The following is a 72089-nucleotide window of genomic DNA, read 5'->3' on the forward strand; positions in this document are numbered from 1 at the left end:
TGAAAAACACATCTATCTTGCACTAGCTGCAGCATATGAAGCAAATGAGGATGCACCTTTCTGTGTCTCTGAGGTCCATGTGAGCAATGACTTTAGGAGGGTTAATTGTAGAAAAGCTGCTGGACCGGATGGAATTTCTAACAGGGTTTTGAAATCCTGCGCTGCTCAGTTAGCTCCTGTGTTCACTTATATCTTTAACACATCATTGGCTCAAGAGACAGTTCCTACTTGCCTCAAGCAGTCTGTTATTGTTCCAGTACCGAAAAACAAAAGTCCATTGTTGTGAAGGACTAGAGACTGTTCACATGACCAGGTAGCCTCCTGCTGGCCGTCCTGTGCGTGCAACCCTTGTGGCTACACTTGTGCAGTTAATTGGAGTGCGAGTCAGAGGGTTGCATTCTCAGACCAGTGGATGGGGAGGCAGAGATTTGAAAGGAACCCCTTCTGTTCTGTGGATTGTTTGTGCAGTTTGTGTGTTCAGAAACCGTAAGTGTTGGCATTTCTTGTTTGTGCAGGACTTGTTTAATGTTCGTTTGTAGAATGTCATTGTTAATAACCGCATATTTGCCGACGTTTGCGTTTATAGCGTGCACCACGTGTACCGCGCTACCGCGGTTAAGTTAACTTATAATTAGTAACTTTTCCTGCCGTGTAAGACGGAGATTATGTTTCTAATTTGATAATTTGGTGTCTATAACAGTGTAATATATCAGTGTAATAACGTGTATGTCTAGATTTAAGTGGATATTTTGTAATTTCATGTAGTAGTGTCTGTTAAGCTATTCTCCATGTGTGTCAGTGTATGATTAGCCATGCTTAGCTATTAATATTGTAGTCACCATGCATACGTTCAGAACTACTGTCATCTACAATCCCAAGCACAATTGTGAAGCTCCATAAGACAATAACCTCTCCACTGTAAATTCCACAAGTTTCAATAAATACTCTGGACCTGTACATCATGTCTGCATTTTAATCAGATGCCCCACGGTGGCTCCTACAGATAAACTTACTGATCAATCAAAACATCCATCATGTCCGAATGACTACCGCCCAGTAGCCCTGACGTCTACAGTGATGAAGTGTTTTGAGAAGCTTGTGAAAAATATTATCTGCTCATCCCTCCCTGCCTCCTTCGACCCCCTCCAATTTGCTTACAGAGCCAACAGGTCTACAGAGGATGCCATCTCAAACCTCATGCACACCACCTTAACTCACCTGGAGGAGGGGAATGGGAATTATGTGAGGATGCTGTTCATTGACTTTAGTTCAGCATTCAACACGATAGTACCTCTCACCTTGGTCACAAAGATGAAGGCCTTAGGACTGAACACCACCCTGTGTCACTGGATATTTGACTTCCTCACCAACCGTTCACAAGTTGTTAGAGTGGGGGGTCTGACATCTGACTCATTAACCATCAGCACTGGTGCTCCCCAAGGCTGTGTTTTGAGTCCACTGCTGTACAACATCTACACACATGACTGCAAAGCCAACAGTAGTCATACCTCCATCATCAAGTTTGCAGATGACACAGTGATCTTGGGCCTGATTAGTAACAACAATGAACAGCTCTACTTGGATCAGGTTGATGAGGTGGCACAGTGGTGTCAATCTAACAGCTTGACACTGAATATCAATAAAACCAAGGAAATGGTAGTGGATTACAGAAGGAAGCAGCAGAACTACAGTTACACCCCACTAATGATCAGCGGGTAACTTGTAGAGAGAGTCACAAGTTTTAAATACCTTGGTGTCCACATTACTGAAGACTTAACATGAACTGTTAACACTCAATATGTTCTGAAGAAGTCCAGACAACGACTCTACTTCCTTCGTCAGCTAAGGAAATTCAAAGTTTCTACATCCATCATGAAGGCCTTTTACACTTCAGCGGTTGAGAGTGTTCTAACTGGTAGCATCATCACCTGGTATGGGAACTCCACAGTTAGAGATTGTAGTACTCTGCAGAGAGTAGTGCGCTCAGCTGAACATACTATAAGAACTCAACATCCTGCTCTACAAGATATCTATTCCAGAAGAGTACTCCTAAGAGCCCAAAAGATTCTGAAGGACTCTTCTCATCCTAACAATGGATTATTTCTACCGCTGAAATCAAGAAGACGCCTATGTAGTCACAAAGCCAGAACTGAGAGACTCAGGAGAAGTTTTTATCCCCAGGCCATGCGAACTCTAAACTCACACTATACTGACTTTGCACACATTCACTCCTCAGCACTCAAACATTTCCCAACTCTGAATTCACACTATACTGAATTTGCACTCATTCACTCCTCAGCACTCATGACCCCCCCCCCCCTTACACACACACCTACATGACTTTTAGCACTTTTACATCCCTCTCCCTATGCTACAGACCTTTTATTTATTTTCTTATTTCATCACACGTCAAAACACTCACACACACACACACACACACACACACATCTGACTTTCTCCAACTTTTGCACATCTCCATAGAACTTTTTATTTATTATTTTTGATTTCTCCTCCATCTATCTACCCATATCCTTGATTGCCTAGCCTTTCTGCCCCCCCCCCCCCCCCCAACACACACACACTTACATCATCACTGTCATCACTTCACATACATACAGCACACTGCTTGCTACAGTAAGCCTCCTCTACATACTTGCTGCACACTGCCCCCCCCCCCTCCCTACATACACAGCACATTGTCTTCAGGATCTTCTCCAACACACATCCTCTACATACTTACAGCACACTGCCCCCACCTACCCACACACACACTACACACACACAGTCACTGCTCCACTCCCCTCCCGCCCACACACACATCTTCACTGTCATCACTCACATACATCATACATACAGTACTCTGCTTGCAATAGTAAGTCCCTTCACCATACTTGCAGTACACTGCCCCCCTCCCCCCTCTCCCCTACCTACACAGCACATTATTTTATCAGGAAGCTTCTCCAACACACATATTGCACACTGTCCTCTCCCCACATACACAGCACACTATCCCATCTACCCTGTCATCCCCCCAACACACACACCAAGACCCCTGGCAGTTGGGTTAGCCCCTTGAGCCGTGGATCTGCCCAAGGTTTCTTCCTTGGTAAGGGAGTTTTTCCTTGCCCCTGTTGATCTTGGGTGCCCCCCCCCCCAATCCCAGTCCTCCCCCACCTTTCTTATGCAGCCCTTGCCACTTGATCTATTAAACCCCTCTTCTACTGCACTTTTTACCCCCCCCCCCCCCATAAATGCACAAATAGGCTGATACCAGACATAATTTCACTGCATTTCTTACTTCCAGTAACTATATGCATGTGACAATAAACTTCCTTGTATCCTTTTATCCTTGTTATTATGTTTACATAGGAATTGACAGTGTTATAATGGTAACCATGATCAAAGCTCTAGCAGGGATTGAAACTCTCAACCTAAGAAACACTAGTACAAGGCATTATCCCACTTATCAAACTTTTTATGATGTTTGGCTTTTCTATGAAATTGTGGCAAAAGTAAACATTTTTAGAGCATACGATGCATCTGAATTTAGAGATTAATATGATGAAAGAATTTTGAGTCTAGGTCAATCTGGTAAGGAGAAATAAGCATAATTAACTTTTTTGCCAATAGCGCCACCTTTGGGTGCAGTACCCCAAATTTTAGAGGGCCGTACTGGTAACCATACCTGAAAATATTAAGAGTTTTGGAGTTACGGTTTAGGCTGCAGTAGGACTTTTACATAATTTTGGGAAAAAATGAAAAGCACAGAAACAATAGGGGTCCCACAGCTGTGCTGCTCGGACCCCTAATAATAATGGATCAATTGGAATAAAAATGACACACATAAACACCTTGATCAGGATAAAATTGCCAATCTGATTACAATTTTAGTTGGAATGAGAGGTGGTATGTTCTGTTCTTATTCCGATTGAGCCATTATTCAGATTCTAATCGTATTAAAAGTGTATGCAGTTAATCAGGTTTCCTGCTGTAGCTCTTTAAGCAAAAGCAAAACAGTAACGGCTATTATGATCAAAGACTAGTGTTTGTTAAGACACTGATCGGAATAAAACATACCCCATGTAAAAAGATCACACAAAATGTTTATTCCGAATAGTTTAATTGGAATAGAAAAAAAACTGTAAATTGTGCTAGCTATTAACTGGAATCATGTTTATGTCTTGTAAAGGTGTACAATATTGGATGCAGGGATGCTGCTCTTTTCTGCTCAGGGTCTTGTTACCATATGATCAGTCAGGCGTTCAAAGTTTTCATGGGAACATAGGTATAGGGTACAGTTTCATTGGGAACATCAAGGCACAGGGTATAGTTTCACTGCCAAAACACAAAGTGCTGCCTGTTTCAAGTTTTACTTATTTGGAAACAAAGAAGCCAGATAAGAGACATTTACAGGAATAAATTAAATGTAAAGTTATGTTTTCTATGCTCTTCTAGAATGTTTACTTTTGATAACAACACTACATAACTCACCTTAAAAAAAAAAGCCATGGCGAAGCTGAGATTAGTGATTGTTCCATAGTGTTTTGGATTATTTTATTTTTTCTTCTGTTTTCTGTTGTTGTTTACATGTAAGTCAGTTTGAACCAAAGTGTCTTAATGACTGAAAGTAAATTCTAAATAAATTAATAAAATTATACTTTTACAAAGAATATTGCGTGAATGGGAAATTATACCATCAAATGTGTGGAGAAAGTGTTGGTGTGCGGGGTTGTGATCAATATAGTAGGGTAGGAAGGTGGGGTTCACCTGCACCCGAAAGGTATATTTTTTTAACCTAGTTTTTTGTAATCCTTAAGGTGTTTAGAAAAGGAATTTTGATGTTCCCCACACAAATTATTGTCCCATATGTGTTTTTTTGTATCATCTTTTGTGTCCGTGCTTGATTTTCGGCTGTAAAAAATGAAAACTTTAAATCTACATAGAATCTGAACAATACACCCTACAGACACAATCCACCCCAATTTCTCTTCGTCTTTCCATGAGGAATTGATAGATATGAGGATTGTCATGATTAGATGATGTATGGTGGTATTAAAACTCTAATAAACACCAAAAAATGTAAAAAATCGGTGACATTGGATCACTGGAACTCCTCCCCTATGGACCCTATTGATATATGTTTTCTAACTTCTGTATTTTTACAGTCTTTAAGATGTCTAATAAGCAAATGTTGATGATCCCTACTTGAAATATTGTCACATGTTGGTCCAAATGAACATCTCCCATAGTAAGGAGTTACTATTCAAACCGTTATATTGGTATTATATTTATTGAAACAAAACAGAAAACCACTCATATAGTCAAATATAGCAGCAGACTTACACCCCTCTCTTGATTGATGGAACACAGGTAGAGAGAGTTAGCAGTTTTAAATATCTGGGAGTACACATCTCTAAGGACCTGACCTGGGCTACTCACATCCAAGCTCAGGCCAGACAATGAATGTACCATCTAAGACAACTCTGGAAATTCAGGTTCCCCCCAGTGATTTTAAAAACTTTTTACACTGGGGTCATAGAGAGTATACTGACGCAGTGTATCACTGTGTGGTATGCCAACAGCACTGAGAAAGACCGCAACGCCTTGCAGAGAGTGGTGCGCTTAGCCGAGCGCATCTCTAGGACTTCTCTCCCCTCCCTGCATAATATATACATCAGCCGTTGCAAGAACAGAGACACTAAAATCATAAAGGACTCCACCCATCCCACTAACTATCTGTTCAGTTTGTTAAGTCAGGCAAGCGCTTCTGCAGTTTGAAGGCCAAAACTGAGAGACTAAGGAAAAGCTATTTCCCTCAGGCCATTAGACTCCTCAACATGGACATGCCAACTCTTATGAACACCATACTCCATCCCATTTTAATAACATTATTATTGTTATTATTTATTATTTCATGTCACTTTATTATTCTATTTTTGAATTATTTATTATTAACTTCTGCTTTTAATCTTATCTGTTTACTTAGATTATTTCTACTTTACACAGTCATGAAGCTAACCAGACTTACATTTCACTGCTTGTTATATACTAATATAACTATGTATGTGATGAATAAATCTCTCTGAATCTCTGAATAGGGTAACAAATCCCCATTAGAATAAACTGAAATAGAAAAGAGTGATTCTGATCAAAGGTCAAAAGGTCAAGGGCAATGATGTCTATACATAATACGACAGGTCTTCATAATCAATCTCTTGCTCCTTGTCTTCTTCACCGTCTCCATCCATCTCCTCGACTGTTTCCTCCAGAATGTCAGTGAGTGAAGTGGGGAGGATAGGTCCACAAGACCACACTGGTTCCAGGGTACCCTCTTCAGTCTTTTCCCAGCCTTGACCAGGATCATGGGGCTTGGGACACCAGAATATCGGTGTGGCTGCTCTCTTGTAGATGGCCAGACGGTGGTTGTCACGGTTGATCTGTGGGACCAGGTTGTCTCTGCAGTGCAGGAGCTGGGGCAGATCCACCTTGGATCTGGTGGTAAGCGTCTCATCCAATCTGGTGGTAAGCGTCTCATCTAATCATTTTTTTTCACTATGATGCTGCGCAATGTTGTTCACAGATTTTTCACGGGCCTGGCCATACATTACACAATCTAAATGCCCCGATGTCCTCCACCACATCTGGCTCCACAGACCACTGATCACCAAGTTTTCTGAGGACATAAATAATTATAGTATTACAAAGTCACAATGTATCAATACCTATGTTCAGCATTAATTGTCATTACATGCTACAGAATATCTGACTAAAAATATTCACTTGAAGGCTGCATGGTACTTTGGATTACTCTGTAGCTTTTTCAGAGGTCCAACGTTCCCTTTGCCTCTAAAGGCACTTGTAACGTCTTCCCCTGTGAAGACGTACAGGCCGAGTATTGTTGTGCAGTAGTCTGCCCCCTAACATTCTGCCAGTTCGCTGACATTTAGGATCCGCCTGTGCTTTCTGGTCCCAATGTCGACGTAGATGGTCAGCGGGACGGATTAGGCGTGGTGTAGGAGGATGAAGAAAATGTCTGTGTTTGGAGTCCTCACCACAGCCACCTTGTGCCCCAGTTGAGCGGCATACAGCAGGTGCAGAACAATCTGGGTCTCAGTCTGTTCCTGGGTTGACTCCACCTGAGGTATCTCACATGTGGTCACCTGAAACAAGTTATTGAGTAAGGTGTGATGGTATATAGTATTACAACATTTGACCAGTTTCTCATGTATAACTGGGCTTGGCTAAGTATTTACCAAAAGTTTCTAATAAAGAAGAATAGTGAGAAAGTTAAAGACTGTTAAAATACTCACATTGCCACCCGATGACTCCAACTGATATGATTTGCCTTCAACGACTACCACTGCTGTTCCACATTTCTCCAGCCGTGATGCAGATGCTTTGCTGACCCACACCTCAAGTAGCAGTTTACAGAGTTTTGTCTTGTTCTCATCATTTGCAAGGAAGAGTTTGAAGTCACTCGGCTTCCTTGTTGCTTCACTACTTATTGGAAGATGCTCCTGAAGATGTGCCTTATCCGAAGTATGCTTTCTACATCCAGGATGGCAATGCACTCTTTCATCCTCCCAACCAACGTCTCTCTCTGACCTCTTCAACCTCCCACCAACATTCGAGGGAATTTGTCTCCAGTCCCTTGACTATATGGTGGCTAAGAAGCACTCCTACCATGATGATTCTGTCAAAGCTCAGGAGCGATTGTGTTGTGGCGTGTCCCAGCGGTACATCATAGGTGGTCCTGCAACAAGGAAGCCGAGTGACTTCAAACTCTTCCTTGCAAATGATGAGAACAAGACAAAACTCTGTAAACTGCTACTTGAGGTGTGGGTCAGCAAAGCATCTGCATCACGGCTGGAGAAATGTGGAACAGCAGTGGTAGTCGTTGAAGGCAAATCATATCAGTTGGAGTCATCGGGTGGCAATGTGAGTATTTTAACAGTCTTTCTCACTATTCTTCTTTATTAGAAACTTTTGGGAAATATTTAGCCAAGCCCAGTTATACATGAGAAACTGGTCAAATGTTGTATTACTATATACTAGGGGTGTAACGGTTCATGTATTCGTATTGAACCGAAACGGTACGGGCGTCACGGTTCGGTGCATGAATTTACACGGAGAATACACGGTATAAAAATACATAAAACTCGTGTGCGGATTAATTAATGTCATGCGCAATTACTGTTAAGTAGCGAGAGTTACGGGAGTTCTTTAGCGACACCTAACGCTAATCTGTAGCCTCGCCTTAGCTCTGAAGCTCTGATTGGCGCCTATGTTTTTTTTTGTCAGGTCGTCGGTCGAGTCCGTCAGTCATTAGCAGCACTAAGGTTAGACCTACAAGAGTTAGAGGATCCGCTGGTCTCTTTAAGATCGCAAGTTTGAGAACTTCAGTTACAGTAACGTTAGTACAGGCGAAAGAGTGGTGGATAAGATGAAATTGTGTGTCGGCGTTGTTCAGCATTGGGTATGTGAGTGGAAAAAATGCTACACATATTCGAAGCCATCACCCAGATGATGTAGGCTACCAATCACTGAAACGAGGGGAAAGAAACTTCCTGTGCGCTTCAGCAGCCTTTGGATACACATACAAATAGGGCCAAAACCTATGGCTTAAATTAAATGATTTCGTAATGACAGAAAGCTATGTAAATCGGGTGGTAATTACCTTTATGTTGGGGTAACTTGTAACTTCTCACATGAGGAGCTGGTAGTGTAAGTGCAGACAGTAAAATAAAGTGACAACGCTAACCAGGCTAATAAACAAACCATGCTACGGTGAGTTAACGTCAAAGGGCAAAGTCACGTGACTTCTAGTTGTAGTCTGTTTATGAAATGAAAGGAGCAATTTCGTTTTTAAAAAAAAGGCAAAATAATGTGATATTTTCACAGTTAGTAGGCTAGATTATTACTTTACACACAATGAAAAATATTGAGGCAAATTGTAGACCCTTCCATATACAACTAAACACAGATGTTGAAGGTCTTGCTTAAGTGGATTTTTAAAAATCATTTTCTATGTAATTTGCACTTTCAGAAATAAGAGATGCTGTAGGCCTATTTTCAGTTTTATAGCTGATTGTCTTATTTTGTTTACAAGTTACAGATTGAGTCTGGGCACTTATTGTACTGTTTAGCCTACATCTTACACACTTCAGGCTGTTGCAGATAGCTCAGGGAAGAGACTGTATGACACTAGGTGGTACAGCCTGAGACATGTACAAAAAAAAATGCTTTCTGCATTTTTGTTTTGCTTTTCCCTCCATTGTACCGAACTCGTACCGAACCGTGATGTCCGAACCGAGGTATGAACCGAACCGTGACTTCTGTGTACCGTTACACCCCTACTATATACCATCACACCTTACTCAGTAACTTGTTTCAGGTGACCACATGTGAGATACCTCAGGTGGAGTCAACCCAGGAACAGACTGAGACCCAGATTGTTCTGCACCTGCTGTATGCCGCTCAACTGGGGCACAAGGTGACTGTGGTGAGGACTCCAAACACAGACATTTTCTTCATCCTCCTACACCACGCCTAATCCGTCCCGCTGACCATCTACGTCGACATTGGGACCAGAAAGCACAGGCGGATCCTAAATGTCAGCGAACTGGCAGAATGTTAGGGGGCAGACTACTGCACAACAATACTCGGCCTGTACGTCTTCATAGGGGAAGACGTTACAAGTGCCTTTAGAGGCAAAGGGAAACATTGGACCTCTGAAAAAGCTACAAGCTACAGAGTAATCCAAAGTACCCTGCAGCCTTAAATTAAATAGTTTTAGTCAGATATTCTGTAGCATGTAATGGCAATTAATGCTGAACATAGATATTGATACATTGTGACTTTGTAATACTATAATTATTTATGTCCTCAGAAAACTTGGTGATCAGTGGTCTGTGGAGCCAGATGTGGTGGAGGACATCGAGGCATTTAGATTGTGTAATGTATGGCCAGGCCCGTGAAAAATCTGTGAACAACATGCGCAGCATCATAGTGAAAAAAAATTATTAGAGAGGATGAGACGCTTACCACCAGATTGGATGAGACGCTTACCACCAGATCCAAGGTGGATCTGCCCCAGCTCCTGCACTGCAGAGACAACCTGGTCCCACAGATCAACTGTGACAACCACCGTCTGGCCATCTACAAGAGAGCAGCCACACCGATATTCTGGTGTCCCAAGCCCCATGATCCTGGTCAAGGCTGGGAAAAGACTGAAGAGGGTACCCTGGAACCAGTGTGTTGTGACCTATCCTCCCCACTTCACTCACTGGCTTGCTGGAGGAAACAGTCGAGGAGATGGATGGAGATGGTGAAGAAGACAAGGAGCAAGAGATTGATTATGAAGACCTGTCGTATTATGTACAGTATAGACATCATTGCCCTTGACCTTTTGACCTTTCATTAGAATCACTCTTTTCTAATTCAGTTTATTCTAACGGGGATTTGTTATACCCTATATATCCACATATTTGACTATATGAGTGTTTTTCTGTTTTGTTTCAATAAATATAATACCAATATAACGGTTTGAATAGTAACTCCTTACTATGGGAGATGTTCATTTGGACCAACATTTGACAATATTTCAAGTAGGGATCATCAACATTTGCTTATTAGACATCTTAAAGACTGTAAAAATACAAAAGTTAGAAAACATATATCAACAGGGTCCATAGGGGAGGAGTTCCAGTGATCCAATGTCACGATTTTTTACATTTTTTGGTGTTTATTTGAGTTTTAATACCACCATACATCATCTAACCATGACAATCCTCATATGTAGCAATTCCGCATGGAAAGACGAAGATAAATTGGGGTGGATTGTGTCTGTAGGATGTATTGTTCAGATTCTATGTAGATTTAAAGTTTTCATTTTTTACAGCCGAAAATCAAGCACGGACACAAAAGATGATACAAAAAAACACATATGGGACAATAATTTGCGTGGGGAACATCAAAATTCCTTTTCTAGACACCTTAAAGATAACAAAAAACTAGGTTAAAAAAATATATCTTTCGGGTGCAGGTGACCCCCTCCTTCCTACCAGACTAATACAATGGAATCTAACGTAATCGAAAGTTGCGGAGTGCCTGTGCAGAGGCCTTTCTTTCACACAAAGTCTGAATTTTCAGACGATATAGGCCATTTGCACAAAATCACGCAGGCAATTAAATAGATGTGTTCTTATTAGTCTTTACACACCAAGGACAACATTTGAGATTGCACAAATGTTCTCCTTAGTATGTAAAGACCAATATGAGCACATGCATTTAATTACCTGATTTAGTGCAAACATTTTGTCCAACAATCCGGACTTTACGTGAAACGACCTTAATCTAGTTGCTACCATGTAAAAAGTATTGAACATTTTTTTTATAAGAATATACTGTAGGTAAATAGACCTTTCTATTGTGCCATGAACTCACTGAAATGGACTGTAACTACTGCTACCACAGTACCACTGTATATCAGCTAGTGCAGCCAGGTGATATTAGTGTGCCTCTTTAACAGACTCATGTCATTACCAGTGCTGTGAATTTGGTAAATATTGTGGGTGTTAGGGAACAAGCATCTGCATAACTCAAATGAGAATCAAATTCTTTTACTTATTCAAAGAACAATTTGCTATGGGGGCAGCTATTAGTGTGCCTCTAAACCGGGTACCGCTTGTAACCAACAGCGGAAATCGTTGTGATCTAGCCACGTCTCGTTGAAAGTACACTTTACCATTTTCCACACGTAGCTGAACTTTAACAAACTCTGAGGAGACGCAGACTTATTTTGCGAGCAGGTATTGCATTTATCACAGGATTTGTAGATTTATCGCCACGTATGTATCCACACCAATATCCCCTAGAAAGAACTACAACACAAACACACCGAACCAACGTTCTGAGGGCAGCGTTCTGGTTTTGTTACAATTGTAGCAAAGCTACGACTCAATACGTTTTTGCTATAGAACGCCATCATTATTGGGAAAATAAGTCTCTTCAGGGCGGAACAAGACTCCTCTGCTGTGCGTTGGGGTCCGGTTCACCCTGTCAGGACTTATTTTCCCAATAATGACCGGCGTTCTACACATTATCCCTTACAGAATACCCAGAGCCGTATAAAGTTATCTTGAGAGTACTGAAGCTATAAGTCCCGACAGGGCGAACCGGACACCGACGCGCAGCAAGCGCGCGCGTGTGTGTGTGTGTGTGTGTTATCATCAAAGTTTGGCTGCTGGTGGTAAGTCTTGGTAAAGGTGTTTCTGGAGGAAAAGGAGGATCTTCTCCCATGAGTCCTCCTGGGCGTGTGCATGAGGCTTCGTCTGACCCCCCCACAGCATCAACACTGCAACACAACAGACAGGTTAGGAAGGGTGTGTGTGTGTGTGTGCCTTTCTCCTTGCAGTGTAGTGTGATGTAGTTGCTGGAGCGAAAGTAAGGTGTGTGTGTATGGTTGTGTACATACCCTTTTCCATGTTGTGTTGTGTGATGAAATTGCTGAAGCGGACGTGAGGTGTGTAAGGCGGCTCGATCAGGTGACCTGCGTCTGGATACGACAACACCGTCAGGAGGTGGCGATTCCCCGCCCGCTCCATCATCTGCTCTATCTGTGTCCACACACACCAAATATATGTGAATTTGAATAAAAGGTTAAAATAACACAATATTTTTCCCTTTTGAACAATTCATGAGAGATAGATAGATAGATAGATAGAGAGAATATCCCGACTCACGTCTTCAGTGGACTCTACCGTGGCCCAGTTCTGGTCATCCTGACCAATCACAATCAGCATAGGACACTTAATGCGGCCCACCTGTGCGCACACACACACACACACACACTTAGTGCAAGTTTACAAAATGTATCCACACAGCCACTGCAAACTATGCTGCCTGTGAATATCCGTGATGAGAAATAGGCACGGACTCAACAGTGTCATCTTGCTGACCTACACAGAAACAGCATCACAAAGACAATGTTCACACACGCCCATCAAGCGTATGGGGTGGAGGTACTCAAACTGTGTCTTTCTCCCTAAAACACTGTCACGGCCACTCTGGTGGGCTACCTGTTGTCACTGTTACTCTGTGGGCTGCAGTGTTCCTCAAACACACACACACACACACACACTTACATCCACTTTAAGGTCTGGCTCAGTAGGAATGGGTAGAATGACATCTCTCCAGACCACATGATTATTCTCATCAATACGTGCCTTTGTCATGTTCCTGCGGACGGACACACACACATTCTTATATTCCTTCTTTGACATCCTGTAATAATCATGTTCAGAGAGAACCTTTATCATGCCGCTCCAGTTCATTTAAATACTGAAGCAAACCAGAGGCAGCATGCCCCAGTGTACAGAGGTGTAAGCCCAGCTTCAGAAAGTCCTACCATGTATCCGTTTTACGGTGGCTACTAAAGCTTAATCCACACAAGAACAAAGGTTTTAGAAACAATATTTTTCCTTTGTGTATTCAAGAAGTTTTGCATCCACATTACGTTGTTTTCAGAAATTAAAACAGACGGACATGCAAAAACCTGAGTAGAAACGCTGTAGTACATATGCTCGGCCAGTAGGTGACGTCTTGACGGTGTAGAGGTTTCATACAAACTATTTTTACTTGGTGCACTCATACATAGTGCACTCTCCACCTAGTACTCACTGCATCATGACCTGGAAGACCTCAATCAGGGGCTTGTTGACAGGGTGAACATGGCTACCACTGATGCATACGCAACACCGGGGCTGAAAGAGACGTGGACAAGCAAGATATCAGTGAAATGTTTATGAACATCACTGCATAGAAGGTTTGAAATAATAAAACAATATTTATACATTTATCCTGTATATAACAGACTTGTATGACATCTTAACTTCATCTTAGCACACATTTTACATTGAAATCACACTGAATTATTGCATTTATTTATTGTAGTAATTTCATTCTACAGAACAACTGTGATACCACTAGGCAAAAAGACAGACAAGCAGACAGAAAGAAAGACAGTGCGACTCACCTGTACGACTTTAGAGTACGCTGCTAGTGTGAGTGTGACAGAGGTTCCAAAGCACAGACCGAGCACAGCTACCCGATCTGCACACACCTGAGGATGGGTCTGAAGGAGCTTATACGCCGTCTGACTCTGCAACACACACACACACATGCACACATGCAAGCACGCAAGTCTAGCAGAATGTAGGCATAGTACTGGTGTAACGACACATCAAAACTATGGTTCTGAAGACAATTTTGACAATTGTTTCAAGATGAAATTGACCCTGTTTTTATACCTAATTTCTTGCAAATTTACTTTGGAAAATAATACAATAAGCCCTACGATATCTCCCATTTTAATTGCAGCCATTTTACATAATATAAGCCTATCACCAATGACGAATCGAATGCCTGTCCTCCATGGTACAGCAGCAATTACACTTATAAAGTGTTGTGGTTCCTTTAAGATCAACTAAAGTGTGTAGAGAGTGATTGATCGAGCGGGGGAGAAGTAAAGTAGAAAAGTAGAGAAGGGAGTAGAAAACGCATTAATAGTTAGAAGTCGGAAGAGGGAGGCTTGCGACCAAAGCAGAGGTAGTGAAGCAGAGTTAGTTTAAACTTTTGGTCACTGAAAAGAGCTGCAATCCCCAAACTGAAGTGAAGGGCATTAACTTTAGTCCTGGGGAATCAATGAACCAACTACAGTTTGGACCTGTAGGTAAAGAAAAGGCTAACCTACTATATTTCTGAGAAACATTTACAAAATGACAGCTTAATTTGACAAAATTACAAAATACAGATGAATTTTGTCCAGGTCAACTTGACACCAGACAGACACTCATTCACTTACTCACTCACTCACACACACCTTAAAGTATCCAGTCTCAACATCAGATGTCCGCTCTTTGTCTGCACCAAGGTATTCCAGCGCCAAGGCAACAAAGCCATGAGAGGCCAGGAGGGCCGCCCGGTACTCCACCAGACCCCCAACCGCTCCCCACATGTCCAGCACTGCAGGGAAGGGCCCTGGGCCTGCACACACACACACACACACACAAAGCATACACAAATATGAAGCATACATGTAAAACCATGCTATACCAAACCAACAGAAAGACTCTAGCAGTCTGAACTCTCAAATCTGCAGTGCCCTATGGTTGCAACAGGTCATCTTTTCCCCAGTTTTGCATACAAAATTGTGACATATTTAGTTTGTATTTGAATATGTCACAATTACATGAACACAAAAGGAATGAAATGCCCACACTCTGCTAAAACTCCGATACATTTATTAAGTGCTGCAACGTTTCGAACCGGCTGGGTCTTCCTCAGGCAAAAGTTTTGAGTTTTGAGTTTTGAGTTTTGAGTACAATTACATGAACAAGCATGGTTTGCAAAATCACCTTACAACCGTCATATTTTTTGAGTGAGTGTGTAGATGTGTGAGAGAAAGGCAGATTGGGGGATTGCACCTGGTGGTATGAAAAGTGTGCCTTTAACCCCTCGATCCCCGATGTCCACACGCTGCACACCTGGCGTCAGGTACCATCTCTCCGTGACAACCGTGGCCAAGGCGTCCTTTTCAGAGAACCCCTGGTTTGTGTGACCTTTATACACGGATATGTTCACCACCATTGGTGACAGGACGTCTCTTTTTCGTAACCTAAAACATCACAAAGATCATGTTCAGTGTGACCTTATCGGAGACTGTCTCCTGAATGTTATTGTAGCTGATAGCTACACCACCTGAGTCCGTGTCTGCTACCAGGAACGGGTCGCAAGCTCCAAAGGAGACCCATGGGTTCAACTCCAACATAGGTCCCACCTTTACTGGCATCTTCCATGACTATGAGAAAACAGGATAGCGTAAAGTAACTAAAAGCTATAATAACACTAGCACTGGATAAGGTCGCTCGCCTCCTAGGCTAATGGTTAGCATGCCGACCTCACACACTACAGCATTGGTTCCCAAAGACTGGGTCGCGACCCACGAGTGGGCCGCAGGAGGGGTCGCCAGCACAATTTATGTTGTGTAATAGGCCTAACTGATACATTTAACCAGGAAAGTATGGTGGATTTTCATGATTTAAAGGGATGTAATCATGGGTTTCATAAGGGTTTATAATATTGTATGGGTTTTCATGTTTTAGAAGAATGTAGTCATGAGTGTCATAAGTTTTTATGTCACTGCATGTGCTGTGAGCAGGGTGAGGTCATTGTATCTTGTGTAGGCCAGACCAACTATCAGAGGAGTGAGGTGAGTGGAAAAGTACTGGGGGTACCAGGATGAGAGCATCTCCTCCTTACATGGTCAAGGGAAGGGAGGTGTTATCCAGCTGGTGAGCACCGGACAGGACAGGGAGTAGGAGGCTGCTGTGTCTTATGATTTAGGGCCTGTCCAGCTAGGAAGAGAATCAGATAAGAAGGCCCTATTTCCCCAAACTGGAAAGAAGCAGAAAACCTCTATTTTACATATGTTTCCTATGCATTAGACAGGTTTGCATATAGTTTTATGCATGATGGGAAGATGGCTTCCACCAATGTAAGCGACCCTGCTTAATGCTGATTGGTGAAAGGTGTTTTTGGGGATGGCGTGAGAGGGTGACACTTCTCGAGGGCCAAGGGGTATAAAATATAGTGTATAGCCCTCTGTAGGCAGATTTCGTCGGGGGCCCCAGCTGATGACATCTCCTCCCTATTGCTTTGACGGTTGGTCTGGACTTTGGTTAGGCTGTACTATCATTGCAATATGGAGAATAAAGATCAACAGTCTTCAGAAAGTCTTCTGTCTACATTGTTTCCTTCGGACGCCTTGTTCCAGAGTGCTAAATTACTAAATAGTCAAGTGGTAATTGTTAATTGGCAAATTGGATTCAGAAGTGGACATTTTCCACGACAAAAGCTAATCGTTTTCTATTAGGATGTAGTTTGTTAACTACCACAGTCACGGTTTTGTCATAACTCCCTCTGTTCATTTTTGCATTTAGAATAGCTCATGAAACTGGGGGGTGAACGTGTTGCAGACGGGGTGCCAGAGCGTGGACATCTCACTCGCAAAATGAAACAGTTCTGTGGGGTGCCTGCCATGGACCTCGCAGTTGCAAACTGCAAGGGACATGAATCAGCCTATTTGCACGAACATTAACGGACACCAGTTCTTCAACCTGACTGATTAAAATCTAGTGACCGTGCTGTCAACTAAAGCAGACATACATAGACCGGATTTAACACACTAAACATTAGACGTCATTAGACGTCTGATGGACATACAGATCATGTCTTTATTGCGTCAGTCGGTCCAAGACCAATTCAGGAAGACTGCAGGACGTGCAAACTAGGTCCGCTATTTTGACGTCTAACCATGACCCCATTTGGACTAACCTATTATGGACGTTATACAGAGGTCCCGTGGATGTCAATACTGGACGTCGGGGAAAAAAGACGTCATCTGGCATTACAATCTTACGACGGAGTATTAGGGCCACACATGAAGAAAAAAAAATATTTTTGCCATGGCGAGATTAAACTCGACATTTCGAGAATAAAGTTGAAATGTAATGTCGACTTTAATCTCGACGTGTCGACTTTAAAGTCGACATGCTGACATTAAACTCGCAATAGGCCCTACTGTTTAAACATAGCCTACACAGTTTAAGCTATGTAGCCTACACTAATACACAATATGTTACATAAAAGAAAAATGGGCTTCAAATAGCGAAGCGGCGGTCATATAGGTTTAGTCAGATTTTTTTTTTTTCTTTTCTTTTTCTTTTTCGCATGTCCAAATTTCCGTCAAGGATTCCCGGGACACTGAAAGACCGGGGTAGACGAAACTTGGTGGGCATGTAACCCCATATGGATAGCATGGAACCATCGTTTTTCGTTTTGATCTGTAGCCCCCCCGCTGGACTGCACCCCCCGAAAGGAGGGTAGGGCAGACACAGTTTTCTGTGAATATCTTAAGAACCGTATGCCCTAGGATGACCAATTTTTTGTTTGCCTCCAGGGGTCATGTTAACCCATTCCATGTGCACACATGTGCATAAACAGATACACACACACACATACATTCACAGTAATCATACGTATGACACATACTCCCACAGTAGACATATGTACGCATGCATGCACATGCACAAACACACATGCATGCAAACACACAAGCACGCACACACACACACACACAAAGATAAACGTGTACACGCACACAATTCAAGAATTTCTCAGAATTATGAACAGGCAAGATGCGGGTAGGGTTGTATAAAATGAATTTTACATGTGAAATCTATGAACTAATCATGTTTTGGTACTTGTTGTCTAGCAGATACCAGTGAGAATTGAGTGTGGATAATGCAATTTAGTGAGACAGTTAGAATCATATAGGCCTTTCAGCGTAATTTATTTTGGTGGAAAAAATGTGCTGGACTGGGCGGCGGTCATATTTTGTACCGCTCTGCGGTACATCTAGTTTCAGATAGATTGCTAGATTGCAGATATTCAGATAGATTGCGTCTCTGTTAAAGGAGAATTCCGGTGTGATTTTGACCTAAAGTGTTTTGAAACATGATACCGAGTGTGAACGTATGTCTCATAGCCCATCTCGGCTTGTCCCCTGCACTCCGAAATCTGGCGCTAGTTAGCCGATGCTACCAACAAGGCGGTCAATGGTGGTGCCTCGGCATCGGCATAGCCATGCAAATAAATCACTGTTTTACACCATTTACGAGGCTCAATGTATCTCCACACTTCATTGGTAGACTTCCAAGGGCCCTGACATTTAAAACGAGACATTGAGAACTTTGAGAAAGCACTGGTAGTTTACTTACAAGACGATTTATACAGACAGTATCTTCTCGAAGTTTAGCGTTTGCAGCCATCTTGAATTTAGTCACGATAAGTCGAGCGACGAGTAAGAATGAACAGGTATGATAAGGGATCAGATTCCAAAAATAATTCCGTGGAAATGTATGGATTCCAGTTGCTGCTACTGGAAGAAACTGTAATCCATGCATTTCCACAGAATTATTTTTGGAATATATATATTGGTTATTATAACGGTTATGAGTTCCACCAATAAATTGACGTTCCCGAACCGGTTAGAACAAAAAAATACTGTTCCCTGAACGGTTAATTTCGTTCCTGTCAGCTGTTTAATGCTATATAATTATGTCACATCTTTCTCATCCAGCTTAAACCAAATGTAATAATATTACAACCATTATTACATAATAATAATTATATTATTAATAATAATAATAATTAAATAGGCCTACAATTATTTCAAATGTGTAGTTTATTGTTAAAAGAGAAAATTTCCACACAAACGTAACAACATTATTAAGACACATCATTATGTCACTCGGGCAACAACAAATTGCAACTGTCGTCAGTAGGCCTAATCAGGGGCGCCTGCAGGAATTAATGCTATGGTACACACACCCATCACCCACCCCCCCCCCCCCCCGCAAAAAAAAAATCACTCGTGAACAATATGTCCGTTTTAGGTCCGTGCATTGGTCAGCAAAAAAGTAGCCTACATAGCATAACAACATCCACATGCAATAATACAACGACAATGTCTACAATGACCTATTCATTTGGACAACTTGATACAGCCGTATACAGGCTAAAGTTACCTTTAGTTTTGTTCTAGCGTAACGTGACGTCTGGCTTTAGCGCAGTCTAACGTTCTGACAAGCACACTGCCTACCTTGCCCATCTGGAATAACTCCTAGCTTTGCTGCCTCCAATCCTTTCTGTTTTCGTTGTTTAAACTTGTGATATCCATGATGAGTATTGAGTTAGTGAATTAGCTCAACATTGTGTGCTGATAACCATATATAGATAGCCGAGTAAAAGAAAACAACAAGTAGCCTATTGCGTGTCTGCGTGCGTATTCTCTCTCCTGCTCAAACAAAATGCGTGCACGTTAATTTTGATAACGTGTTAACTAACTTTACGTAATAGATGGTAAATAGCCCAATGGCATGCAGCTAATACTGTGCATATTTGGGAAGGTATGGTAGGCCAATTTGGTGTGAATACACGCACACAAGGGAAATGTTCTGTTGTTGAGTAACTTAGCTTGATGGTACGCACAGTGCGTACGGACGTACACCTGCAGGCGCGCCTGGGCCTAATGTTCGCTAGTCCATTGTGTTTGGAATGAGCGTTTTAATTAACGATGGATCGTAATTCACCTCTTATTTAAGATGTGGAGTGGAGACTTTGTAATCCATCGCTCTCTCTCCATTCAGTCAGCGAATGTCTGATGTGATGTCACACAGGAAGTGAACCTCAGCCGTCATGGTAACGTGCGCAGGAAAATAATTACTTTTTTTTTTTAGTTAATTAGGCAACGAAAACTTTGAGGAACGAAATAAAACCGGTATTAACCGGTTACCATTATTTTAAATAAGTGTTCCTGTTCCAGAACATAAAAAATAATAACGTTTCCGGTTTCGTTTCTGTTCCCTGTAAAATACAAAAACTTCCCGGTTTTCGTTTTCGTTCCTTGAACCGGTTCAAAGCCCTGGTTTCTATACAAAATGTTATTATGACCGCCGCTAGCGAAGCGGTCATATAGGGATTGTCAAAGTTTTTTTTTTTTTTTTCCCGTTATCTACTTCCTGAATTTTTGGTCAACGATACCCGGGACACCGAACCACCGGAAATTTGGTGGGTATGTAGCCCCACTAGACTTTTACGGAAAAATTTTGTTTCGTCCCCGGGGGCCACTCCCTCCCCGTGCTGGGCCCCCCGAACCGCAAAAAAAAACAGTTTTTCCTAAATAACTACCTGAACCGTGGCACTGAGGGTGAAGAATCTTTTATGGTATGTTGGTCTCAAGGGCCCACATCAACCTGGCCCATAATAACTCATTTGTGATTTGCACCCCCCCCCGGTAAAAAATGAAAATGCAATATTATTCTGCTTTAATTGCCCCTATCTTCAGTTAAGATGTTCAGAACTGCACCAAATTTTATGTGTATGATTGACCTGGCATTCTCTCTCATTCTCATAGAATTTCATCCATGGGGGGGTCCTAAAAAAATTAGGTTATGTGTACATTTAGTGACTGTACACTCATTGGCCTGTAGATGGCGGTGCACACATATACATATACACATGCACACACACACAGGCACCCACATACTATCGGTATTAGAACGGCCAATACATAATTACAAATTCAGTAGGATTAAAAGAAAGCCAAAATAAATAAATAAATATTCATCATCATCATTATGGCTGCATTTCCAGTATTGGCGATAAGTAGTCGTTTGTCCACTAGATCAGTGGTTCTTAAACTTTTTGTCTGGCGACCCCACAAAAAAGTATGGCGAGGTCTGGCGACCCCACTTTCCCCAAACCCATTCTAAGTCCTTACTCAAATACCCCCCTCAAACGTTAACAACTAAATCAAGCAAAAACTAGAAAGCAAAGTCATTTGTTTTATTTACTCCATGTGAACAAGAACCGAGAAAACCAAACAATCACGATTAAACAAGTGTAGGCTGCCGCCATATCAGATCAGAGCGCTATGTGCGTAGCGCGCGCACACACAAGCACGCACACACACAGCAAGGCCGTAGTCATGATGTCAACATTGGGGGGGACCAAATCTGTGGTGGGGTCTGAGGGACCCCCAAACAGAATTTCAATACATTTCCTACCATGCAAAAATATTATTAAAAATCACAAACAAGTCGTTAGTTAGGTCAGTCAATTAGGGTATTCCAAACTTTTGATGGACATAGGCATGGGATGGATGGATTATGAAACCCTGGGCACAGATGCCCCCCGCCCCCCCTTCAGATAGAGGGGTCCTGAGGCATTCTCCCACGGAAGATTTTTTTATTTTTAAAAAAATGACCCACCAGATGACTTCTGGTGAGTTTTGTGAAAAGAGAAGGGTGGAGAAGAAGCAACTTCACACAGAGGCTTGGGCTTCAGGGCCCCCTGAGCTCTTGGGCCCAGTAAGCCCATTCAGTAATCCATCCCTGGACCCGTGACTCCATTTGTGTTCAAAATGTATACTTTAAAAGAAATTACAAACTAGAGTATCTTATGATAACCTCTATATTACACAGAATGTGGTTCTTTGACTTATTACTTACACCTGAAGATTAAACTAAGGCTAAGACTCATAGGTTTGGCCTAATAAGATTTTGTCTTTTAATTTAGATTTTATTATGCTGGCGGCTAATCACACAATTTTAACAGTTTGAAAGGGACAGGATTCAGGAATAGGCTACTAAGACAGGCCCCTCTTCTGTCTGACTCACTTCATGTTACCCCTGTATGCATTATAGACTGGCTTCTGACAGAAATTACGTTTTGTGCCAACATGTAGAAACACTAGGCCTACTACAGCCTTTAATTGGTGAATGGAGGTCCAAATTCCTTTCTTTGGTTATTGTCCGCGATTCACATTAACTGTAGGCTATCATCACATTGTAAACGTTTTTTCCAACTTGTGTGCTGTCGCCACATTTGATCACGTTTGGCCTGCATGGATGCGCGATTGAGTGCGCATCTCAATAATATGCAAGATGCAACAATCATTTTCTAAGAGGCCTATAAACGGTAATTTCTGGCATTACTACTAGCATATGAATGCATTATTTATGTTGAAAGACGTGAAAGAAATGACACAGGATTGCACAAATTCATCATTTAAAATAAAACGTTTCACTTTCGCTATCATTACAAGAATAGGCTACAATATGGAACATGTTCCCTTTCAGTCTGATCGGCTCCAAACATGTATGGGATTTCCTTAGCCTGTGCTACACCTTTCCAATAAGTTTTGTGAAAATTGTACCGGTAGCTTTTGCGATATTGTTGACAGCCCTACCTCACCGCAGTAGGGTGCAGTAAATGGAAGCTTTTGATAGCGCACGCCACTAACGAAAAACGGAAAATCACCAGGACAAACCACTCAGGGATGTAGGGTAGGGGAGACCGGGGCTGGTTGGAACAAGGGCAGGTTGAGACACTGTTAATATCCAGGCTACTAGAGGGAGCTGCAACAAAATTCCAACACTAAACTGACGGCCTTATTGAGTAGAGTAAACTCACGTATGTAACTGGTCTCCAGGTCATTAACCCTTTAGGTGAGAACAACTTTTTTATTTTGTAGTGTCAAAACTTAGAATATGCACCTCCCACTAAATACATCCTAGAAGGGTAATAGTTAGGGATATATAAAAAATATTCATTATAATTGATTGCTAGGGGACTCATCTATAATTTAAAATGAAGTTTAAAAACCAGAGGTGACCGATATTAGCAGGCTAACAGCATTGATGCAAAAAAGTTTGACCTAATGTGGGCGGGGCAGGTTGGCACACGGGTTGGTTGGCACATACATTCTCTATGGCTATTTTGTGACAAATCTATAAACTTTGTATTTTACACATAAAAACATCATCAATCTTTATTTTAACATTGTTATTGTAATTACTGAACATAGTTTTACATTTGGAAGCATTTCAGACATTTTTAAACATTTTAAGTAAAAAAAAATCGGTAGGGACCAAATTGGTCTTGACGGTGGGCCCTACTGAAGAAAAACACACAGAAAAGAAATCAGCAAAGCCCTACAGGTAGTGATATAGATGAGCACTTCAAACAAAAGCAAAAGGAGTACTGCAAAGGACTATAACATAGGTGTTCCAACCAACCCCGACTACATGTGCCAACCAACCCCGTGCATGGGGCAGGTTGGAACACGTGCACAACACCACTTTAATCATATATAACTCAAAACAAGGGATCATTTGTTGACATTGAATGTATACATTTTGTAGCTGAGATCCCAAGCTTTCAGTTAATCACAATTTGATCATTTCAACGCATTGTAAGACGGAGAAATATAACCGAGAGTGAAAAGTGTTCCAATCAGCCCCGGTCTCCCCTACTCTGGAACCATAGGTCACTAATTTGTGCGTTAGTTACGTTTGATTACATTTCTGATGCATGTTGGTTTCCTGTAGGCCTAGTATAGCGCTTTATTCTTTCTTTCTTTTTCTATGTACGTATATTGGGGGGGACATTTTGGTCATATTTGAATATTGGGGGGGACACGTCCCCCTCAATGTCTATGGTGACTACGGCCCTGACACACAGCATTAGGCCTACAACGTTACATTAATTATATTTATGGCGATAACAATAACAATATTTTTTTTATTTCCCTTTTCTGGTTTACTATCTTTAACAATTTCAATGGGAAGGGTGGGCATGCTGAACATAGCAAGTTAATTCTAGGAGGAATGCTGCATACGGCGACACGGAGATTTTCCTCCACGGTGCTGAGCCGACATCTGTATTTTGAGATGTCGTTTCATTTTGACAGTTTTTAAGATCTCATTCGCCAGAACATCGACGCAAATCACACATTGTGGGTGGTTGAGGTTATCTTTAACTTGGCAAGTGAATGCATATTTCAGAAATTCTTTCTGATAAAGCCGACGCGCCGTTTGTTCTTTTTTATTCTCACCGGCCGTTAGACTTGTCCCATCTGAGGATCACGGAGGAGTAGACGCACTGGTAGATGGCACTTCCGAGCTTTTGTTCAATTTTTTAAGCAGCCACCTGTCCATTTTGGCTAGTAGGCTACCTATGTCTTTTGTTTTGTTTTACTTAAAATAGCGGGAACAAGTTGAGTTTGCATAGTGGGAGCAGATAGTTACATTGTTTCTATCAGCGGACCAGTAGCCCATAGGCTGAACCAGATCTCGTTGAAAGACGAAAAAAACCCTCTCTCTTCTCTTAACTGCGTGTAAATAAGAAAAAGGCAGAAAAGGGCAATATTATTTTCCTTTGTTTCACCTAATAATAATTTCAGACTGAATACAGAAAATAATTGGCGACCCCACGGAAAATAATTCCGTGGAAATGCATGGATTCCAGTTGCTGCTACTGGAAGAAACTGTAATCCATGCATTTCCACAGAATTATTTTTGGAATCTGATCCCTTATCATACCTGTTCATTCTTACTCGTCGCTCGACTTATCGTGACTAAATTCAAGATGGCTGCAAACGCTAAACTTCGAGAAGATACTGTCTGTATAAATCGTCTTGTAAGTAAACTACCAGTGCTTTTTCAAAGTTCTCAATGTCTCGTTTTAAATCTCAGGGCCCTTGGAAGTCTACCAATGAAGTGTGGAGATACATTGAGCCTCGTAAATGGTGTAAAACAGTGATTTATTTGCATGGCTATGCCGATGCCGAGGCACAACCATTGACCGCCTTGTTGGTAGCATCGGCTAACTAGCGCCAGATTTCGGAGTGCAGGGGACAAGCCGAGATGGGCTATGAGACATACGTTCACACTCGGTATCATGTTTCAAAACACTTTAGGTCAAAATCACACCGGAATTCTCCTTTAAAAGTGGGTTGGAAAAACAATGGACCTTCATACAAGGACTGTTTACCACAGATAACGTCTAATAAGGATAGGACAATGTTCACATAAAATGTAATTCCCATTTCTTCTTGAAGCCGAAATAAATCTGAGGATGTTTATCGGACATGCTTGGTTTTTACTGCAGGTACGTTAATCTTATAATATCAATAAGGACCTAGGTAATGTTACCGTTAGCGTTGGTTGAGTGATGGAGGCCAATTTGATTGATTGCATTTGTAGAAAACTATAAATGCGGTTATACCAAGCAAATTGATAGCAGCACTGTAATTGTATCTTTCGACTGTCATTTGTTGCACGTGCTACAAAAATCATTCTGTGCAATGGAAGATTTACCAACGTTACACCGGTCTGATACAGTTTTGCCTACATGCGTGAGACTGAGACGCCTGTTTATTTTGTTTTAAGTGCGTGCAGGGTGTGAGAGGGGAATCGATGTGCTTTGATTCCAGCTTGGTAGTTGTAGTCCAGTGGTCCCCAAACTTTTTCTTCCGAGGGCCAGCTCACTATGCCTGGCTCTAAGAGAGGGCCAGAGACTCGGAGTATATCAGTAACCATAAATAGCTTAGCGCTGTGAACAAAGGCAGTCTACCTTAGTTGATTATTCCATTACATTTAATCTATAGGCTATTGCAATTTAATACCATTGTTATCTGTGTTTATATTGCCATCATGCCATATCAGTGTAAAATGTAGCTCAAATGAATTAATACTAATAATAGCATTCTCAAAACTATAAGCAGGGAGTCCCAAAAGTATATTTTGAACTCTGAACTTTGCATACACAGCTCAAGTTGTGAACAAGCAATATCCTACAAATAATTTAAAGTTCTCAAACTATGAGTTTTATGGTGGTGGCAGAAACATCTGAAATGACCACCATTCTAACTTTCACTCACCTGATTTGACTTTCAACTTTGTGAACTCTGTATCAACATTTGAACGAGTGAATAAAAAATATAAATAATTACACCAGAAAGTTCCAGAATTATGAATTGAATAGAAGTAAGTTAGTTATTAACAATTAATTGATATTTTTTTAGAATACTTTGAGCACGGATGCAGTCAGCAGAGGCCTCTTACATTGTTTGCAGGTAGGCCTACATTTTTTCGATGGCAAACGTGAAACAGCGCCAAAACAACCACCAGTGGACAAAAAGAGTATTACATGTTTACTGTTAAGACCCGCTATAGAGAATGAATGGTGGAAATTACGGAGGTTATAGTTTGACGATGTCGTACTCCCTGCGGGCCGGATCCTATATACCACGGACATGTTTTGGGGGCCACCTAAAATGAGGTGGCGGGCCGTAGTTTGGGGACCACTGTTAAGTCTGTGAAATTAAAAAGCACGTGTGTGTGAAGTATCCAAACACCTTCATTTCATGGCTGCTTTAGCATCACACCTTAAGCTACTGTGTAGTGGGTCCCATTTAGAAGTGGCTACTTCATTCGCGCTTTCCTTGACTCATGGAGCTGCGTGAATTTTATTAGGGTACAACCGGGACGATTGAAACAGCGGACGAATGAAACATTCCGGTTTTCTCCGAGTGCAACGATGATAGACAGTCATCATTTGGACAAAACATAGAGCATATTATCCTCCGTTGCTCAGCCAAATGCCTTCCTGTTACGTCCTGGTATCACGGAGTTACAGGCGATAAACGATTTTTGATGGTCACAAGTTTACTTCATTAGCGGTTTATTTTTTTTTAATTATTAAAGAGTGTTTTTCATTTAAAGGTTTGACTTCATGCTTATTCAGTAGAGCATTTAGTGCTCTCCCCAATCCCAGACGTTCACATTGCATGTTTGTTTGTAATAGATGCAAAACAGCCTATAATGCTAGATGTCTATGGCGGGACGATTGAAACACCTGTTTCATTTGTCCCGACCAGGCAGTAAACCCCATTTATTCTAAGTCAATGCACACATATCTGTGTTTATACTATATTTTATGCAGGTGAGACATGGAAAAGCAGTTTTAGAAAGATGCAAATATATTTGGGGCTATCAGGTAGGGGGTCGAGTTTTGCCATGTTAACCTATGTAGTCGGTCATGAAGGGCACTTATTTGGATGTGTGGTGGTTTTAACCACGTAAAAACAAAGTGAAATAACATTTTGTACTATAGAAACATTATATAATTCGAAACATGCATTATTCTAGCTATATTAATGGCATAATGCATGCTATTTCCATAACCGCGAGATAAGCGCTTTACCGTGACGTCAATAAGTTTGTTAACAGACATGAACCAAGACATATAAGGCCTAGCCCAGCAGCAATCTATCTAAAATAACACCTACTTGAAATACTATTCATGATATGTTGTCAAATATTGAAATTGTGGGAAGTTTACATAATTTAATCTGTATGTTTCATTCGTCCCATTCGTCCCAGCCAGGAGGGACGAATGAAACAAAACGCACGTTCGACTTCTCCTTAAATAACTCTTGAACGGTTTTGTTCAGAGCTGTAGATGCAACTGTATTTGACAGAGGATAGATGTAGGTTGCTAGAGACAAAATATTAACTTTCAGTGTTTTACGATGTCTTTGTTACATTTAATTAAGAAGTGTTTCATTCGTCCCAGTTCTCAACTTTTCGCCACGATATGGCAGTTTAAGTCCGCTTGATACTGTAAGGCGTAGCCTAAGCCATTGGTTTCCAAAGAAGATTTTATTTGTGTCGCCAGCATAGCCTAGCCTATTGACAATTTATGTTGTAAATAGGCCTACCTTATAAGCCTACCTGTAGCTTAGGGAAGCTAACAGCTTTCTATTAGGATCTAGTTTGTTAGTTACAGTTTTGTCATAACTCCCTGATGCATTTTTGCATTTAGAATAGCCAGAGCGTGGATATCTCAATCGGAGAATTAAACAATATCGGGTGCCTATGGACTAGACTGGGTGAACCCAGCCTGATCTTCCCGCTATTTGTTTTTTGATTTTTTAAAAGATTGAGCTTGGTCTGGTGAAAGCCAGCCATGGAGCTCAGTTACACAATGCAAGGGAACATGAATCAGCCTATATTTGCACGAACAATAACGGACAACAGCTCTTCAACTTTGGCCCGTTAAAATGTGTATGAACAGTCTAGCGACGCATTTCATCAAGGACATGTCATTTCATCAATTTGGACATGTCAGTTATTTGCACCACTGGTTAGATGTAAAACAGCATTTCGTTTCAGACTACTGTTACTTAATTTGTGCATTAACAATAACGTTTCAGACTACTGTTACTTAATTTGTGCATTGACAATAAAGTATTACATGAACTAAGGATGACTAAAATCTTATGTAGCCTAGAAGAAGAAACATTCACAAAAAATCCATCCATCCAAAAATGACCTTTGTTTTTGATAGCTGTTGAAAACGGCATGGAACTGACAGAGATGTTTTTGTTTATTTATAAATAAATAAATAAATAAAATGATGCTGATACCTTTTGCTTTTCCCAAATACAATGTAGCCTACAGGTGTAAGTGACCTTTCATCAATCCAGTTGCAATGGATGAACTGTGATGAACTGCCCTACTTGTGATTGTTTAGAGATTTTAAAGGTTTTATAACAATGCTACATCTTCTTTGGCTATTCTACAATCTATTCACCTTTTCAGCACCAGTAGGCTACTTTCTGTGCAGCCGCACACACACACTCAGGCATGCCAAACAAGCATACACACAAGTTTCAAGAGTGGGGGATGGAGTAAAATATGGAGACAAATTGAAGTGTGATTTATTTTCGCGGAACGGATGTACAGGACTGAGCGGCGGTCATATTTTGTACCGCTATGCGGTACATCTAGTTATTCTTATGTGTGCTCTGGTCTTGGAGACATCACTAGAGTTTGTTTTTTGCTCAGGCCTCTAAGTGTCTGTGCAACATTCAACATGAAATGATGGCGCAACTCTGTCATGATTGCAGCACCACATCAATGCTGTCCATAATCACACCTCTGCTCTTTCAGCTTGCCCAGTAATGCACAATACCACCCACACACACACACACACACACACACACACACACACACACATCCAAACACACAGCAATGGTAATCTCACCTGGGTTCTATTCCACTGGCTATGTTGACACCTGTGCTGTAGTCTGTACTTTTTGGCAGGTGGTTTGTTTGACTTACTGTAAATGGCTACAACAATCAGCAAAACTAGATGTACCGCAGAGCAGTACAAAATATGACCGCCGCCCAGTCCAGCACATTTTTTCTACAAAAATAAGTCACACTGAAAGGCATATATGATTCTAACTGTCTCACTGAATTATGCACACTCAATTATCACTGGTATCTGCTAGACAACAAGTACCAAAACATGATTAGTTCATAGATTTCACATGTAAAATACATTTTGTACAACCCCGCCCCCATCTTGCCTGTTCAAAATTCTGAGAAATTCTTGAATTGTGTGCATGTGTGCGTGTACGTATGTGTGTGTGTGTGTGTGTGTGTGTGTGCGCCTGTGTGTGTGCATGTGCATGCATGCGTACATATGTCTACTGTGTGTGTATGTGTCATACATATGATTACTGTGAATGTATGTGTGTGTGTGAATATCTGTTTATGCACATGTGTGCATATGGAATGGAATGACCCCTGGAGGCAAACATACGCAAAAAATTGGTCATCCTAGGCCCTACGATTCTCAAGATATTCACAGAAAACTCAGGTTGTGTACAGTCACTAAATGTACACATACATTAATTTATTGTATGGCCCCCCATGAACGAAAGTCCACGAAACTTGGCATGCATTCAGAGGGTGTCATAATGAGCTTACACTTTCAATATTGTGCAGTTTTGACCATGTCAGCCAGAGATATTGTGATTAAAAGAATTTTTTGCTTTTTAATTTTTAACTAGATGGCGCTATACATGAATTGAGTGGTAATGGGATGGGTTGACATGGCCCCTTAAGACCAACATACAAAAAAAGGTGGTCCTCCTAGGCCCTACGGTTCTCGAGATATTCACAGAAAACTGTGTCCAGCCACCTACAGGCCAGTTGGTGTACAGTAATATAAATCAATTTATTGTATGGCCCCCCATTAATGGAATTCCATTATATGGAATTCCATATAATGATATGGAAACGTGAAATTAAAGGAAATCATTTGTAAACTCTATAATAGGGTATGTTTTCATTAAAAAATAAGCTACACACAATAGGCTACACGTGATTTCCTGCGGGCAGCCAGAATATCTGGCGTGTTAGTTTCGTTGAAGTATAGGCTAGGTAGAACGCTGCGTAAACATGGAAAACTGGCTAAAAACAGGGACACTGTCCAAAAGGCCTAATTAAAGCGATCGAAGAGGAGAAGCGAGAGAAACAGCAGGACACAGGTAACGATGGAATGGGATGGGGGCAGACTAATGAAGGTGGAGATGGAGCGCAGGGGATAAAAGAAAGAACGAGACGAAGAAAACAAAAGTATGATGAGGCATATAGCCCTAGGCTTCACGTGGATTGGGAGACAGACTGCCCAAAGCCACAGTGCGTGGTCTGCAGTGCGATGCTACCTAAACATTCTAATGTGGTTCTCCACACTGTTTTTTTTTAACGTGAGAGCTCATAGACCAGTTGCACATTTTTATTATGTTATCATGTAGTGCGGCTAATTAAACAACGATGCCTGGAATGCGTCAATAGAATGAGTTACTTTTTTATGTGTTGGATGGTGGGGGTACGCGAGCCGAGTCAGGATGTAGAAGGTGGTCCGCGGGGAAAAAAGTTTGGGAACCGCTGTGCTATGGGATATGCCCATTAAAATGTTGTATTAGTTTATTAAGAAAATGACACTGTAGGTGTGAAAGCAGCAGCCTAGCCCGGTATAAATGTCCATGTCTACTCATCATTAGTGTAATGCATTCGGAGGACGTGATTTCATACGTGCGAGAAAATATGAGGTGAGTGAAGTTGATTGTGTAGTTGTAGAACAAGTCATTAATGTGTGTTCATGTTCCGTCTACCTCTCTCCTAGCAACGCTGAGACTTACAGGATGTAATAGCCTACCATACTAAATCGCGCTTCATGTTTTTTTTTTTTACCATCGCGGAAATATAAACGTTGCACGCATAACGTCGCGGTGACCATTAAAGGACGTCCTCTCAAAGTCTCATGGACGTCTTTTAGACCTCCCGAACAGAGGTCCGCGGGACGTAAAGGGAACCCTACACAATGTCGAGGAGGTGACATTCGCCAGGGGACCTTTAGGGGACGTCGCCAGGACTTTATTTTGTTTACTGGGATATAATCTGCCGGTAGCCTAAAAATAACAATAAAAGAAAGAGCCTCTTTTGGATACAATCTGATACATTTGTCCATCATTCAGTCCTGACCAATCCACTCGCTCGGGCACACTCCATCACACTAGGTTTACAATGCAATCCCATGTCTGAAAATACTAGCATTTCGCCTGCCAGCTAGCTAAAAAGTTTGAGTGTTTAAACTAACATATATAGTGGTCCATTTAGTGGTGTATGTGCTCTGACTAAGTGTGGCATATCCACAATTTGTGTTGATACAAGTGCCAATGTTCGTGTAGAAACATTTTAATCATATACAAATTTCGTGTTACAGCTCAGGTAGTCTCTGCCATCTTGGTCAGACTTTTTTGTAACTTCCGCCTCCAAACACAAACACGCGGACCTGATTGGTTCTCGAATGGTCCTCATTTAAATAAAGTTAAACTTTCGCCAACTTGGTTTCGCCTGCATCGGCGATTCGGTCTCATTTCGCCCAACCAGGGCGAATTTCGTCTCCATTCAACCTCAATGAGATCAACGTGAAATTTCGGTGTGTGGAAACACACCGTTAGAGGATCCACTGGTCTTATAATCGCAAGTTTGAGAACTTCAGTTAGAGTAGTACAGGCAAGAGAGTGGTGGATAAGATGAAACTGTGTGTCGGCGTTGTTCAGCAGTTGTTGGGTATGTGAGTGGAAATATATCGAACACATATTCGAAGCCATCACTCAGATAGGCTACCAATCACTGATACGAGAAAAAAAAACTTCCCCTGCGCTTCACCAGCCTTTGCATACACGTACAAATAGGGCCAAAACCTATGGCTTAAATTAAATGATTTTGTAATGATAGAAAGCTATGTAAATCATGTGGTAATTACCTTTATGTTAGGGTAACTTGTAACTTCTCAAATAAGGAGCTAGTAGTGTTAAGTGCATAGACAGTAAAAGAAAGTGTCAACGCTAACCAGGCTAATAAACAAACTGTGCTACGCTGAGTTAACGTCGAAGGGCAAAGTCACGTGACTTCTAGTTGTAGTCTGTTTATGAAATGAAAGGAGCAATTTCATTTTTTAAAAAGAAGGCAAAATAGTGTGATATTTTCAGTTAGTAGATTATTACTGTACACACACTGAAAAATATTGAGGCAAATTGTAGACCCTTCCATATACAACTAAAAACAGATGTTGAAGGTCTTGCTTAAGTGGATTTTTAAAAATCATTATTCTATGTAATTTGCACTTTCAGAAATAAGAGATGCTGTAGGCCTATTTTCAGTTTTATAGCTGATTGTCTTATTTTGTTTACAGATGGAGTCTGGGTACTTATTGTACTGTTTAGCCTACATCTTACACACTTCAGGCTGTTGCAGATAGCTCAGGGAAGAGACTGTAGGTGGTACAGCCTGAGACATTGCTTTCTGCATTTTTGTTTTGCTTTTCCCTCTATTGTACCGAACTCGTACCGAACCGTGATGTCCGAACCGAGGTATGAACCGAACCGTGACTTCTGTGTACCGTTACACCCCTAATACACACACACATAAAAACTAGGGGTGGGCGATATGGACAAAAAATAATATCTCGATATTTTTTGTGATTTTGACGATAACGATAATTAGTCGATATCCTTTAAAAAAATGTTTTGTTAAAGTCTGAGTTACTTTACCGTTAATTATTTATGAATAGCATCATTACAATAATAACCAATAACCTAACCTGTGACTTTTTAACCAAATCAACCAATGCATTGTCACTCTATGACACATTTCCAATTCTGCCCCCACTTGGGTGTGTGGCAATGACATGGTCTAGCCAGCTACATTAGAGAAGATGAATAGGCCTAACAGTTTCCCAAGAGAAAGTCTGAGGCTGAAGTTCCTTTCAAACCTTTACATAGGATTCACTGTAAAACTAAGCAGACCAACAGAGTACATATCAGTTATTTCCTTCTATGTTTTGTTTATGAGCACTAGCCTTCCAAGAGGCTACCATTCCAAGTTACAGAATAGAAACGAATGCGTTAGCTTATGGCTAATGTATATGAGAAATCCCATAGATATGCTAACGTTAGCATAATCGGTAAACATAGATATTTACAGCGAACTTCAGTCCATTTACAAAAGAGTTAGGCCTACTTGAGAACAGTTCTTTGTGTACAACTGACTATTAAAATACTCAAAGGCTAATGTTTTCTCTCCATATAATACCGTGAGGGAAAAACGTGACTGTCTCATCAATGCTACTTGAACAGATAGGCTACTTGACAAAAGTAGCAGCATAAAATCCCAAGTAGGCTACTCTCTGCACAAAATAAACATTAGGCTTGCGTGGGACAATGTTGTGACCCACTAGTGATCACGTGACACTTGCTCTGCTGCAGCCAGGGGCTTCTCCCGCATACACCTCCTAAGATTGTATGAGTCTTCAATGCGTGATTTCGAGTGTTTTTTCCCCATAAGTAATTTAAATACTCGATAATGTCAAATTGCACATCGTTAAAACAACAATCACGATATTATCGCAGACGATATATATCGCCCACCCCTAATAAAAACACAAAGACACGTAAACACACACACACACTACACATGCACACACACATACTGTACATGCACACACACGACATGCACAAACACGCACACAAACACATAAACACACATACACACACACACCCTCACACACATGCACCCACACATACAAACACACCTACATACACAAACACATGCACACACATACACACACGCACACAAACACACAAACACACACACAAAAAAACACACACAAAACACATATACACAAAAACAACCACACATGCACACACTTAATTACAAACACACAAAAAAGGAACAAAGTAGGAAATGAACACAATTTGACAAGCGTGACTTATTTTTGTAGAAAAAATGTGCTGGACTGGGCTGGCGGTCATATTTTGTACCGCTCTGCGGTACATCTAGTTTCACTCTGTTTTACGTGGTTAAGGCCACTGCACATCCAAATAACTGCCCTTCATGACCCACAGGCCATCACTCTCCAGGATAACATGGCAAAACTAATTTTTCTAAAACTGCTTTTCCATGTCTCACCTGCAATACGTATAGGAGGCTAGAAACACAGGTATAGCCTAAGCATATATACTATTTTGATCCCGTGAGAGAATATGTGTGCATGCACTTATTTATGCACTTTGTGTGCATATGTGTGCATGTAGGCTACTAGCCTACATGGGGTGGTCGGGAGGACAGCTTCATTCGTCCCTCCATAGACATTCAGCAATAGGCTGTTTTGCATCCATTACAAACAAGCAACGTGAAAGTCTAGGATTGGGGAGAGCGCCTAGTATGCCTCTAGTGCATAAGCATGAAGTTGAACCTTTAGATGAAAAACAACACTTTAATAATAGGCCTACAATAAATAAATAAACCGCTATGACGTTTAGGCTACTTTTGACCATCGCATTTATCGCCTGTAACTTCGTAATAAGGACCTAACAGCAAAGTATTTGGCTGAGCAACGTAGGTTAATATGTTCTATGTTTTGTCCACATGATATAGGCCTATGTCTAATCATTGTTGCACTCGAACACTCTGAATCATTGTTGCATTGTTTCATTCGTCCTCCCTTTCAATCGTCCCGAGCGGTCGTTCTCTCTCCAAACTAACTTTATTCTCAAAATGTTGAGTTTAATGTCGACACGTCGAGATTAAAGTCGACATGATATTTCAACTTTATTCTCGAAATGTCGAGTTTAATGTCGACGTGGTGACTTTAAAGTCGACATGTCGAGTTTAATCTCGTCATGGCAAAAATATTTTTTCCTTAAAGCTACCTTGTGTAAGAACTTCTCCCATCTAGCGGTGAAATTCTATATGACAACCAACTGAATATTACTTTCTAGCCCCTCCCATTCCGAGCGCATTTTAACTCCTACGGTGGCCGTTTCATGCCAAAGTTAACATTGCTTCCAGTACTACGACTTCGTCCGGTGTTCCTTCCAGTTATAAGGTTACTTTAGAAAACAATTACACATTGCATTTAGTTATATAGCCAGTAAACATGTTGGGTATGACCTCTATGTAAAGTGAATAGCCTAGTTTTACGTTTTCATTATTTTGGTAGGCTACTATTTCATTGCTAGCATCAGCTATCAGGTTCCCAAACGAATGCATGCTAATGTTATAGTACAGTAGATTCAGTGCTATCGTTATTCTGTATGTGCGAGATTAATAGTGTAAAGGCAATGTTTACAGCGTAGCCTACTATTTTTCTCAGTGAGCAGAGTCAGAGATCAGTCGATGCAACGGAGGTGCAAGGGAAAGGTAAAGGAAGAGGGAAAGGTAAAGAAAAGCCAAGAGCCGGTGGCAGAGGATCGATGAGACCTCCTAGGCAAAGAAAAAGTAAGACTCCAAAAGATGACGAGGAGAGACTGGGAGAACTTCAAAGACAAAGGAGAGAAGCAACGGAGGTTTGTGTTTTTAATATATTTCTCTGAACAGTATCAATGTCAATGACACCGAAATTAGCTCGGAAGCTGCACCAGGCACGTTCGTTTGAGTTGCGTCTGCTGCAGAAAAAAAATAGACCATTCATCTAAAATTGATTTTACGCGTTGTGAACGGAACGCTTCAGTCACGCGCTTGGTGTAGCTTCCCTGCCTGTTTGTATCTCAATTGTTTGTAGCAATTTCTAGCTGTTGCCAGTCAACTGCATGATGCGAGTTGTCTCCCAGTGAAATCACGACACATAATTACGTTATGGTCTATAGAAAATGTTACACAACATTTTCACCTTTTCATTGTCCATACACATACATAGTATTCATCATTTTATGTGAACACTGATCAAAAAGGCTACTATTACTACTACTCTGCTAACAATCTAACTTTGCTACCTAAACAAGCCTATCTGATCTTATTTCTTGTGTCTTATTTCTTCAGACTTGTGGATGGAATGAGCCTGCAAGAGCACAGGAACCTCACCACACAGTTGCTATAGTGAGGCAGCCAGGTCTGGTGTTTGATGCATCAGTGCAGACATGTCGTCCCCCCACCTGTGCCAGGGATGCCTTGGTGTAGTTGTACACACTGCAGAGACATGCCAATCGATCAGAAGAGAAAATGCTGTGGACAAAACCCTGCCACCTGTGTGAGCCTTCTGCCTCACTACACACAGCACTGCCTAGATGAAGGTTTTCTCCAGATTCACAGGCAGTACATCACAGACATCACAGCATTAGGCCATGTAAGAGAGCCAGGTGATGACAATAGAGTTCAGATATGCTACCTACAGACATTTCATTTTCTGGCAGCATGGGTCTCTAGGACAGGGTAATAGAAGAGTGATCCCAAGCTGTGTGTGTAGGATAAGGGATAAATTCCCTGACCCTCAGGGACATCTCTGGAATTTATTTCACCTTCCTATAATGTTGTAATGTTGTGTTATTGTAAATAGTTTTGTATTAGTGTTCTTGTACTGCCTGTTCCTTTTAAAACTGTATTTAATTTATTTTACACCGGTACATCGCTATATTTTGCTTTCATGAAAATAAAAACTTTTAGAATTGATAAGAGACTGTTCATGCTGTACCTCATACATTACATCCACAAACTTATAATTAAAAAAGGAGTTGTGGTAATTTACCATTTTGAAACACCAAATGACAGTAACATGGTCAACAATGTTATTTGCAATATATTTATTTACAGAAATTAACAAATTATGGTATTTACACATGAACCCTTCCTTTTTGTATGGTGCCTTTGAAGCAACATGGGCCATCATTCTAAATTTGCAGTCTCCTGGAAAGCTGATCCTGTGGAAGACATGCAGTGTCGTTAGACATACACGCCATTTTATATAGTTCAACATATTGTTACTAATCTGTATAGTGCTATTTTGCCTAGACTGAGTTACAGGCAAGGTTACAATGAAGGCATGCACGTGCATCACATAACAAGACCATTGAATTTCGTCCACATCCTCCTCCACGATGCTCATGTCATGTAGGCTTTGTAAAAAATATATATAAATGCTTATATCATGAAAATATACAATAGAGAATGTCATCGGGTATAGACATTATGAGCATTGATGGGTTACCTCTGTTCAAGGTTCTCAATTTCAGGGGCTTCTGCAATTGTGCCAAGATGCTCATCTGAAATGAATAAGCAGAGCGTTTCACAACATATAACAGTACATAAAATGGTAAACACCAAGATATTAAAAATATACTTTCAGTTATTATCAAACAACAATCACATAGAATCAACAATTGTTTTCATGCAGTGAAAAACGTTCAGACAATTTAGTAGGCTACGTCTACAATTAATAAGATTACAGGACAGGCCTCAGGATGTGAACGTCACCCTTGGAATTGGCTACACTAGCATTATCAGATTAGGATATATTTAGGCTACAAAGCAAAAGCAATGAAAAATAACTACAATTTAGTGCCCTTTGCCTGTGATCCGTCATAGCAGATTTATGTTACAATCCTTTTTCATCGACGCGAGGAAAAGTATCCCAGACGTCATTCTAGCGTTATGGACAACCATGCTATACTAAGCCAAGCAACTATAAAACTTCGAATTTACACCATAGACTGTATGTTTACACGAATAGGCCAAATTACCTGTCGAGGAGAAAGCAGGCAATTTCGGCGTCCCTTTTAAAATCCTTGCTCCTCACGAGCTCTTTCCATCTTAGAAAAGCCACTCCAATATTGACTTTGGTCTGTTGTTTTTCCGGTCGCGTTGGCGTTTTAATTCTCTTTTTCGCTTCCTTGGCGACTCCTTTTCATGTCCTCGAGAATAGTTGTAATCCTCCATTTTCAACAGACTTTCAAATCTGCCGGCAGTCGCGAGTAGACTGATCATGCAATGAGTGTTGCCTACAAGCGCGAAAGGCGGAGCTGAATTTCCAGGAATGTCCCTCGTTGGCGAATGTATTTCAAAGATGGAGGCGCAACATGGATTCAGCCATTTGCGCGACTCGCGCGTATGTATTTGGAATAGCAGATTCTACACTTACGAGAATACTTTGATTAGTAAGTGGAAATAATTACACATGAATGAGCACATATTTTTGAAAGAACAAATGGGTTTTTGCTAAGAATTAACTCAAAAAAGTACACAATGTAGCTTTAATGTGTGGCCCTAATACTCCATCGTACAATCTGCACCTGAAATTGGACGTCCAAAGTAGGTCTCTTTGCGCAGTGGGAAGGCTATTCAATTTGCGTGTAGCTAGTTTCGATTGTAGATGCACTCTTTAGAGGTAAAAACCTCCTCACATTCTTATTTCGGATTTAAAGGAGAATTCCGGTGTGATTTTGACCTAAAGTGTTTTGAAACATGATACCGAGTGTGAACGTATGTCTCATAGCCCATCTCGGCTTGTCCCCTGCACTCCGAAATCTGGCGCTAGTTAGCCGATGCTACCAACAAGGCGGTCAATGGTTGTGCCTCGGCATCGGCATAGCCATGCAAATAAATCACTGTTTTACACCATTTACGAGGCTCAATGTATCTCCACACTTCATTGGCAGACTTCCAAGGGCCCTGACATTTAAAACGAGACATTGAGAACTTTGAAAAAGCACTGGTAGTTTACTTACAAGACGATATATACAGACAGTATCTTCTCGAAGTTTAGCGTTTGCAGCCATCTTGAATTTAGTCACGATAAGTCGAGCGACGAGTAAGAGTAAGATCAGATTCCAAAAATAATTCCGTGGAAATGCATGGATTCCAGTTGCTGCTACTGGAAGAAACTGTAATCCATGCATTTCCACAGAATTATGTTTGGAATCTGATCCCTTATCATACCTGTTCATTCTTACTCGTCGCTCGACTTATCGTGACTAAATTCAAGATGGCTGCAAACGCTAAACTTCGAGAAGATACTGTCTGTATAAATCGTCTTGTAAGTAAACTACCAGTGCTTTTTCAAAGTTCTCAATGTCTCGTTTTAAATCTCAGGGCCCTTGGAAGTCTACCAATGAAGTGTGGAGATACATTGAGCCTCGTAAATGGTGTAAAACAGTGATTTATTTGCATGGCTATGCCGATGCCGAGGCACAACCATTGACCGCCTTGTTGGTAGCATCGGCTAACTAGCGCCAGATTTCGGAGTGCAGGGGACAAGCCGAGATGGGCTATGAGACATACGTTCACACTCGGTATCATGTTTCAAAACACTTTAGGTCAAAATCACACCGGAATTCTCCTTTAAAACGCACAACAGTGCATTATATTAGGTTACAATGTAAATAGACATTTAAACGCTATTATTTACTCCCGTTTTCCACCTCGCGAACTCCACAGTAGGCTATGACGCGATTCTTTCGGCGCAAAAGCCTCTTGTTCTAATATTCATTTCAACACTCTTACAACATAGCCTATCATAACATCAATACACAGCCTTAGTACAAACAAGCAAACATTTAACTCCAGAGGAAAATGCGGATTCAACTTTCCAAATAAAGAAACCTCCATATAGGCAACTATAACGACTTGAGTTGAGTTATTTGCTGTTTAGGCTACATCGGAATTGACGTCCATGGTGTTATGAATCTGTTTCTCTGCAACGCAATGTAGCTTACATCTTTTTAGAAATACACAGCTTACTGTGACGACTGCGCAGCATGCGAGAATGTCCCCAACTCTCGGATGCGCATTGAAAATCTTTTCGGTAGTCATTTCCAACTTTCCACGCTGATGGTGCTCCAAATGCAACACAACCGTGATGAAAGCAGGATTATGAAAACCTGAGATTGTGTGTGCAAAACTGAGCGATAATTTTACAGCTTTGAAAATATTTAACATTGTTTCATGTGTAATTGAGATTGCATAATTGTAGGAAAACTGAGTGCATCACCAATCCCTGTAGTAGTGGTAGGCAAGACCTTTGCGCTATTATAGCAAGACTATGCAGGATTGTCGGTCCACTGCGGCAGATCTGGCGGTCCGCCTGCGTTTTGCTCATCGGTCCGCTGGCGGGTTGCAGACAAATGGCCCAATATTGCCATTATTGGTCTAAAGTCTTTTTCATTTGTTCAGTTAGTACATAATTTTAATAGAATGTCATGTGTTTTCTTAATATTCATGACAAGTAAAAATTAAAGAGATGGTGGTCCAACAGCGGCATAGCTGTCCGCTATCTGCCAATCTGATTGTGCTGGGCTAGACATAGTTGGGGGAGGCATACAAAAAGTTTGATAAGCTGTGTCCTAAAACAATATTGGTGGTTGCAAGGTATCGATAGATGAGTGAAATGGGTCGCGATGGTCTGTCATTTTTAAAAAGTGGGTCCCCTCCCCAGAAAAAAAGTTGTCGAGGGTCGGTTGAGATTATCTTTAGCCTATGTGTGTGATGCGACCTGATTTTAAAATCGTATAAAATGTAAAAATCCTATATTTTGAGTCCAGCATTAAGATGGAGTGACACCCGCCGCTTTGATAAAGTTTTTAACTTCAATATTACCTGTGACTGTTCCATTTTCGTCGCTGATATAATAACCAAACGCTTCCCAGTAGTCTTTATCCTCGGACCGATGCAAGGAATGGAGTGTTACCTGTTCTTTTGGGGGTAAATTTCTCACAACTATCTGACACTTTTCATCCACCAGTGCCCGGGTAGGTTGCACCGACAGCACGGGACATATGGCCGTTGAGTTCGCTGACCCACGAAGGCTGACATCAGCAAAAACATTCATCTTCTGGGATGAATCGACATTCTCCATCTTTATCAAAGATCTTACTCGTTAATAAAGTGTTCTCTACCCAGCTGCAGACCCCACAGTCAGAACTCCGCCCAAACACGTGCTGTTAGTAGACCTAATTGAGATGCAACAAATTCCCCCCCATCGAAATGCAAGTGGTTGGACTATTATAACACACAAACAAATAAACCATACAGTTTAATTTCAAATCTACAAATACAGGGTGTAAGGTAGTTTTTATTTGTTAATCTTTTACTGATGCTTAAAGATACACATACAGAAAATATCAATCACAGTCATGGTATGACAATACCGATTTTCATACAAAAAAAAACAAGACATATACAACAAAAATCAAATCACATAATAAGAAAAGAAGAAAGAGGGGAAACTGTTCAAGATTTCCAGACTGTGTAGAGGAGACACAGAAGCCGATCATTTTTTTGGTTATTTTTAGTGATTTAAGGAGCAAATTTATTTCTAACTTAAACACCTGGAAGGAAGGCTGCCCCTTTTGCCATTTCTGTTTATGAATAAAAAACTTAGTGTGCAATATAAAAAAGTTCACTACATATTCCAAAGAGTTATTATCAGGATTATCATAATAAAAAAGAAAATCTTTTATGTTGAGAAATGTTTTCGTTTTCTCACATTCCAAAAATAGATGTGATAGTGTTTGGAATCCTTGGATGAGGCCGAGTTCCATGCCCCTGATCAAACCCACTCTTGCAGTTCCTCAGAACCGCAATTCTAGTTTTAACTATGTGTTTATAGTGCGGATCTGTGACCCAAATCTGTGATCTGGAGCGGGTATGTAGCGCAGCATTTTATTACGAAGCTATCTGTAAAAATGTATCGTATATTTTAACTCTGATCTGCATCTTACAGGTGCGTGTAGCCTGGTTGACTGGAAGGCCGGACTTCACAGGCGCTGCTGTTTTGTCTGATGATCGATTGCTGTCTAGTGTTTGTCTCTTTGTCTTGCTTGTAACTTGTGACTATTTTGTGAGTGTTATTTTGTTTGTTTGTTCCGTCTTTGTCCAGTCGCGTATTGTCTGCGTCTGCTTTCGTAGACTCTGGGCTATATTTTAACGGTCTGAAACGGAAGTGTCTTTGCGCAAAATTCAAGTCACTTTGTGGGCGGATCTTGGGCGCTGATGCTATTTTACCTGCGGGATATTTGACTGTTGCCCCCGACGCAAATCTAAAATGGGGTGGTCTGAAGTAGCTACATTAATCATGGGTGTGGTTTGGGCGTAACGTGCAATAAACCAATCAGGGAGTCATCTCACATTCCCTTTAACAACAGGCACGCTTGTTCCATAGCTGATTGCTATTATGGTGGCGTATTTGCCAGGCGCAGCCAGGAGCATTCACAGCGTTATAATTTTACTGTTCAGTTAGGAACGGTCAGCTATTGATTTTTCCTCTTGACAAAATGTAATACAGAATTGTCACAAAAACATACTTTCCGATGTTTTGGGATCACTCTCACTGAATCACGAGATTATGAATGCATGGTGATATTTTTGCTATGTACAATGTAATCTAACATTACCTCTCTATAGACAATGCATATCTTCAGTTAATCTCTTCTCTCCCGTGCTGCCGCTGGGGCATTTGGGTTAAATGGCATCGGCATGCAATTCAACATCATGTCTCCTTAAGTCATCTAATATTTCCTAATTTATGTCATCAACACATCCGTGATTTGTGAAAATGTGTACGCTAGATGTATGCCTATTTTTTCACATCTTAATGGACACCACACTGATTTCCCTCGAGTGGTAATATTTTTCTTTGAAATTATGTATGGTTTACCGAAATGGGAACTACGTTGTATAGATGAGTGGAGCGAAGTGTGCGTTGCGCAGCACAGGCGGCCTGTGAGAAACAGTTTCCAAGTTGACCTAACTTTGCACAGCATCCCATTAACTGCATGACAGTAGGCTATATTTACAATATTTTCTGTTAAGTACAGTTTGTAAACACTTTATCATCAACTTAATGCACGCACAACATTCGTTTGAGCAGGAGAGAGAATACAATGAATGGGTGCAGCAACTACAGAAATTGTAGCCATACTTGCTGCTTTCTTGTACTATTTGCTGGTTAACAGCACATTCACTAGTTCGCCCTTCGATATGATTGCTTCAGCTAGACTAGAATGTATGGGAGAAGTGCGTGTTTGGCAAAGTAGCTGTCCGTGGTCCTGGAGTGCCTGGAGCGGACATCGCGATGGAGCAATGACCGCTTGCACCCCCCTGTGTAAGGAGGATGAGTAACAGGGCAATTGGTGAAATGGAGGAGTAGGGGGAGGAGGGGGGATGATTTCGCGAACGTCGGAGCGTGTGACGTATTGAAAAGGAGGTCGGCTTAAATAGCCTACCCTGCGGCGGCCGTGGGTGAGTTAATTGCTGTCAATCAATTGAGCTGACCGATATGAGATGTAGTGAGATAGGTATTGGAAAGGCTGAAGATCTGAGGTGGAGTTAAATGGATATGGAGTGTCCTTTTCGGGACTGATCGGTTTTACTCTGTTTGATGGTAAATCGAATGGTGTCTTGGTCTAGCTGCTCTAGATCTGCGATGCACGGGTGGACATCGGGAATGAAGAGGGACGAAGGGCATGTAAACTCGCTACATCTCAGCAGCCCAAAAAAGGCCAGGAGAAATGGTGGAATGGTGGAATCGGAATGCGGTGGCATCTACGGGGTAGAGTTCGAACACGGCTGACGATTCGTTTTCAGTTGTTAGCTCTCTGAACTCTAGTGGCCATGGGGATGCAAACCAGCGCCCTTTGAAAAAGCCTCCGAAGCCTGTTGAGGGGGCTGCGTCGGTGTACAACTGGAGGTCTTCTGGAGATGATTGGCAGTCGTCGTAGAACATGCACAGACCATTCCATTCGTCTAAAACATCCTCCAGAGTTTGATATCGGCCAGACACTGGGCATCTAGAGATACGACATCTTCGAGAGATGGGGTTGCTGAGGCGCAGTTTAGGAGATGTGAGATGAAAGGGCGGCCCTGGGGAATGAGTTGACTAGTGGACACTCGACCGCGCCGTGACTGGGGCTATTGCAGAGGGGACAAGATGGCTTAAGTCCTAGGAAAACGCGGTTATGGAGCTCCATATCGAGCGCGCCCCAGTAGGGGTTTTGGTTCCAGAGGCCGACTCTGGCAGCGCATTTTGCTGAAAACAGCCGGTGGTACGTATAGAAATGGGCTCCCCCGTAGGACACGGCTAGGCCGGCGATGATGGCCAGGTATTCATTTAGCTCTTTGCGTCGGCTGGGGAACACGAAACAGATGACTTCTGTGTAGTTGGTAAAAGCTACGGTGAACTCGGGGAATGACAGAATCTTTGATGCTGGGCCAGAATGTTTTAAAGACAAAACCAGTTCGCCGCAAACTAAATCCCGGTTATGAGAGGGAATAGGAAGGGAGGGAAGAATGGTAGAAAGGTCTACGTCTGCACTTGACAAAATGAGGTTCCTGGTGGACGCTGTGACGGGTGGTGGTTCGAATGCTGCAGCGTGAGGAGGCGGTGGCAGGGCCTTTGCTGTGGCTAATGAATAGCTTGGAAGCCGGAACGGGACGTCGTGATCCAAAGCACTCGCTGAATGCTGATGACCCGCTGCTGCGGGCTGGTCTAGCGCGGAGCCGGGAAGGAGATGGGAAGGGAGAAAAGGGGGGAGAGAGGGAGTGGTCGCTGATGCGACCGGAAGTGGAGCAACCTGGGACAGGGTTGCGGGAAGTGGGACGGGGAAGGAAAGGGGGTTAGGGGGGAGTAGCGACGCTGTCGCTATCGGCTGAGACCAGGTGCTCGCTAACTCATAAGAGAGATGGGTGAATCTTCGAGCTGACGCTTCGTGAGTTGAGGCGTGCTGTACAGACGTGGCTCCCGGAATGGAAAGGGGAGGGGGGAAAGGGGGGAGGGAGGGAGCAGTCGTCGGAACGACTGGAGGTGGGGCAGCCCTGGACCGAGTCCTGGCTAGGGGAGGTGGATGGGGGAGGGAAAGAAGGGGTGGGGGGAGTAGCGACGCTGATGATACGCTCTGAAGCGTGTGGTGCCGGAAAGTGCTGTCGGCGTGCCCGGTTCGCGAGGTGGCTGGTGGTGTGTGGTTCGTCCGGCTGAATGGCACGTACCTGTGGAGGGAAAATTCCAATATGCGCTGACTGCAAAATAGGAAAGACAAAAGCGCGAGTATACAAAGTAAATTGCGCTGGGACGCACGATAGAGCCCTCTGTGTCTTTATTTTGGGTTTTCTTTTGGTTTTGTTGGTGAAGCTACCTATTCATAACATACTGCATGAAGCTGCCTAAGTATAACATCTACTGCATGTTGCCAGTGTTTCCCGTGCGCTGTCGCATGATTAGTATCTCTCTCAGTTTTGTTTGCATGTGATTGTGTATGCTGTCGCTTTGCATGATTTAAGCTGTGTTAGTGTTGCTGTCTTCAGTGTATTGTGGTTGTGTCCTTTTTGGTTGATTTATTGCTATCCTCTGGTGCCTTAATTGTTTTGTCTGTTTGTTTGTTTGTTTGGCAGGTCGGGGCGCTCCTAAGGGGAGGCTAGGCACCTGGTGGTGGGACCCTATCACTGCATGTTTGCTGTGCTTTATTGTGCTGTGCCGTGCTGTGTGTTGCTGTGCTGTGCTGTGCGGTGAGCTGTGCGGTTCAGTGTACTGCTTACTGCAGCTTGCGTTATAGAGAAACTCACTTCACTCCGAGTGTGTGTGCACGTGTGTTTGGTGTGAATCTTGGAACACATCATCAGTAGCGGGCCTCCCTTGGGTAAGCTCCCTCCTAGCTGCATTTATTGAGTTCTGTGGACGTTTGGTCCCTCAAATGCCTAGACTCCAATGTATGATCTATAAGATCTGATTTTAAGAAATTGTCATACAACAATATTTAATAAATATATATTTTTGTATTGTCTTTAACCATTGTGAGTCTTTTAGGTTTCCCCAGCATAAGAGATCTGCAGTTCCACCTCCCCTTTCCCTTTACCATAAATAAACTTTCATTTTATTGGAATTCACGTCTGTTGCGTAGTGCATTTGAATCTGTGTGGGTATTCTCTGTGAGGTTACCTTGGTATTTCCCTGGGGGGTAATTACAGTGGTTCCCCTGGGGTGGCGTAGTCGGGACTATTAATTGGGCTATACCTTTTCCTCCTCCCCTTACTGCTCTGTCACAATTTGGCGTAGGTCGGCAGGATTGCATTTGAAAAGCAAAAGACGTGGATTCCTAATTGGTTTCGTTTTTTCTGTGTTTTTTTTTCATTGGCACCAGATGATTCAGTTTTTGTGCTTATATTGTCTCCTTTAATTCCTAATTTGTATTATAGGTTGGACTAATTGTGTGTAGTGTCAAGACAAAACAGCAGCAGCCTTGTGGTGGGACAAACAACAATTCTCTAAACTAATTGTGATCTAATCCCCTCTGTATTTGACCCCTCCTCTTGCTACATTGTGTGGTGGGATGTCATAGTAGCTATGGAGGAAGAAATGCAACAACTTCGAGATAGGGTTGCACAGCTTCAAGCTGACAATGACCGCCTGCTGCTTGACCGGGAACCACCTGTTCCTGTAGCACCTCCTGCACCTCCTGTTAATGTGTCAGCTGAAAGATTTGTTTTCATCCCAAGAGATAGAAAATGCCCCATATTTTCTGGCAGGTCTGGTCTAAGTTTTGATGAGTGGGAGGAAGAGGTGCAGGCCTGCATGCGGGCCCGGCACCTTTCCCCAGCTGACCAAGCTTTCTTTCTCTTTGACCATTTAGAAGGAGAAGCCAGGGAGGAAATCAAATATCGTTCTGCTGTGGAGAGGAGGGATCCAGATAAAATTACAGCAGTTTTACGTGAATTGTATGGTTGTTGTGAGTCCCATGTGTCATTGCAGGAGGCATTCTTTTCAAGAAGGCAACAGGACGGGGAGAGTCTACTGGAATTCTCCCTGGCATTGATGAGTTTGATGGGGAAGATCAGACAGGTTGCGCCCCATGCCATACCAAATTCAGAGGTAATGTTACGGGATCAATTTATTGAGTATGTAACTGACGGTGCACTCCGTCTAGGGAATTGAAACAGCTGGTGCGGCGTGAACCCACTATCACTCTACTGGAAGTTCGTAGGGAGGCCATTAGGTGGGAGCGTGAAGGCATGCCAACAACAATGAGGGGCAGGAGTCAGTCTGTCCCCTCTGCCTATGGTATAGTGTATGGGCTTCAGGGCGAGCCACGGCATCCACCTCAGAGTCCTACACCAAACCCTGAACTAGTTGAACTAAAGGAGATCTTGAAACGCCAACAGGAACAGCTTGACCTCCTCACTCGTAGTGTTGGTCTTCTCCAGGCCTCTAAACAACCCAGCAGAGCTTTCTCTGGGCCTGTCATCTGTAGAAGGTGCCAGCAGCCAGGCCACTTTGCTCGAGACTGCGAAGGCCAGAGGGTCCCTCACCGTCCTAGAGCCACTTCCTTTTCTAGTTCACCTGCTATCCAGAGGTCTAAACAGTCCAGTCAGCCACAGGAAAACTAGCACCCACCGACCTATTGAGCCGCAGTTCGGATGGGGATTTAAATGGCTCCAGTGTAGTGAAGGGGGATATAGGGACAGTACCTTAACTTATGTCATCTTGCCCACATATTAGTGTTAGTATGGGGGGTGTGGAGGTGCCTTGTCTGTTAGATACAGGATCCATGGTGTCAACCATTACAGAGACTTTCTTCAGACACCATTTTGAACCGTGGGGTCAGGATCGTCTTAGGCTGTGTCAATGGCTGCAGCTTCGCGCTGCTAACGGTTTAGGAATCCCATACCTTGGCTACCTAGAATTACACGTTAAGCTTTGTAATAAGGATGTACTAGGCTGTGGGGTATTGGTTGTCAAGGATCCCTTAGAGGGTTCCATGTCTCAGGTTCCTGGGGTATTGGGGATGAACATTATAGGAAAATGCTATCATGAACTGTTTGGCCAACATGGCCCCTCCCTTTTTGAGTCACCCATTGTAGCAGAGGCCCCAGAGCCAGTGTTCAACGCTTTGCAGCAATGTCATCAGGCTAGTAGATCTTTGGTGGCAACTGACAGAACCGTCAGAGTACGAGGGGGGAGGGCCCATCGTGTCCCAGGGGGGACACTCAAGTTTATACCCACTACCTGTTCCGGTTTAACGACTGGGGGCTCGGCTCTTTTTGAGCCTCTATCTTCTGGTTTGCCTGCTGGTCTTTTGGCATCCCCATCATTAGTTCAAGTGACCCACGGCACAGCTTATATCCCTGTAGTCAACGTGGGAACTAATGACACCCTACTGTACCCGCGTTCTATACTGGGCAGTCTGACGGAGGTATATGTGGTTAGTCTGCCTCCAGGGGTAGCTGAAGTACGGGTAGCACATGCCTCAGTCCTGAATCCAGTAACTCCTGACCCAATTCCAAAATAGAGGCCTTAGATTTGTCCACCCTATCGGGTCAGGATCAGAGCCAGGTTCGGTCACTGCTGCTGAGTTACAGTTCAGTTTTTGCTGCTCATGAAGGGGATTTGGGTTGCACTCGCCTCATTACGCATGAGATCCCCCTAGTGGATGATGTCCCTGTCCGGCAGCGTTACCGCTGGCTGCCCCCGTCAGAATACGAAGTGGTAAAGTCTCATATCCAACAACTGCTGGAGGCACAGATCATTCGGGAGAGTTGCAGCCCCTATGCGTCCCCCATCGTTCTTGTTAAGAAGAAAGATGGGAGTCCCCGCTTGTGTGTGGATTACCGCCAGTTAAATGGGAAGACTCGTAAGGATGCATTCCCGCTTCCTCGTATCGAGGAAACCTTGGATGCTCTTACTGGGGCCTGCTGGTTCTCCACTCTTGATCTGGCGAGTGGGTACAACCAAGTCCCTGTTGCAGAGTCTGACAAGGCTAAAACGGCTTTCTGTACTCCGTTCAGTCTCTTTGAGTGGAACAGAATGCCGTTTGGGCTTTGTAATGCCCCTAGTACTTTTCAGAGACTTATGCAGCGAATGTTTGGAGACCAGCAGTGCCAGTCATTACTGCTATATTTGGATGATGTGGTAGTTTTCTCTTCTTCTGTGTCACATCAGTTGCAGCGGTTGGACGTGGTACTTGGACGCCTGCAGCAGGAGGGCCTAAAAGTCAAGTTGGAGAAATGTGCGTTTTTCCAGAAAGAAGTGGGTTATCTGGGTCACGTCATCTCCAGTCAGGGCGTTTCGACTGACCCAAAGAAGGTAGAAGTGGTAGCTAATTGGCAAAGGCCTTCCCACGTCTCCGAGCTCCGCTCATTTTTGGGTTTCGCCAGCTACTATCGCTGCTTTGTGGAGGGGTTTGCCAAGCTGGCAGCCCCTTTACATAAGTTGTTGGCAGAGCTGGTAGGGACCAAATCAAGAAAGGCATCTGGCCGAAGCTTAACATCAGCCTGGACAGGAGAGTGTGAGAACAGCTTTGAAGAACTGAAAAGCAAATTGGTTAGTGCACCTGTACTGGCTTATGCTGACTTCTCCCTGCCATTTATCCTTGAAGTCGATGCAAGCCATAGTGGGTTGGGTGCCATTCTTTCTCAGGAGCAGGGCGGGAGGGTTCGACCCATCGCATATGCTAGCCGAGGTCTGAGGCCCACTGAGCGCAACATGTCAAACTATAGCTCCATGAAGCTGGAGTTTGTTGCGCTCAAGTGGGCCATGACTGAGAAATTCCGTGAGTACCTGTTAGGCCAAAAGTGTGTCGTTTTTACAGATAATAATCCTCTCAGTCATTTGTCTACCGCCAAGCTAGGTGCCACGGAACAGCGGTGGGCGGTTCAGCTGGATGCTTTTGACTACCAGCTGAAATACAGGTCCGGCAAAGCGAATACTAATGCTGATGCCCTATCACGGCAGTACATGGCCCCAGATTCTTCCTTGGTAGGTGCACCCGGATCTGTTCTCCCTGCCTCTTTGCAACAGGCTGCAACGCCCTACTCAGGTAACTCAATCTTCTATTGCTGTTCTCCCTCACCACTCTCTTTCTAAGCTACAGTCTCTGCAGGAAGCTGACCCTGATATTCGGGACATTTTGGCATATTGGCGGAGGAAGGAACGTCCCACAGCAGCTGGACGGCGTCAACTGTCTCCTGGCGCGTTGGTGTTGTTGCGCCAGTGGGACCGCCTGGTTAACAAGGATGGCCTACTGTACCGGACCTTCCGGACCGGACCTACTGTACCGGACCTACTGTACTGGATCTTCCGTCCTGATGGTAATGAGGAGGTCCTCCAACTGGTCCTGCCTGCGGCACTGAAGTCAGTTGTTCTGGGCCAGCTCCATCAGAGTCACGGTCACCAGGGCATTGAGCGGACGAGCCAGTTGGTGCAGCAGCATTGCTACTGGCCTGGCATGTTTTTGGAAATTAAACGTTGGTGCCAGGAGTGTGAACGTTGCCAGGTCAGTAAAAACACTCAGCCTGTGGCACATAGCTTTATGGGACACCTGCTGGCTTCTCGACCTAATGAGATTTTAGCCTTAGATTTTACCATACTGGAACCTGCGCGTAACAGGGTTGATAATGTGCTTGTCATGACTGACGTGTTTAGCAAGTATACCCTGGCCATTCCTACTAGGGACCAGCGGGCTGCGACCGTTGCTCAGGCACTCGTCACCAAGTGGTTCTACAAGTTCGGTGTCCCTAGTCGCGTTCACTCAGATCAAGGCCGTAACTTTGAGAGTGTGTTAATACAACAACTTTGCCTCTTGTATGATGTTTCAAAGTCTAGGACCACCCCCTATCATCCGGCTGGTAACGGCCAATGTGAGCGCTTCAACCGGACGCTGCACAATCTTCTCCGTGTTCTCCCCACCTCCCGTAAAAGGGACTGGACTTCTTGTCTGCCACAGGTGGTGTTCTCCTATAATACGACACCACATCAGTCGACGGGTGAGACACCATATTTTCTTATGTTTGGTCAAGACCCTAAGTTACCAGTGGATTTTTTGTTGGGTAGGGTGGCTGATCCTGTGCCAGGCACAGTGCACGACTGGATAGTGGAACATCAGACTCGACTCAATCTGGCGTTTGATGGGGCCAAAAAGCGTCTGGCCACTACTGCTGAACAGCGCCAGAGACATCATGCCCCTTGGGTGAAGGACAGGCCGTTGCAAGAAGGTCAGCTGGTGTATGTCCGTAATCATGGGGTCAGGGGCCGAAATAAGATTCAAGATCTGTGGGATTCACGGTTACATCAAGTGTTGAAGGTTCCCAGGCCAAGAGGTGTGGTCTACACCATCGCACCGGTTGATGCTCTGGAGAAGGTGAAGTATATCCATCGCACCATGCTGAAGCCACATCTTGGCACAGAGCCTCCAAACAGTCCCCCTCTTGTTCCTAGATGTGTGGCCTCCCAGGTCTCATGACCTCTTCATTCTGAGACCCGACGAACTCCAGTCCCACGATCAACCTGCACCAGATGCCTCTACTGTCCCTGAGTCTGAACCACCACCCACTGCTGCTCCTCTGTCCTTGCAGCCTATCAGCCTACCAACCCTGGTTCAATTATGGGAAGTAACAACCACTGCCGAGTCACATGCTGATCCACCCTGGGCAGCATCCATAGGTGAGGCCCCACTTGCTCCAACCCAATCCAGTACCAGTATGCCTGAAGTACGGAGGACGACCAGACTCAAGGCAGGTCAGCATTCCAACCTACACCACCTCCCGAAACCAGCAGGGGGCGCTGCATTAGGGGCTGTTGACTCTCCCAGATCGGTGCCTTAACTTCTATGCCCTTTGTTAGTCCATCATCGGGGCGCCGATGCAAAACCCAGGGGTAGATTGTAGTGGGGTTAGATTGCTCACGCTGACGTTTGTCACGTCACTATCAGCCTAATTACTTGGCAATCCCCCTGATTAGCAGCTGCTGCCCTAATACCTTTAAAAGACCTGGAAGTACCGGTGAGTGACTTTATGGGCTTACCTTGTCTTGTAGCCTCATAACTGCTGTTTGCCTCCTCCACCACTCCTGTTGAGGGTATTTCTATTTCCTGCCAGCTCAGGTATGCTTCTTAAAGGGGTGGTTCAGGATTTTGGACATAAGACCTCATTTCCAAGTAAGCAAGTGTGATATTTATCAGTGGAGACCGTTTTCAACACGTTTCATCCAGTCCTTCTAATTGCAGAGTTCGCAGGTGCTAGGCTAGCGCAAGTCAACGGTATGTGCTAGCCTGCCACTAAAAACAGTCTTACCCACTCCACAGTACACCCGAGGCAAATAAATTATAACGCCAGACTATCGATGTAAATGTCTGTATTGATACTGTTATTTCTAACGTTATTCTATCCTTGCATTTCAACGATCGCATTACATTTTGAGGGACTAGTTTCTTACCACGACGGAATTATACTTGCTCCGGTTAGTAGTACTGTGCCGAAAAGTAAACAGTAAAGCGCACTCCAATGGGGATACTTAGTAGTAGCCTTGGTAATATCAGTCCGCTGCTGAGATGCAAAATGACTACTACCAACTTCAGGGACCAAAGTATAACTATTGCAACGCGATGCGAGGGTAGTTGTATTTCTTACACTATTCTATCAACACAGACATTTACATCGATTGTCTGGAATTTGCCTCGGGTGTACTTTGGAGTGGGTAAGACTGTCTTTAGTGGCAGGCTAGCACATACCGTTGACTTGCGCTAGCCTAGCACCTGCGAACTCTGCAATTACAAGGACTGGATGAAACGTGTTGAAAACGGTCTCCACTGATGAATATCACACTTGCTTACTTGGAAATGAGGTCTTATGTCCAAAATCCTGAACCACCCCTTTAATGTTAGTCTACGCGACACTGTCGCTGCAAGTTTAGCCTACCCGTAATGATTTTAACTATGTGTTTATAGTGCGGATCTGTGACCTCACCGTATCTGGAGCGGGTATGTAGCGCAGCATTTTATTACGAAGCTATCTGTAAAAATGTATCGTATATTTTAACTCTGATCTGCATCTTGCAGGTGCGTGTAGCCTGGTTGACTGGAAGGCCGGACTTCACAGGCGCTGCTGTTTTGTCTGATGATCGATTGCTGTCTAGTGTTTGTTTTTTTGTCTTGCTTGTAACTTGTGACTATTTTGTGAGTGTTATTTTGTTTGTTTGTTCCGTCTTTGTCCAGTCGCGTATTGTCTGCGTCTGCTTTCGTAGACTCTGTGTCTTTATTTGGGGTTTTCTTTTGGTTTTGTTGGTGAAGCTACCTACTCATAACATCTACTGCATGAAGCTGCCTAAGTATAACATCTACTGCATGTTGCCAGTGTTTCCCGTGCGCTGTCGCATGATTAGTATCTCTCTCAGTTTTGTTTGCATGTGATTGTGTATGCTGTCGCTTTGCATGATTTAAGCTGTGTTAGTGTTGCTGTCTTCAGTGTATTGTGGTTGTGTCCTTTTTGGTTGATTTATTGCTATCCTCTGGTGCCTTAATTGTTTTGTCTGTTTGTTTGTTTGTTTGGCAGGTCGGGGCGCTCCTAAGGGGAGGCTAGGCACCTGGTGGTGGGACCCTATCACTGCATGTTTGCTGTGCTTTATTGTGCTGTGCCGTGCTGTGTGTTGCTGTGCGGTGAGCTGTGCGGTTCAGTGTACTGCTTACTGCAGCTTGCGTTATAGAGAAACTCACTTCACTCCGAGTGTGTGTGCACGTGTGTTTGGTGTGAATCTTGGAACACATCATCAGTAGCGGGCCTCCCTTGGGTAAGCTCCCTCCTAGATGCATTTATTGAGTTCTGTGGACGTTTGGTCCCTCAAATGCCTAGACTCCAATGTATGATCTATAAGATCTGATTTTAAGAACTTGTCATACAACAATATTTAATAAATATATATTTTTGTATTGTCTTTAACCATTGTGAGTCTTTTAGGTTTCCCCAGCATAAGAGATCTGCAGTTCCACCTCCCCTTTCCCTTTACCATAAATAAACTTTCATTTTATTGGAATTCACGTCTGTTGCGTAGTGCATTTGAATCTGTGTGGGTATTCTCTGTGAGGTTACCTTGGTATTTCCCTGGGGGGTAATTACAGTGGTTCCCCTGGGGTGGCGTAGTCGGGACTATTAATTGGGGTATACCTTTTCCTCCTCCCCTTATACTGCTCTGTCACATATGGTATCAAAATTACCATCAGTTTATGGAGGTCCTACCAAGATTGATAAGGATTATATTGATCTATTGAATTAAGTATTATTCTTTTTACCAAACTTACTGTGTGTTATCCCTCAGCCCGCTGGAAAGACGCACTCTCCGTAAGTAGTACGTTTTGTTCCTTTAAAGTGCTACAGTCCAGGCTGAGTGGTACGCTAATTGTTTCTCCAAGCTTCCTGCTCCCCATGCTAATAGAACCTGACCCAAGTTATCCTGTTCCACGTGTAGGTCGCAAACACTGGAAGCCATGCGGACGCTATGTACCTGCTTCAAGGTAGACACAGATGTGTTTTGACTGTTGATTGGCTAGGTGTGTAGGCCTTGAGCCCTGCCAGGTCCTGCTTTGAGTGAGGCCACCATACACTATGGTGAGCGACTGGCTGAATGGGCGACAGTGGAAGACATACAGGTTCTGAGGGCGGAGAAGGTTCTGGATAAAAAGGGGGAGAGGGGCACAAGTGGCAGAACTTTTAGCTTGGACATATGTATTAAGCATTGCTCCACAATCTCGTGCTTCTGGCAGTGACAACACTGACAAGAGTTGAAGCATATCGGTTAAATTCATACATGGGGGCCAGTTTAGCAAAGTTGTAATCTTACCAACAGCAGTGAATTTATCAAATTGTTGATGCTCTGACGCACTTAGCTCTAGGACACAGTGTTATAGGCGACAACATTTTAGCTAAGGGAATAATCTTGCAGCCTTGCTGCAGATCATAAGGGGGAGTCTGATTAATAGTAGTCTGATAACATAGACAGCTAGCTCTTGCAGTGTATCAAGTTATGATTAAAGATAGCTTTTCCTTTCATGGAGGATGAGAGGTTGTTGATGTTGACTTCACTACACTGAACTAATATTATTTCATAGGTTCATATGTTTATTAACAACAGACCCACTGCAGTTGTTATATTGGTATTATATATTTTTTTCTCATCATTGACATGAAAAAGGTTTAACAACTGTTTTACAGCTATGCAAACCAGTGTCAAGATAATATGGTATGATGACATACATACTAGACCATATCGTTTACAATTATTTTGGATACAGCAATAAAATGCAATAAAAAAAACACACCTTTCATTTGTTTCAGACGTTCAGAATATGTTCAGAATAAAGTTCTAACCAAGTTCTTTAAAACATGCCTTTAGGCCTGCTTTAAACAATGTGGGAAAAGGTTCAGATAATTTATAGCGTTGCTGTATGATAAACAATTCTTGATATGAGGCACACAAGAAAAAAAGAGTATCCATGAAGATCATGATCATGTGAATTTATATTTCATTGCTAATTACTAGTTTGGTGACAGACCATAGCAGTATTGCAATTGAAATCTTTTTAATAATGTAGCTGAAACTTAGGAAGCACTACTGGGGCCTTGGGCCCAGATATGTATATCTATGTGTTTTGTTTCAGGGGCAATCAGTGATCAAAAGGGGGAGCCTTACAGACTCTACTTTTTTCCTTTTTCTTTTGTCTATTGTTTTTTCCCCGCCTTTAAACTGTTTGGTTAATGTTTTTATCACTGGTACTCTGTGGTATGTAAACTTTTCTTCACACCCTGTGAGAAATCAAGACAGTCAGGGTCACTTTTATACATGTAACCATGTTGTTTCATTTGATTCATTTCCTTTATTGGGTTCTATTTGAGAATTGTTGAGACAGATTTCTTTCAGTTAATTAGTAGGCTCATTCTGATTCAATCAGAGGTGTGCTATTGTTTGGTGTTAAAGGCTTCAAGTCTTTTAAAGGGGGACTTGATTCAGAACTTATTATTTTTATATAGATGTGATTTAGGTCCTGATGCCTCTAAATCGGTTGATAATCTGAAAAGGTGGTACACCAATGGGATTATCCCAACTTGATATAGAAATGATATAGACGAGTTTCTGAAGTTTAGAGGGATTGACCAAATATATTCTTTTGATTTACTGTGGTTGTTATTGTACACCAATCATGTGTAGCTATTTTTCATGACTTATGGAGAAATTAGTTAAATCATGTATCTAGTCATGTACAGTACCTGCTTATTTGGATCTGACTAACTTTAATGAAACAAGTGTATAATTATATTTTGTGCATTTTCCCAGTGACATTATTTGATTAAATGTTCCAGCCATAAAGGCTGAAAAAGGGGGACTGAGAGAAAGTGGAATAGAACTTTATGTCCAATATTCCAATATATGGTTTAATGTTCTGCATTATGTCCAATATTCCAAAATGTGGTTTAATGTTCTGCATTTCTCATTAGTAGGTCACTTTGATACTAAAAGTATGATTCTATGTAATGACTGTATGATATCTGTACTGTCCCTGTATATATCTCTGTGTGACTGTGTTTAGAGATAAGCAGGAATATTATGACTTTGCAGTGTTTCACTGTTCTGCATGGCTGCGTCAGTAGCTATCTGCTCCGGATTGCCAGGCTGCCACTAATCAGGGTCTGATTCAGTGTAGTCCACGTGAGATGGGATGACCAACGCCATCTCCTGTCAGCCTGGAAGGATACTTAAACTCTAACTATTTCCCTGTCTAGTTAGAGCAGCTGATGGATCTTTAGGTGAAGTGTAAATAAACTCTGTTCCTGATTTTTCATACTATTGGTCTGACTGGGTATCTATTAAATCTATGGTATCAAAATTACCATCAATCTATACAATACTCCAACACGCCACAAAAAAAACAGGTTTTTGGAGTGTTTTGTTAATTTATAAAAAATAAAAGACTGAAATATTCCATTTACATAAGTATTCAGACCTTTTGTTATGATGCTTGCAATTGAGCTCTGGTGCATCCTACTTCTATCAATGGTCCTTGAGATGCTTCTACAACTTGATTGGAGTCCACCTGTGCCTAAATGAATTCACTGGACATTATTAGGAGAGGCACACATCTCTTTATATAAGGTCTCACAGTTGATTGTGTATTTCAGAGTGAAAACCAAGCCACGAGGTCAAGAGAATGGTCCGAAGACCTGCGAGACAGGGTTGTGCGAAAACACTGAGGAAGAATACAAGAATATTTCTGCAGCATTGTAAGTGCCTAAGAGCACGGTAGCCTCCATCATTCTCAAATGGAAAAGTTTGGAACAACCAACAGATCTGGCCGCTCAGCCAACCTGAGTAACCCGAGACGGATGGCCTGGGTCAGACAGGTAACCAAGGACCCAATGGTCACTATGAATGATATCCAGAGTTCCTTTGAGAGGATGAGAGAAGCATAAAGAATATGTGGCCAAAGTGTTGCTGAGATATGAGCTCACTTCCTGTATTGTAGCGCCCCCTATAGAGGCCAAATGATGCCAATTTCCTAGTGCGTTATAACAATCATTTCACAAGTCCCCTTGCCAAGTTTGGACTTCATACATCAAAGCGTAGCTGAGATAAGAGCTCACTTCCTGTTTGGCGGCTTCATCGCCATATTTGATTGGCTGTCACGGGCAAATAAACTTGAAATTGAAAAATCTGGCAAGTTTCGTTTGTGCGGCTCGGTCTGAAGATAATCTCCGCCAAGTTCTGTGAAAATCGGATGAAATTTGTGATGTGGCGGAAAGTGACGTAATAGAGGTCATTGAACTCAGGTCGGTCCAGGGATTCCAATGGACTCACCGTTCAATGGTCACATGCGTTAATGCGATTCTAGTTTCGACCCATTGGTGGGGTGAGAGTGATCATGGGACGGTCCTGAGTCAATGCGCCAAATTTCATAACTTTAGACCCAGCGGTTCAATTTCAGGCCAAATTTTGACCCATTGGTGGCGCTAGACGGCTGGGTTTAGAGATCCGTAAATTAGCGTGAGTGGTCAGTGGAGTGTCCCGAAACTTTCTGCCAATGTCAGAAGTATATAATAATAGGAAAAGCTAGTAACTCAATGGGTGCCTTCGCAGCTTCGCTGCTAGGCCCCCAATTAAAAAAACATTGTACTTTCGTCTACTTACCACGGACAATATCAGACAGAAAGCAATGGAAGTGAATGGGGCTAACTCTGTGAATGTCAAAGTTAGGAACTTTTGAGCAGAAGTAGCCTGGAAAAAAGCTCTGCCATTTTTTCCTATGGAGTTTTATGGGAGTGTCGCCACTCTGTTTTATCTGCCGCTCTGGTCTTACCTAACGAAGTGGTGTAAATAGAGAAAAGCAGGGGCCCTAATACTGATCCCTGAGGTACACCTGTGGTGAGGTCATGAGACTCTGATACCTGCCAAGACACATTGAAAGACGGCACATTTGAAGGAGGCTGCTTGCGAGACCGTATGGAATATTCATTCATTCCACTAAACCATGCTTTACTAAAACCTAGCATAGCCTTCACGCATTTGCACTCCTCTATTATTTGAACTCATTGGCAAAGTGAAACTAACTTCACCATGGTGTCAGTCAACGACAAGACAGTTATATCAGTTACTTTCACTATTGACTGACAATGGGTTACCATCGAAAACATAGGCTGGAAAAAGCAACACTTACCCTAATATTGCTCAAATGACTGAATAAAAAAACATTTATCCTGCAGAGGAGTTGCTTATATCTCGTGACAGTGCGTCTTCAGCTGTGCCCCACACGTGTATCTCGCCTCTCCCCTAATCACTTTTAACCGTCATTACCAATTTGCAAATGATGGTGAATAACTACTCATCATGAGATGTACAGTATTTCGTAATATCTTTATTCTGATTATGTTTCCCATTGTAATCGTGCAATTTGTAATGTTTTGCATGGACGTGCGCTGGTGTGCATTCATGGATGATAGAAGGATGGTGCGTTGTGCACCCGCCAATATGACTGTTGACAATGTGCTCTTAAAATAACATATAAACAACTCGCCATAGACTTCTGACCAGGTGTACAATAGGCGATTTTTAGACAATGCGGCAGGCCACTCCCTAAGTTGTTAACTGCCACACCCCTGGGCGCATTGTTTAAAAAATAAACGTGCAAAATAAGGAAAATAAGAAAAATAAAATAAGAAAAATAAGGAATTAAACTTTGCGCCGGGTGGAAAACGAGTTTTGCGCCATGCGCCAGGGTGCAAAATACAGCCTAGCTACTCGCAATGCTTTAGTCACAGACAGAAGGGCAGTTTCAGTAGAATGACCACTCTTGAAAAGCAGACTGCATAGGGTCTAGTAAGTTGTTCTGATGAAGAAAGTCACATAGTTGTTTGAAGACCACTTTCTCCAAAACTTTTGACAAGAAAGGAAGAAGGGAGACAGGTCTGTAGTTGGATTAAGTGTACTTTTCTTTAGCAAAGGTGAAATCCTAGCCTGTTTAAAAGAAGAAGGAACTATTCCAGAACTGAGTGAAGTATTAAACACATGTGTGACTGCCGGTAGAACAGCAGGTGCGATAGACTGTAGAAGAGTGGAGGGGACAGGATCCAAAGGGCATGTTGTTGGACAACTTCACTGATGCAATTCACAGACTGCTTCCAAGATCTTTACCAGCCTTAACTCTTTCCCGACAGGGCCAAAATAGGCCAAAAATGACTCCTTTGATATTTCATTCTGCTGTGGGTGACCTAAGCAGATCTCAAAGAAACCATCCATTTTCTCTTGAAGCCAGATAGTTAGGCTACACAAATATATGTTTGACATGACAATTATGTATTATTTATATATGCTAATTAGCATAAATTAGCATAACATTTGCATATTCCGGGCACATTTTTTGAGTTTGTGAAGTTCTACAGCTTCAACACAGCATGTTATAAAAAAAGTGAAATAGCAGAAAGTTGCATTTACCTGTTGGCTAAATAAATACCAAGTTTGGTAGCAATTGGGTGAAAGGAACTCTAAATAACTAATTTTGAAATTATGTATACAGACGAGCCTAAATAACCATTATATCGTTTTATTATTAAAATTAGTTGCAATATCACATTTGTATCAAAAAAATATCTTACAATTTCATCTCATACATATCATTTTGGTTAATAATCATGTTTTTTTTGGTCAATGTGTAATAATCATGTTAACACAGTTTAGACTGTTAAAACAGATGAACAGTTAAAATGACCCAACAGAGTCAGTGTTGCTGAAAATGACCCAACAGATTCAGATACCTCCCACACGGAGTTACACTACAGATTTGGCCCCTACCCTCTCACACCACACAGTTTCATATCACTAGACAACATGGGCATATGTACTTTTAAAAACAGATGAACAGTATGTCATTACTACCACTGAACCTCGGTCGATTGTCATTACTCGCCATGTTGAAATATCGCGATCGGCGCTTGACAACCAATCACAAAATATAAAATCTAACCAATAGCAAAAATTCAACACATATCCAAGGAAAACCCATTTATTTGATTGGCTTAGACACTCATTGACATACAAAGACGTTTTCGCGGGGTTTCAGTGAAGAAAAATGATACTTTTATTAATTTCCGTCATCAGTACGTACACTCTAAACCCGAACTAGTTGTCATTACTAGAAAATTGCGTGGAAACCGATTGCCTTAAACCATTCTAGTTTTTACAAAACATAAAACTAAACAGGTTTAGTTGTGTCAACTAACAACCTTATGTTGATGCTGTACACAAATTAAGCTTACATTAGTAGTCTTTACTAAAAATCTTTAGTTCACTTAACTTATTGTTTAAGAAGTTGCAGTTGTATAAAATAACTAGGTTAAAATGCATGTTAAAAAACTCATTAAAATATGAACTAAGTTCTGTAGAAAGGCCTATTGTTTTTTTATTTTAAGATTAGGCTACTGTATTAATTTAACTGTTTTATTAAAAATTGAAGAGAAATTCATCACAATGTATAGGAATGCCTTTTATTATTGATAAATCATGAACAAACAACATTTAAACTCCACATCCACATAAACTCCACTCCACATATTCCACATCCACTGTAGATGAAGAACCTATAAAAAAAAAAGACGAAGAACCTATAAAAAAGAACACAAGAAAACTAATTTTTAGTTCATGTTCATTTACTCAGTTGAAATAAAAGTTTGCTATATCACCTATGAAAGCAACACATAAGTGAATGGACATCGGCTAACATTAGCCAAAAGCTAACCAACATGTGCTGCTATGGTTAGCTAAGACTGTCTACAGACAGAAACACCAATTTCAATGATAAAGTCTGAATTAAACTAAGTAGCACCAAGACAGGTATATTTACACGAAAACATATGTGATATTGTTATAATCTGCCATACACACCCATTGGAAGGTAGCTACCATGAACTAACTGTCCGAATGACTACTAGCATGCTAACAACGAAGCTAATGTTACCTTAGTTTTCCCAGGTAAACAAACATTTAGCTAACTATTGGTCAAACTGAAGATAATTTTCGGTTATTCAGTTCATCAGAAAGTTCACCCACCATTTGATGTAGTAGCCTATTTGTCACAGCAGCACGATGCATGGAGTCATTCATGTCTCTGTGTGGACTGAGAAGCAGGAGGAACGGTTGATGGGCAGAATTTTTATTAGACCCCTCCTCTGCCTTGCAAAAACAACATTTCTATTTCATAGTTACAGACCGCCAGAGGCGATGAAAACATAGTGGAAGAGATCATGCGCTCGCGCATTGGCTACGAGAACTTATTGATTGGTTGTCAACTGGTGACATCATGACGCTACAATATATAAGCCTACAGATTCGTCATGATCTTTCTCTTTTTCATTCTCGCCTGGCTGAGAACTGTTTTTGACTTGAACTTGGGTTGAGTAGTACATGCTCCCCCATTAGCTGTTGTTTATTAACACAATCAGATTCGGAATCTTCGCGTCTCCCGACGGATAGCCTACCCTCAGCTTCCAGGATCTGGTTGGAGACGTTAACGTTACCGGCTTGTGGATATACAGTAGCAGTGACTGAACTCTTCTCTGGTAAGTACACTATTTCGGCCAGCGAGTACCTATTGGTATCCAGGGTTCCCTCGCTTGGTTTTTCACTGCTATTCCCAACGAATACCCTTGGTGTCCAGGGTCACTTCGTTTGTTGACAGTAGTAGCTAACTTACGACCAGTGCTAGCTGCAACGAAGGTGAGTAAGCTAGCTACATTATCGGGCAAGCCAACAATTACTTCTATTCCAACGAACACCCTTGGTTTCCAGGGTTCCTTTGTTGGTGTAGATAATAGCTCACAGCTATTACATCTGCTATTAGTTGCTAGCCCCGCCTAGCTTCAGTGGATATTGTGAATTAAGTTAGCTCGACTCTTGATTACCCGCCGTGTCAGCGCTGAACCTCCGTGACATGGAGCACTCTGCCTTTTGCACACAATGCTTTGCTGGAATGGACATGTTGGATGGCCATGACCGCTGTCCATCCTGTTTGGGCATGGAGCATCTTATGGAGGCGCTATCTAACCCCTGCCCTGAGTGTAGCATGATGCCCCTTGAACAACGGCAAATCCGGTTGTCAGTTGCCTATCCAAAGGCATCGGAGATTTCGCTTAAAGCTGCAGGCAATATGCGTGGTGTCAAACGTAAACATTCTGAAGACCTGGAGCAAACGACATCCAAGCGCAGATCTTCTTCTGCTAAGTTAGAAAAGCGAATGGATGAGCTTGCTACTACTGTTCTGAAATTGCAGGCACTCCTATCGGATCCTGTCATCAAAGCCGCTGAAGACCACACCGATCAGACTGGCGGTGTAGCACAGCATAGTGCCCACACTCTCCCATTGCTTAATGATTCCTTTCACCGGCAGCCACAAGAAGTGGATGTTATGTCGGTGGCAGCCTCAGAATCTCTCTTTATTGATCCCAATGGTCAGCCACCCACTGACACACCGCTAACGCCATCACAGCGGTCCTCATTGCACTCAGCAAGTGGCAGTGAGTATGAAAGTGACACATCTTCCGTACACTTATTAATCCGTGACAACATCAAAATGGCGCTTGCCAGGTTGAAACTGGACTTGCCTCAGGCCCCAGTGGGCCCTACCAACCTCCTGTGCCGCTCAGTGCCAGGGCCAAAGGACGTGCAAGTGCCTCACTGCAAAGACTTCACTGAAGTTGTGTCTTCAGCATTTCAGTCAGCTTTGAATTTTCGGCCTGATCGTGCTGCTCGCACGTTGGCGGCCATGAGCGCGCCAGATACCATCAGTCTTGGATCAATGCCGGCATTGGAGCCCTGTGTAGCCTCTCTCATCGTGTCGCCCGATGAAGCCCTACGCCAGGATGTGCGATGCCCCAACAAGGAATGCAGGCGCACTGATGGCATGCTGGTTAAAACCTACAACACGGTTGCAAGACTTGGACGTGTGGGCAACTCAATGGGGCATTTGCTCCTGGCCTTACATTCTACTTTGGACACAGCCACTCCAGACGTTGCTACGTCTGGTCTGCTTGATGTCTCTCTACAGGCACTTGGTGCAATGGCCAGCGAATGCGGGCGAGCTCTGGGTCTCCTTGTCCATGCGAGACGACAGGTCTGGCTAGCACAGTCACCCCTGCCAGAAGTGTGTCGGAACAACTTGCGCCAGTTACCGCTGTTGCCTGGCCACCTGTTTGGGCCAGCTGCGCAGGAGGCATTGGAAAGGAGGACGCGGGTGACCGAGTCGCGTTCGCAACATGTTCAGCGCCGGCCGCCCTTCAAGGAGCCACAGGTAGGCATATCAGCACCCCACCAGATGCCTACTAAGCGGCGTGCACCAATGCACAATCTTGGCCGGCACCCCTATGGCCAACACCGCAGGTCCGCCCCGCCGCCACCCCGTGCGGCTATGGGCGCACGACCACAACCACCGCCTGCAAGGCAGCCGCCCTTTCGGCGCCCCCCCAAGGCCAATGAATCCACAGGTAGACGCTACTGACTGCTCAAGGTCGGTGGTGGCTTGTTTTTCAACACTTCAGCTGCAATGCTGGAGGGCAATAACAACAAACAGTTGGCTTCTCGAGACTCTCGAGAAGGGCTACCGCCTGCAGTTTTTCCGCCGACCTACACCGTGTGTTCATGTTCGTCCCACCATAGTGAAGGACCCTCTTCAAGTTCTTGCCCTTACTGCGGAAGTTCAGCAGCTGTTACAGAAGGGTGCGATAGAGGAAGTAGACCCTCAGGTTCATATGGAGGGATTCTACTCCCATTATTTTCTGGTTCCAAAAAAGGATGGGGGGTTCAGACCCATCCTGGATTTGAGACGCTTGAACATGTTCCTCAAGCGCTTGCCGTTCCGCATGTTGCGAACAGCAGATGTGATTCGAGCCATAGAACCAGGTGCATGGTTCATCACAATAGATTTAGAGGAGGCCTATTTTCATGTGCCCATTGCGGTGGAGCACCGGCAGTTTCTTCGGTTCAGTTTTCTGCAAAAAACGTATCAGTTCAAAGTACTCCCCTTCGGGCTTTCTCTTGCGCCCCGTGTCTTTACAAAGTTCATCCAGGTGGCTCTAGAACCCTTACAACAGGAAGGCATCTTAGTGCTACCGTACCTGGACGACTGGCTACTGTGTGCAGCAACAGAGCAGGCGACAGCCAATGCCAATCGCCTTTTACGCCATGTCACAGCCCTAGGCCTCAGGGTCAATTAAGAGAAAAGTTGCCTCGTTCCTTCCCAATCGGTGAATTTTGTGGGCATGCACCTGGATTCCAGGACAATGCGGGCCACTCTCACCAGAACCAGACTGGATTCAATTCAACATGCCCTTACAAGAATCCGCACAGGATGCAGGATACCTTACCTTCAACTACTGAGACTGGCAGGACTGCTCACAGCAGCAACCGCAGTCATTCAGCTGGGACTACTGCACTTACGACCTTTTAAACGGTGGCTGATTGCGCTACGCCTGTCTGCAGTGCACAACAAGCAGACCTTGGTACGAGTGACAGAAAGTTGCAGCTCATGTCTACTTCGCTGGCGTCGGGAGGACTTCCTGCTGTCCGGAGTGACTATGGGCCCACCTCCTGCACGCAGGGAGGTAATCACGACGGACGCCTCCCTCATGGGCTGGGGCGGCGTGTGGCAGCATCGAGGAGTGAGCGGTCAGTGGGGTCCTCACATGAAACGATGCCATATCAACTTTCTGGAATTACAGGCAGTCTTCCTGACTCTGAAACATTTCGAGCATGTTCTGGTGGGAAAGCATGTGTTGGTCAGGACCGACAACACTTCAGTGGTGTTTCATATAAATCATCAGGGCGGCACGAGGTCCCTCCCCTCCCTTCAGCTGACACTGGCACTTCTGACTTGGGCGGAGACACGATTTCTCTCTCTGCGTGCGAGACACCTTCCCGGTCGCCTCAACACCGTGGCAGACACTCTGTCCCGGGGGGGCCCGAGGCCAGCGGATTGGTGTTTACACAAAGGGGTGGTGAAAATGATCTGGAACACTTACGGTGCAGCAGCAGTGGACCTGTTCGCCTCGAAACAGACCACACACTGTCCCCTGTGGTATGGGGAACAATTAGAGTCTCTGGGCAGGGATGCTCTGGCCCACGAGTGGCCGAACCTCCTGCTTTATGCCTTCCCTCCGATACCACTGATCTGGGCAGTGTTGAGTCGTGTCCAGGAAACAGGCCACAGGGTGCTTTTGATAGCTCCCAGGTGGCCGAGCATGCCATGGTTTCACTTGTTGCAAAAGTTAACAATGGGACCACCGAGTCCTCTGCCCTTGAGGAAGGACTTATTGTCTCAGATGGAGGGCTCTCTGTGGCACCCCTGCCCGGACAGGCTAAAACTTTGGGTCTGGCCACTAGGGGGAACCAAAGCATCATGGATTGTTCAGAAGGGGTTCAACACACTGTTCTAAATGCTCGTGCTCAGTCCACGAGGGTAATGTATGCTAGCAGGTGGAAGCTTTTCAGTGCTTGGTGCGCGGCTCACAATCTAAGCCCTGCTGAGTGTTCTGTGGCAGCAGTGCTTGAGTTCTTACAACACCTCCTGGATGAAGGACGGACTCCAGCCACGTTGAAGGTGTATGTCGCTGCATTGTCAGCCGATAGGGCTCCTATAGACGGGGCTTCCTTAGGCGCTCACAAATTAGTGGTGGCCTTCTTGAAAGGCGCACAAAGATTGCACCCACGGCCGAGAGTTGCCATTGCCTCCTGGGACTTGCACACTGTTCTCAACGGTCTATGTTTGCCTCCATTTGAGCCGCTGGAACATGCTGACATTAAATGGATCTCATTGAAAAGAGCCTTTTTATTGGCAATCACATCTGCCAAAAGAGTTGGGGAACTTCACGCCCTCTCAGTAAGTGCTCTGTGCATGCGATGGGGACCAGATGACAACCAGGTTACTCTGTGGCCTAACCCTGCTTTTTTGCCTAAGGTGCTGTCCCCGCAGTTTGCCAATCAGCCTATTACTTTGGCTGCATTTCAGCCTGATGAAGGATCACGCTTACCATTGTGTCCAGTGCGAGCCTTACGGCTGTATCTTTCAGTGACTGCGCAGTGGTGCACGACAGAACAACTGTTTGTGCGCTTCGGGGCCTGTCAGAAAGGGGCGGCCATTTCGAGACAGAGGCTGGCGCACTGGGTCTCGGACGCTATCGTTTCTGCGCATCATTCTGCTGGCAAAACGGCTCCCACATCTGTGAGGTGCCACTCGACGCGTGCTATCGCGACCTCTTGGGCAGCTCTGAAGGGCATAACTCTTGCCGACATCTGTTCTGCGGCTACTTGGTCTACACCCTGCACTTTTTCAAAGTTTTACCGGTTGAACGTGGTTCCGCTTCCTCCGGTCTCTGCAGCAGTACTCCCTAGTGAGGACTAGGATTGTTGCGTTAACCTGTGTGCTTTAAATAAAGTTGTTGAACTAAACTGTGATGTTTGTGGGTCTTTATTCCTCGTGACTTGGTGGTATAAGTCTTCCACTATGTTTTCATCGCCTCTGGCGGTCTGTAACTATGAAATAGAACGCTGGTTACAACTGTAACCGTGGTTCTATGAATAGTGGAAGACCGCCAGAGTCCTTGGTCACTCGGATGGCGAGAATGACCTTGGAGAAAGATCATGACGAATCTGCAGGCTTATATATTGTAGCGTCATGATGTCACCAGATGACAACCAATCAATAAGTTCTCGTAGCCAATGCGCGAGCGCATGATCTCTTCCACTATGTTTTCATCGCCTCTGGCGGTCTTCCACTATTCATAGAACCACGGTTACAGTTGTAACCAGCGTTATCATTGTCTCTGCTTAACATGATCAGTGCACTGTATATTTCACTTAAATAGTCAACTCATTTCTTTTAGTTATGACATAGAGTTTTCACAAAACACACAAACATTAGTAGTGACCACCTAACATATTTATTACAACTAAATCTGGGTTTAGAGTACTGATTTCTCTATGGGCTGTCGGGAAAGGGTGAGGACTGTGGACACGTGTGATATTAAATGAGGAGAGTAAGGACAGGAAGTCAATTGAAGATGAGTTATCCAAATGAATATTAAAATCACCAAGGATTAATAATGGGCATGCATCCATTGGAATAGCAGACAGTAGAATGTCCAACTCATTCACAAAGATCCCAAGTTGTCCTGGAGGGTGATAAATAACCACCAAGTATAATTTGTATGGCTCAGTTATCATGACTGGCATGATATTCAAATGAGTTGTGGTTCTGAGCAAGCAGCAACTGTGTAAACCAATCAAAGACAAGAAAGCCTGTCCCACCTCCTCTACCAGATGAACGACTGGTATACGAAAAAGCATAATTGGTCGACAACACTGCAGGTGTGGCAGTATTCTCTGGCCTAATCCACGTTTCTGTAAGCGATAACTGTGAGGCCAGAGGAGGAATGAAGTCTGCTTTATTCAATGCAGATTGGCAATTCCACAACACCACAGAAAAAGTAGGACAAGCCTGCTGGACTGATTGTTGCCTTTCAACATCAGTGTGCTTATTAACCTGATTGGATACAGGGATACAGCGGGGAAAATAAGTATTGAACACGTCAACATTTTTTTCCGTAAGTATTCTTCCAGTGAGGCTATTCGCATGAAATTTTCACCGGACATTAGTATTAACTTAGGTAATCCACACATATATAAAAATCCAAACATTAATGTCTAAAAGTAGTGTTATGAGTAAAAAAGTGGAATGGCACAGGGAAAAAGTTTTGAACACGCTAAGAAAAAGCAGTACACAAACGCAAAGAATGGCAAGGAACAAACTGGAATCTATAAGTAGTTAGAGAAATGATCCCTCCTATCTGTACAAATTGATATAAACTGGGTTAGTACATACTGGTGGGCTATAAAAAGGTTTTTTGTTAGCAAGGTGTCACACAAGAAACATTTCATGATGGGTAAAAGCAAAGAGCCCTCCCAAGATCTTTGCAACCTTATTGTTGCAAAACATATTAATGGAACTGGTTACAGATGCACTTCAAAACTTCAGAATCATCCAACAAGCAGTATTGGACCCATTATTTGCAAGTGGAAGGAACATCACTACATCATCAACTGGCCATGCACAGGATCTCCTTGCAAGATTTCTGACCAGGAAGTCAGAAGGATAGTCAGAAGAGTAGCCTAAGAGCCAAGGACCACTCTGAGAAAGCTCCAGAAAGATTTGGAGGCAGCAGGTACAATTGTTACAGAGAAAATCATAGGTAATGCACTCCACCGCCATGGCCTATGCACGCTCATCCCGCATGACTCTATTGCTGAAGAAAAACACACTGAAAAAAATGACATGCAAGAATTACTTAATTTTATTTAGGTAACCATTTCCCCTTAATTTAATTTAGCTACATCCAGCCATTTAGATTTAGTTGAATTTGCTTAATATTTTCTTGCAAATAAAGCTAAACTAAATTGAGTAGTTACAACTAAATCAAGCCAAGCAAACTCTAATCAAATATTTTGAGTAAAATGTAATATTATTTTCTTGGTAAAAATTAAGGTTGGATTTTAACGTTACATTTAATTAAAACTCAAAACACAAATGGTATGATTATAACTTTACCTTTATTAATGCACATGCAAATTCCAACAAAGAAAACACAGTTCCGCATGAGAGACAGATGAACACAGAAGCGATATGCATGTATGAACATTTGTTGCTCACTGGTCTTGTGTGCCTAAAATATAAAGTTATATATATAAAATATAATAATAATAAACCTGCTCTCAATCAAAACTGCAATGAGGACAATGTATCTATAAATAAAGGAGCAACAGCAGTAGAGAATGAGAGAGAGAGGTAGAGTGTGATAGAGAAAGAAAGAGAGAATGAAAGAAAAAGGGAAAGAAAGAAATAAAAACAGAGCCCAAAAACACAGATTCTTTGGCTTGAATTTGAATGTCACTTGGTTCTTAAGGTAGAGAAACTTGGGTGAGAGCTTCTCACCATCCATCTGCATGACCACGTTTTGCACAAATTCGTGCCTGATACAAAGCCAAACACCATACAGCAAGATATTGTGTGTGTGTGTGTGTGTGTAAAAGTGTGCCGAGAGAGAGGACGAACAATAGAAAGAAAGACAGAGAGAGAGAGAGAGCAGGGAAGAGAAAGAAGAGGCCCACTTGCCCATCTAATGATTTTGTTCTTAAGATTGAGAACCTTGGGTAGGAGCTTATCACCATCCATCTGAATGACAACTTTTTGCATGAATTCGTAATAGTATTGAAGAGCTCAACATTGATTCAACGTGTATATGACCCCTAGCTTCACCAAAGTCCTTTTAGGCAAGTCCCTCCACTCGGCGGCCATAATGCAACGCTTTTTGGGCACTCTTTGGGCATCCTATTTGGCAGAAATGCTCGTGCGCAAGGCTTCACGACACCAACCTTACTCCAGCGCCGAGTTCACAACACATGATTGGCACAATGTCTGCACAACAGACCATATGATTGGCTCAATGTATTCACATCACACCACATGATTGGCTCAATGTATTCACATGTTGACGTTTTGCCGAGGAAGGGGTGGGATGTATATACAACGGCATTACAAACTAACCCCATGCATTTCTATGGAGGATTTTTCGAGTGCTGTGACTACTCCTCATTAGAAAGTCTCTGGCTTTACTGCACAGTCTTGTGCAACAGACCAAGGTTCCTCCAAAATGATGCCTCCATCCACAACGATGCCGATGTCCTCATGTTCCAAGGGGTGGTTTTCTCTCGACACCTCCTTGCCATGGATATCCTGTACAAAATTTAAAAAGCTGCTTTAGGTTGACGCTTGAGAAAAGGTATGAGCTGGGAACTGGCTTAATGGTTTTTAGCTTAAAAATGGGCATAACAATAAATGTGACCATTGATGAGCTAACACCCTTTATTGCAATTTCATCATGCACTTGGTTAGTATTACTTACCATGTACATGTATGAGATAATCATCATCTTCACCTAAATAAAGGCACAGGGTCTTGATGGCTGCCTCCCTCCTCAGATGTACAGTCTCTGTCTGTTCAGATACAGGGATATTAATTATTTTGTGAAAATACAATCAATACTCTAAATAATAATAACCTCTATTTATAAAGCACTTTTAATACTGAAGATTCAGTTCAGAGTGCTGTACAACAGATAACAGGCATTTGGCAAGCATTTCTTTCCCCTGTATTGGTTGAAACACACCCCATAATCACATCCCAACAAAGCAGCATCAGACTTAAATTCTGAGAGGAATTGAGTATGACGACATCAGGCTAATTAGTGAGTGTACCATTTGAGGAAGGAACAATGTGAGCAACAGGAAAATGAGTGAGTGGGTGAATGTATGACGACTCATGTAGTCATATCAATCCTGAGGAGTCCAGTTATAGTTAGACACAAAAATAATAATGCCTCTATCTGTCGCTATGTTGTAATAATAATAATAATGATAATAGTAATAATACAAACTTACACCTTGCGAAATCCTTAAATGTTTGCCCATTTTATGTCCTTTAAACCTTCTTCTGGAACTTATGACCTTCTTCTTCTGGAAAACAGCGGTCACTGGACATCCAAGGTTACGCATCTTTGACCTGTAGCTTGCCTGAATACCCAAGCCTCACAGGCATTTCCTGATCCAGTCATCAAGCAAGGACATTTCTCAATACCTGTAACTAAAGAGGATAGAAACACATTTATAATATAAATATGAAGTATACATTTATGAAATATACTTATTCAATACATACACAAATGATACTAGTTAATCAAACGATTTTGACACTTCATTTAATTGACATTTGACACATTATCTTACAATCAACCAACATTAGCTACACAGCCCTGCTTGATGGTCTGACTGTCCCCTTGGAGGGAACACATTTCGAATTTCAACACCATGGAACAAATAAAATGTTCAACCAACAGGTGCGTAGCATCAGCCTGTCCAGACCTTGCACTGCTGTTAACTTGAGTTTGAGAAATGCTACCATCACCACACATATTCAGCGCTGACAATGACATTATTGAGAAAATAGTGGTGCTCCATTACAGACAGAATAAATCAACACGTTTCTAAACCTAGCGTAAATGTGGCTTTTGCCCAACAATGTCCAAGTTATGACCTGACCTAATCATTCACGATACATACGTCCAATTTCTTTCCTTTTTACATGTGCCTTAGCCTAT

The 72089-nt window shown here is 42.8% G+C and overlaps 1 protein-coding gene and 1 long non-coding RNA gene across 2 annotated transcripts; both read right to left on the bottom strand.

Moving 5' to 3' along the window:
* Positions 1-12230: 12230 nt before the first annotated feature.
* LOC143136493 (peroxisomal succinyl-coenzyme A thioesterase-like) lies at positions 12231-41454 on the bottom strand. Its single transcript, XM_076297217.1, has 10 exons — positions 41196-41454; positions 15760-15859; positions 15486-15676; positions 14882-15045; positions 14036-14155; positions 13681-13763; positions 13146-13239; positions 12744-12824; positions 12476-12617; positions 12231-12355 (listed from the first exon to the last, which is right to left on the bottom strand). The coding sequence occupies exons 1-10, from the start codon at positions 41452-41454 to the stop codon at positions 12231-12233; spliced, it is 1359 nt and encodes a 452-aa protein (XP_076153332.1).
* On the bottom strand, positions 37456-38469 carry LOC143136365 (uncharacterized). The gene is made up of 3 exons (XR_012989305.1): positions 38345-38469; positions 37813-37867; positions 37456-37525 (listed from the first exon to the last, which is right to left on the bottom strand). It is a non-coding gene; the product is annotated as an uncharacterized LOC143136365 (long non-coding RNA).
* Positions 41455-72089: the final 30635 nt, after the last annotated feature.

The sequence above is a fragment of the Alosa pseudoharengus genome, unplaced genomic scaffold (genome assembly GCF_046254945.1).
Source record: "Alosa pseudoharengus isolate Yale_2024_CS ecotype anadromous, Long Island Sound unplaced genomic scaffold, YU_APseudo_1.1 YU_APseudo_1.1_scf_20, whole genome shotgun sequence".
NCBI classification, from domain to species: Eukaryota; Metazoa; Chordata; class Actinopteri; order Clupeiformes; family Clupeidae; genus Alosa; species Alosa pseudoharengus.

Excerpts from the sequence above, each read along its gene's own strand:
- LOC143136493 (XM_076297217.1), bottom strand. The coding sequence starts at position 41,454 with ATGGAGAATGTCGATTCATCCCAGAAGATGAATGTTTTTGCTGATGTC. Across the intron at positions 13,764-14,035 it reads CGTACTCTAAAGTCGTACAG|CCCCGGTGTTGCGTATGCAT; the intron begins GTGAGTCGCACT and ends CGTCTCTTTCAG. Across the intron at positions 12,618-12,743 it reads CGGTAGAGTCCACTGAAGAC|ATAGAGCAGATGATGGAGCG; the intron begins GTGAGTCGGGAT and ends GTGTGGACACAG.